This window comes from Mesocricetus auratus, unplaced genomic scaffold (assembly GCF_017639785.1).
Source record: "Mesocricetus auratus isolate SY011 unplaced genomic scaffold, BCM_Maur_2.0 Super-Scaffold_100004, whole genome shotgun sequence".
NCBI lineage: Eukaryota > Metazoa > Chordata > Mammalia > Rodentia > Cricetidae > Mesocricetus > Mesocricetus auratus.
The window spans coordinates 105,317,659-105,389,747 of NW_024429189.1; positions in this window are offsets into that span (position 1 = coordinate 105,317,659).

Genomic DNA, 72,089 nt, shown 5'->3' on the forward strand with positions numbered 1-72,089 from the left:
AAACTCTAATGATATATTATTTATTATTAATTAAAGCTTGCCCGAGGACTCAGAAAGCAAAGTCAGTCACAAGCTCTAGAAGCCAGGCACACACCTTTAATCCTAGCAGCCTGAAGCTAGGCGGTGGTGGTATACATCTTTACTCCTAGGACCCAGGATTAAGAGGCAAAGAGATCTTTGTGAGTCCAAGGCCACCCAGAACTACACAAGAGTGAATCAATATAAAAGAGAATCATAGCCCATACCTTTAATCCCAACATTAGGGAAGTATATAAGACAGAAGCAAGGTCTCAGAGAGGCATTCTTTCTCCAGCCACATCGAGGGGAAGTCACAGTTTGAGACTTGGTGAAGAGCTTGTTTTGGATCAGCTCCTTCAGCCTGAATTTGAGGTGAGTGCTTGTGGTCAGATGCTTTGCTTTTCTGATATTGATATTGAATTTTGAACCTCAGTATCAGTCTCTGGGTCATTTATTTATTTAAGTCACAATGAACTTTTGACACAATGAAAAGGTATTGAATTTTCAGTATAGACTTTTTCATTAATTATGAATGTGATGAGAAGCATTCAGTTGGCTTTCTTTAAACTTGTTACATGGGCTGCCTTAAATGTTAATTGGATTGCTAGAACCACTAAGATCTGGGTGACTTTACTAACTCCTAGAAACGCAAATTAGAAACAAGAATGATATGAGTAGGTAATGGAAGTTAGGACAGGAAATGTAATCAGAATCTGTTTAATTCAGTGGTACATTATTTGGGATTTAATGACTGGATGTGAGCTTCTAGCAAATGGGTAAGTCAGGCTGACACAAAAGCTTTTTGTCTGAGCACTTAAAGAATAATATTGTTGGGAAACAGAAATATTTGGTCAATCTTGAAGATGAAGGTAATAATAGGAACATTTTAACATGCTACGTTTGAAGTTACTGCTAGACATCAAAGGAAAGATGCTGATTAGAAATGGAGATGTTTACTTCTAAATCAAGAGGACATTAATTAAGAATTTTATAAAATTGATTGTCTATGAAGTGCGAAGGTTCATGAGTCAATGTGGAATTGATAATAGAAGAGTAAAAAGGTTCAGTGCCTGAATTCTGATGCATCATTGTGTAAAGAATATGTTGGAGAGAAGAGCAAGTACAGGAGCTGAGAAATAGAAGCCAGGAAAATTAGAAAAAAAAGGTATGTTGTGGATTGTAGATTTGTTCCCTGACATGTCAAGCAAACATTGGACATTGAGTTAGATAGTGAAAACAACCTTAGCAATGTAAAGATAAACCCTTGCTTATTATTGGCAGAAATGAAAACTTTGGAGCCACTATGGAAATAAAAATTCAGCTTCCTTAAAAAATTAAGCTTCAAATATAACATAACCCAGAAATACCACTATGAGGTATCTGTCTGAAGGATTCTAAATCAACATACAATTGAGATATTTTCACATTTTTGTTTGTCAATGATCTATTTACAACAGTTCATGGATGAAACAAGCCCTTGATGTCCATCAACAACTGAGTGGATATGTAAAATGTGGTACATGAAATTTCTTGAGGCAGTGAAAAACTGATTTACTAACATTTAAAAGAGACTCAATGAAAGTAGAGATATCATTGTGCTAAGCAAAATGAACCAGATGCAATTTTCCACACCAACTCTGTGTGTGTGTGTGTGTGTGTGTGTGTGTGTGTGTATGTGTGTGTTTGTGTGTGAGTGTATAAGATGGAGATTGAGGACCAGGAGTAGGGGAAATTAAAGGAGAGTAAAGAATGGAGAGAGCAAGATGGAAGAAGTAAAATACATAGGATATAAGGGAGGATAGTGAGACTATTTGGGTGAAGAAAGAAGGCCCACGGATTGGTGGGGAGGAAAAGAGAGAAGGAAAGACATCAGTCATTTAATTACAGATGGTTCAAGTGCTATTGCCTGTTTTACTTAAATGCAACATAAAATGTTACAGGAATAGAATCCACCCTAAATGTGATCATTCCTTAAAATTCTAGTAGTTTAAATCTTGAATCTCAGTTTAGAATAAAAATCCTTGTTAATGTTCAATTTTAGCTACCAATAAACTGAGTTATCAATATCAAGACCTAGAAACTGAAGTTCCTAAATGTCCTCTCTTTCCTTCTTGACTTGATCGTTAAGTGATCTTGTAAATTATATTAGGGTTTCACATAAGACTCAATCACAACGATTGTTATCATCATCTAGTGTTCCGATTAGAATGACTTAAGAAAGAGATGTTTACTGTGTGATACTGATTTTGCCAAAGAAATAATTAAGATGCTAGAAGGAGGAGACTACAAGTAAGACGAGGACTTGTCTGGCCTCATCCATGGGCTGGTCCAAGTCTTGACTTTACCTTCGTGTTTATAAAACAGAAGTTCTGGGCTCTTCTACCACTTTGTTCACATATGTTCTGCAAGTTTCTCTCAGTGGGGGAAAGTATGGGATCTATTCATGAGTTATTGCTTCTCAAGCACAGTGATAGTGATAGGAAGAGTATTTCATCCCCTCTCTTTCTTAGTTGGATTCTTTGGACAGATCTAGAAACCTTACTTACTCAGTAAACAGAAAGCACACTATTTTTATTAATTTTACATGCACATGGAGAGATTCATAAGAGCATGAAGTCTGAAGAAATTACCAAGGCATGATATATTTATACATATACTACAATAAATTCATAAATGAAAGAAAAGATCAGTGGACTCATGGACTGGGGTAATAAATTTTAGGGATTTTACTGAGAAGCAGAAGTATAGAAGTTCATGAAAGATCAGTACTATGTCAGGGTTTGTTTATTGAGGTTAATTTCAGCCCTGGTTATCAATCACTGGTGATCAAGGTATTTTCTGGTGTTGGTAAATGACAGATGTCCCTCTAAAAGAGCTGTCATCACTTGTTGTGCATAGAAAAACCAAATAGTGCTTTCTGAAATAAATTTTCAATTTCTCGTACACTAAAATGATCAACATACTAGCTTGACTATTTGGCGAGTTTTTTTTCAAATTCCTTCACAGAAAAGGCGACTTGTTTTGGATTTTGCCAATTCTTATGAGAAGGGAAAATTTTGTAGCCCTTAGCAATAGCTGAAGAAAGTATCATCTTAGTATCACCTTAGGGAAGATGATCTGGATGAAGAAGCAGCAGTGTTCATGGCAGGGATCTGGAGTAGCAACGACACAGATACCTCTAAGTTTCCCCGCAGGAAGAGCTAAGTAGAGCCAAGAAAACAAGAATGACTGTTGTTTGTTTCTGATAGAGAATTGACAAGTTACTTTTATAACATTATGACACCACAAAACAGAATGAAAGCTCTTGATAGATAATAAATTTAAGGGAAAGAAGATTTATGTTGATCAGTGTTTTCAGAGTGATTCAGTCCACTGTTGTAGAGAGGGTGTAGTGGAGTTTCATAATGGCAGAAATATGTTGCAGAGACTGTACATGGCTTCCTAGGACGCAGCAAATAGTACCTGTATCAGAGGCCAAGAATCATTTTAAGAGATCCCCTTTGGCATTCTGCATATATGTCATGGGGGTCCTCTTGTGGGCCTCCTAACCATGTGAACAGGGTCTGCCTCTGACTCTTTTACTGGCTTTTGAAACTCTACTCTTCATACTGGGTAACCTTGCCTAGTCTAAATATATGGAGAGGTGCTTATCTTAATGCAACTTGATATGCCATGTTTTGTTGATACTCATGAGAGACCAGCACTTTCTTAAACAGAAATAGAGGAGGAGTGTTTTGGGGGAGTCAGAGCAAAGGGGAGCGAGAGGGATTCAGAGAAGAGGAGAGAGGAGAAATATATAATCTATATCTATTAACTAGGCCCTATCTCCTAAATGTCCTTTAGTCCTCAGCCTCCCTAAGTGACAGTATTAACTTGGAAACCAGTCTTTAAAGCATGGGACCCTTGAGGAGCTAAACCACAACAAAGTCTGATAAAAAACATAAGCAGTTTACAAAATCCTGTGCTGAAATCTGAGTATAGAAATTTTCCTCCCGTTTTCCTCTGTGCAGCCTACTGTTTGTTCATGAAGGCTGATCAAGAGTACATAGTTCATCTGCTGTCTTCACAGAGGCTGTAAAAGGGAATCCCTGAGAGTTATTGTTGAAGGAAATGCTCCCTGCTGCCTGCTGTAGATAGAGTTCTCATCTACTATGCACCATTTATCATGGTTGTTAGGCATTATTCACAGTTCATCCCTGTGTCTCCTCACTTGATACAAATGTCAGAACTCCATGCTGCTTTGGGCTTATGCTAGATAAAGTACTAGTGTTTATTTTTGGTGGCCATCAGCAATCACCACAATTGCATCTGTGACTGCTCTGGGTCTACATGTGCTAATGTTGCGCATGGAAATGCTTAAAAAATCCTGGAAAACTAGTTGAGAGGCGTGTACAGTTGGGGAAACAACTTTCTAGCCAAATATTCCAGATTTTACTGATTTTTCTTCATTGTGAACATTGATCAAGTCATACACTCAACATTGTACTGCCTGGTTTTGTGTCAACTTGACACAGCTAAAGTCATCAGAGAGGAAAGAGCCTCAATTAAGGAAATTCCTCCATGGGTTGCAACATTAAGAAATTTTCTCAATTAGTGATTGATGGGGTGGGCCCAACCTATTGTGGGTGGTACCATTCCTTGCCTGGTGGTCCTGGGTTCTATAAGAAAGCAGGCTTATCAAGCCATGGGGAGCAAACCAGTAAACAGAACCCCTCCATGGCCTCTGCATCAGTTCCTGCTTCCAGGATCCTGACCTGTTCAAGTTCCTGTCATGACTTCCTTCAGTGATGAACAGCTATGTTGAAATGTAAGCCAAATAAAACCTTTCCTTCTCAACTTTCTTTACGGTCATGATATTTCATTGTGGCAAAAGAAACCATAACTAAGACATACATTTAGATTTAATTTCCTCATATTTAATAGAAACCAATCTATTTCATCATATTCCAAGGATGTTACTTAGTAGGGCTTCAACACAGCAAGAGAGAAAAAGGAATACTGTCAAGTGAAACTCCATAGAATCTCTTTGTTTCAATCTCCTCCATATGGAAGTCGGCTTGTATGTTTTCTTTTCCCAAAGTCAAATTTCAAAAGATCTCACTTGTACTAGATTCAGGGGCCAGCCACTGTGCTATGGTTTGGAGTCTGTCTTTAGTTCGTGTTCATCTCACTAGGTCCGCAGACCTCTTCACGAGCTTCAAAAATCAGAATGAAATTCAATTTGTCAGTGTGTGCCAGCTATGGTGGAGTCAAGCAGGAGACTTCTTAGGTCATCCCAATTGAGTTTCTGTGCTTTCTATTCTCACTTCCTTTTCCTACTGACAGTTTGTCACAGACAGTGCATCTTGCACAGCAGATTTACAAAGTTCACTCCTAGACAGCCCCTGTAGCCCACCGCCTCTAAAGCCACTGTCCAGCCTCAGTCACACTGACAGTCCAAACACTTGTTAATGGTTCCTTTTTGCTTATAAATGCATTTCTTTAGCTAGAGGAGTGTACTTTAAACAACCTCCTCTCAGTATTGGCAGAAAGCATACAAGTAGAAGGAAGACTGAGGGCTGGGCGGTGGTGGCACATGCCTTTAATCCCAGCACTTGGGAGTTCGAGGCCAGACTGGACCGACAGCCTCCAAAACAATACAGAGAAACCCTGTCTCGTAAAAACCAAAAATAAAGGAAGACTGAGTTCCATGTGAAACAGGTGTTTTTATTATTTTGGCTTGATAGGAAAACTCAATTTCTACCAGTAATTTGTGATGCAATGCTCTTCTTGCTCTTAGGGTCTAAATAGTTGTGTAACCACCATTCGTTTCCTTTGAATCTTGGCTGTCATTTTCTGTCAGGAGGAAAACAAGAGAAATTCTGCATACAAGTTCATCCCCTGATTGCATGTCAGCCTCACAGGCAGGAGCATCTCACAAGTTGTCCCTGCCCAGGCACTTCATCTTCAAATAGAAACTGCATCTTAATTATAGCCTTTAATGGGCTGTTGCACTCCAGGATCAATATGTCTGACAAAACCCAAGCCCCGCTAAAAGCTCATTAATTCACATCCGACTAATTCAGGATTTGTGATGATTTTGGCAGGAACCAAGCTGAAGTTTACCTTTTGTACCACTGCTTACAAAGGTTTAGCTTGGCCAGTTAATTAGGAAGAACAGAATTGCCAGGGAAGTATTTACTGAGCTTCTATTTGCATGAAGATAGCAGGGGGATTTTAGCCTCTGGATTCCTCAATTCTCACCCTATAACTCTAGCTAACTGCTCCTTTGCATTAGCACTCTGGTGTTGGAAATGGGAAGTCAAAACCTCAAAAACAAAAGATCTAAGATGTAATCACTTGCAGTGTGTTCCTTCAGTATTTCACATCAAGTACCCGATTCTCTCTCTCATTTCATAGTTATAACTATGATAGATACAGTTTCTCTATGGGGGCAGATACCTCTATAACAAGACTGTACTTTAACCAGGACTGTTTAATTATGCATTTCCCTTTCCTTTACTACTCCTGCATCAACTCAATTCTATGTACATGTAAAGCTCATGACAGGACACAGAAAACAAACTTGGAGACAAGGAATTATTTGCATTTACAAAGCACATTAATTAAATCAACACCCTCTGCTTTCAACCATTAATGATTTCTGCAATTGGTATAAACTTGGAATTTGTCCCTAAAACTCTCTTTACATAGGTAGCAGCCAATTGACAATATGGAATGTGAATACCTTCTTTTCTTTTTTCCAGGCCCATCTCTGAACTCTGTAGTGTCAAGCTGGAATGGTAAAGAAAGATACCTTCAGACAACATCTCCCCACCAGTTCCCACTGTTGGATATATTGGTGAATACTCTAAAAGATATTCCCTGAGGCTTTGAGAAGTCTTTGACCAAGTGTTGTGACCTTGTTAATGTGCACATAATTTTTTTCTTTTGTTCTGATTTGCAGGTTGTTGGCCTGTATATTGCTTCATGCTTCACATCCTAAATAAAGTATATCCTCAAGTCTCACACTGTTTTCAGAAACCAAGCCACCAGCACCCACTATTTTGAGTGTGTGTGTGTGTGTGTGTGTATTTGAGATGCTTACCCATTTCATCATTCACTCATGCCTGATAAATGTATTGCCTTAATGTGTTTGCTCCATGGATTTAAGAATATGTTTTAGTAATAATCTCAAAAGAACAATGCCTGTTTCCCCGTTGCTCATTTCCTTTTCTTAAAGTTTTGCATGTTCTCTTTGATGTTCTTGAACTCCAACAGTTCCCCCTCACACTCTTCTATACAGTTCTGACTTGTCTATGTTGGTGATTTTTTTTTCAATTCACCTCTACCCCTTTTTCAGTATCAGCATAAATTCTTCCCACCAGAGGTTCTAAACTCTTCTCACCATTTTATCCTCACAAGTGTTTTCTGAAGTCTAATATGGTAGCTGGGCCAATGTCAAAGGTCTGGACGAAATTTTGTTACACTTATAAGGTAATAAGTAAGTGGCTTAACTGAAAGTTTCCAGTCAATTGAGGTGTCCCCATTACCACACCATTTTTGGTGTGAGACTAGGTACCTACCAACATTCTAACTACTACTGTTTCTTTGGACCTTCATTGAACCATCATCATACTTTTGCTCTCTCTGTGAGATTCTTAAATCTTCTTTTTAACATTTGCCATCTTTTTGCATTAAAAATAACTTTTACTAATTTAAAATAGCATGTAAAACAATAACATTACTAATGGACAAATAAAAAAATTAAATGTGAGCAAGTCAGTTGTGATGATTGGTGGTTTCTTTGATCCTTAGACCTGCTTCTCATCCCTACTTTCTGACCACATGGACTTATGTGGTTTTCTAAGCTCTTTCTTCCAAGCACAAGCAGTACTTTCAGCAGCAATTAGCTGTTCTCAGGTTATCTATACATGAGTATCTCACATATGAGCCTACCTCAGAATGTGGAAAGACAGTGATATTACTAAGGCTGCTATCACTTGTCCTCATGCTCTTAAGGAGAAAACTAGGCTAATTAGACATCTCTTTCAGCTGGGATGGGTTCAAAACTGGTATAGGTAATTACATGTATGTTTAATTATTTTTCCTGTGTTTATGAACTTTTCTACTGATACAAATTAATGAACCCTGTAATTCTTAATGCCACCCAAAATATAGTAGTAGATACTTTAGCATTCTTTTCAGTTTCACTCTCTGGCCATCCCAAATCTCATCTTGCTAGAGACATATGAAGTGGGATAACCTACTGGGCATTGTCACAGACTCCAAGGAAAATATTTTTTTCAGACTGGTCTTTCTCCAGGAAGCACCCTGAGGGCAATGGCATAGTTTGATGAGGGAATATAGAGGTTTTTACACGCTCCTTCTAGTTTTGTAGCTCCCACATGACCACCTGAGATGTCAGTCACAGTCACAACTGGGTCGGATCTTCTCTGTACCCACTATCTCCTTCATTATGTTCCTGAGACTACTTCTATACAAAACTCCTACAGTCAAAGCTCCAATGAAGAGCCCATTTCTAGACAATTTGTCTTAAGTTCCTGATATTCCTTCATCATTGTCTAAATGAAGGCATCAATATTATCCTTCTGCCCCAGCCAATGATTTTTCACTCTTCTGTCTCACTGGAGACTAATAAAATCATACTCTCTCTTTTCTATCCTTATTGTGACTGTTTAATTGAGTTTTATCCACTCTTACCTGGATAACTGTAACAGTCTTCTCATTGTTTTTACACTATAGTCATAATATTATTCCTAAATTAAAAAACATATTATGTATGGTTATTCAGTGGTGTTTAATATCCTTTGTATAAAATTGAAATTTTTCAAGACATTTACTTGGCTCTCTCAACACAGGCATTCCGACCCTCAACAGATTCATTGAAGTATGTTACCACATGTGATCAGATTGTGTACATGTGAAAAATCTCATGTCTTTGCTGCTACAACTGTGCTTTTCTTTATCAGTCATATAATGGCCTTGAACTTAGGTTAGCCTACAGTAGAAGCTAGAATAAAGCTCCCCACAGACAACTACTCAGTTCTCCTAAGTGGGTTATTCCTCTAATCTATCTATTCTAAATTCAAGCAATGAAATGGCATCACCGTTGGCTTTTATGTATCTAACCTGTCACTTACCTTTGCTTCTCAATAACAACTATTTAAACTTCAGGGATGATGAAGCATTAGGAAATTTTGGGGGGTGACTGGGCAGCTGGAATTTACAGCACTCTGATGATGTGACTCATTTTATACAACCTGTAAATTTTAGTTATAGCTACACTCATCTGTGGTTAGCACGGACAAGTCTGGCTCCTTTTTGTAATTTCATAAGTACAATAAGGTCATAAATTTCAAGCTGCCTTCCTTGACTTTTTTTTCCAGTAGCCTATTGCCTGAAGCAAGAAAATGGAGTTTCATAGGAAAATGTCAGAATTAATAGACAGGCACTCTAAGTGAGCCAGATAGGAATGTTCCAAGGTGATCTGAAGTTCATCCCCACCTCTTATGTGCAGACCACATACTGAAGAATTGCAAAGATGTGTTCTGTTGCCAAGTCTTCACATTACCCCCTAAATAAATGACAAGTAAGAAAATGTGTGAGCATATGCAGTTGGTACCATCCTGGTGGCCAATAGTTTATACAAGAACTATGCAAAATGGTTCTAAATCAGAAATTTTCTCTGCCATCTCAGACAATAGCCTTCTTTGATTTCATAACAACATAAGTGTATTCTCAGTCTATTGTCACCACAAAAATGACTAAAAGATTGGAGTGTTTAAAAATATTGCTGGTATAGTCATACATTTAAAAAATATTTTACAATTTCCATATCTCCCACCCATACTTTACAAAACCATTTACAGAATGAATTAGTGTGATATACTTGTTACATATAATAAGCCAACATTTATATATTGTTAATAAAAATTTAATAATTTTTCTTCAGGGTTTTTACTTTTTAACATAATATCATGTTTTGTTCTAGAATCCTATCCTAAATTGGTCACATTTTTATGTTCTTTTATTGAAGTGGTTATATATATCAACCTGACATAAACCATGGTCCTCTGGGAAGAGGGAACTAAAATCATGAAAATACCTCTATTAAATTATCTGTAGGCAAGTATGTGGGACATTTTGGAATTTTTTTAGATTAATGATTGGTGTGGAATGAACCAGTCCCCTGCAGGTGGTATCATTCCTGTACTAGTGGTTCTGGGATATATAAGAAAGCAGGCTGAGCAATCCATAAAGAGATAAGCCCATCAATAGCTCTCTCTGTCTCCTCTGCACTAGTTCCTCATCCAGTTGCCTGGCTGAATCTCTCTTGGCTTTCCTGGAGGAGGAACTGCAGTGTGGAAGTGTAAACTCTTGCTTAAAAGGTCAGTCAGTATTTAGTATGGCAACAGAAACCAAACTAGGACAATACCTTTGTTATCTTGAAGACCTTGACAGTTTGGAGTATCCACATCAAATATTTTATAAATGGTTCTGCACTCAGTTTTATCTGATGTTGTTTTTTTTTTTGGTTAAAAAGAGGAAATGGATGTTTGTGAGGAAGTACCATTCACATCCCATTATTTCCAAATTACATGTACTTAACATGGTGTTCATGATGACATTATTGTGGTCATCTGTTGGAGGTGACTTTTGTAGATACAGCACTCAGGAATGAGTTTTGTTTTAAATTTCTGTTTTCTTTTTTTAAAAATAAAATGTAACCATTTTATTTGAGAAGGAAAACATGCATTTGTAAAGTTTGAAGTAGTTTAAAAATTAGTTTTCATATTCCTTTGATTTGTACAAATATTTTTGTATATAATTTTTTATTTAAATTAGAAACAAGCTTGCTTCTCATGTCAATCCCTGTTCCATCTTCCTCCCCTCCTCCCTTGCACATCCACCAGGCCCCAATCCCCCACCCAATCCCCACACCATTCCCCAGGGAGGGGAGGCCCTCCATAGGGGATATCCAGAGTCTGTCATTTCATTCAGGGCAGGGCCTAGGCCTTCCCCATGTGTCCATGCTGATAGAGCTTCCCTACATGTGGAATGGGCTCCCAAATTTCATTTGTAATCCATGGTAAATATTGATTTACTATACAATGCCACAGAGATTGCGGAGGCCTCATCACTGACACCACATTCAGGGGGTCTGAATCTGTCCCATGCTGGCCTCTCAGTCATCACTCTGAGGTACAAAAGCTCCCCCTTGTCAGGTCAGCTGTCTCTGTGGGTTTTACCAACAAGGTTGTGACCCCTTTGCTCATCAATTCTACCTTTCTGTCTCTGGGTTTCAGGAGTTCAGTTCAGTGTTTAGTTGTGTGTAACTCCCTCTGCTTCCATCAGTCACTAGATGGTTTGTCAGTGGGATTGTAGGCTGGAAATCCCCTGATCCATGTCTACATGGATCCATGAGTACATACCATGTTTGACTTTTTGTGACTGTTTACCTCACTCAGGATGGTTTCTTCTAGTAATATCCATTTGCCTGCAAATTTCAAGATTCCATCTTTTTTCCGCTGAGTAGTACTCCATTGTGTAAATGTACCACATTTTCTCTATTCACTCTTCAGTGGTGGGGCATCTAGATTGCTTCCAGGATATTGCTATTACAAATAATGCTGCTATGAACATAGTGGAACAGAAGACCTTGTTGTATGAATGTGCATCTTTTGGGTATATGCCTAAGAGTAGAATTACTTGGTCTTGTGGTACACTGAGTCCCATTTTCCTGAGGAATACTTATTTCCAAAGTGGCTGTACAAGTATGTACTTCCATCAGTAATGGATGAGTGTTCCCCTTTCTCCACATCCTCTACAGTATAAACTGTCATTACTGTCATTGGTGTTTTTGATTTTAGCCATTCTGACAGGAGTAAAATGATATCTCAGAATTGTTTTGATTTGCATTTCCCTAATGGATAAGAATGTTGAGTACTTTCTTAAGTGTCTCAAAGCCATTTAAGACTCATCTATTGAGAAGTCTTTATTTGGTCCTGTACCCCACTTTTTAATTGGATCCTTTGGTGTTTTAGAGATTTGCTTCTTGAGTTCTTTTTAAATTTTGGATATCATCCCTCTGTCAGATCTGGGGTTAGTGAATATCTTTTCCCACTTTGCTGGCATGTAGAAGACTGCAGATAGATCCATGAGTATCTCTATGCACAAAACTTAAGTCCAAATGGATTAAAGACCTCAATCCAGCTACACTGAACCTCTTAGAAGAGAAAGTGGGATGTACCTTTGAATGAATTGATACAGGAGACCGATTCCTGAACATAACACCAGTAACACAGATATTGAGATCAACAATTAATAAATGGGACCTCCTGAAACTGAGAAGCTTCTGTAAGGCAAAGGACACAATCGACAAGACAAAAAGCCAGCCCACAGAGTAGGAAAACATATTTCTCCCTTTTCTTAATCCATTCTTGGGTGCAAGTTACTGTTTGCAATCAGAGATAAGGAAGGAGATGACAAATCACTGTGCAGCCCAGAGAACAATAGGGAGAACTCTATTTTGCTTTTTGGCCGTCAGCAGCTACATGGATTATTTAGGAACCTTCTGTGTGAGATATTGTCCATATTTACCTATTTATTTAATCATTTATTGTGACAGTATGCATGCCTGGATTTTGAACTTGGGATTGCATTCCACTTCTAGTTTTACATATTACTTGCCTTGTTTCCCAAACAGTTTCATACCCAGCCTTAGGGTTATCTCAATTTACACGTTTGTTTCTTTAGCAGAAATTAATCACTTTAGATTGGTTTGTTTGTTGGTTGGAATAGTTCCATATTTACCCACTTTGTTAGGTTCCCAGGGTCATTGTGCCCCAGACCTAGATTTGGTGTTTTATCCACCAATCACTAGTTACTTTTAAAATGAAATAAAAACCAAGACCTAGCTGAAGATATGCTTTATAGATATGGGAATATTACTGAGTTTAGGCCCTCTTCACTAACAGAGAGGAGATGCATTCCTGTATAAGAAGCCATGCATATACACATACATATAAATATTTCTATATGTAGCCATTCACATCTTCATTAAGCTAAATAGGAGTTCATACTGCTGTCTCCAGCTCCAGTCCATTAACACGAATTACCTACTCTCCCATGTTGGTTAGAAACTCTGCACTGAAACAGAGAGACCTAGCTCCCACTCTGCATCATCAATCTACCTAATTGTCCACTTGAGAACATGTGCAGTAATATTAGCACTGTTAAGCTGTACCCTCATGGAAAATAATTTCATTTACCAGAGTAACTGCTTATGTGCAGTTCCATTTGCCTTGAGTCTTACAGACTCTACTAATTTTCAAAAGTGCTTAGGTAAGCATCTCCCTCTCCAACAATCCCTTAAGTGAAGTTGTTTCATGTTTGTTATAAAGTTAGAATGTGTTGTTACGTTTTGCATTCCTGGGACTCTTTAAACCTCCTTAGTGTTTTGATTTTAACTTGCATCCCAGAGCTTCACTTTGTGGTCTCAAGTCTTTTGAGGTTTAACTGAAATTATTAGCCCTCCTCTCTTCAGAATAGCAAAGAATTGCTTCACCAACCTAAACAAATTTCTGAGCCTAGCCAGACATGTTGGTACATTGCTGTAACCATTCTATTCAGAAGACTGAGGCAAGAAGATCATGATTTTAAGGATTGTGCATGCTACTTAGTGAGACTTTGTCTTAAAAATAATTGTTTCTCCTGACTGTATCTCAACTCAAGTCTAGTAAGCAGTGATATTTTGCCATTACAGCAATTTTCCTTTTCCAGTATGCTGCATAATTTGAATCACAAAACACATGCCTAAAACTGTCTTAATTCACTGAGCAATTTGCATTTGAAATTAGCTCATGCCTTTGCTTCGATTGATAGTTACATTTTCTTTTGTCACTAATAAATACTCCACTGTAGGGATGCCATTGTTTGTTTATGCATTCACCTATTAAAAGACAGATGTATTAGCTGCCTCTATTTGTGGGAATAATGTATAACATCCATAGTGATGCCTTATTCCAGAAGTTGGTTTTGTTTAAACGTAAGTTTTTGAATCAGATAGGTATCTATGTGCATAATTACAGCATTGTCCAAAAACAAACTGCTGATTCACCCTTCAAAAGACACCACAGATTTTATCCCTACTAAGCAGGAGCATGGTCTCTCTCTCTCTCTCTCCTTCCCTCTTCTACTCTTTGTGTGTGTGTTGACATTTCCTATCTTTTTTAATTGCTATTCATCTTAATTTTTGAGCCAGGGTCCTCTCAAAGAACCTGGAATTCATTGAATCAGTTAGACTGGCTAGCCAATTGCCAATGTCCAGGGATCCTTCTTCTTTGCCTTGCTGTTACAGGTGGACACTGAGGCTCTTGTGGTGTTGGGGATCTGAATGCAGACAACTGAACTTTTGCAACAAGCACTTTACTAAATGAATCATCTCCCTGTCCCTAAGTTCACATAGTTGATGCTAAGACAACCTGTTCAGAAGAGGTTTTGTGCTAATCCCACATTGAGTAATGATGACAATATTATTATTTTTGTTTTCTTTTTTCTTTTTCTTTTCTTTTGAGCCATTGTCTCCCTATGTAGACAGGCTGTTCTCAAAACCAGGGTATGTCTGTCCCAGCTTCTCAAATGCTAGAATTTATTCATGTGCTGCCACCTTCAACTTATTGTTATGTTTCTTTAACTTTACATTACTTGCTAATAATAATTTAATATGCTTATCTAGTATGTATAGTTGATTTTACTACACATTCATTTGCACATTTAGTCCCTAATATATGTTTTGCATTTTCACTATCTTAATAATATCTTTCACATATCATAAATGCTTGATTGTCAAGCTCTATTAAATTTTTTCAGACATTACAATATCATATCTTTCTTTTCCTTATTCTTTGATAATTTCATACATTTACGATACATTTTTAATTATGTGGACCATCATCCTCCTCTTGTACTTCACTTTCTCTCCTATGGAAATCCTTCTTTCTATCAAATCCCACTTCAACTTAATGGCTCATATTTATATGTAATGCCATGGTTATTAGAGTTCCTTCCACAGGTGAGAGGTTATTTACAAGATCACAAGGGCATTCTCTCAGAGCCTGCACTACATAAACCAACACTGCATACTTCAGTAACCAATAACTGTCAAGAAAGATTCAGGTAGGTGTGGGGGGTCTCAGGGTCCCATCCCCCACCAACGTTATGCAGATAATTTGAGCTGCAGTGAATTCATGAATGCAACATCCACACTGCCTACAGAAAACATCATTATGTTTCACATTTCTCCATACTTTAGCTCTTTATTTTTTTCTGTCCCCTCTTTCTGAGAGTGTCACTGAACCTTGGGGGGTGGAAAGAGATGTCCCATTACCATCACTCAGCATTTGGATCATCTATGGGTTTCTGCATTAACCATTTCTTGCTACAAAAATAAATTTCCGTAGAGAAGGCAGAGTATTGATCTATAGACATAAACATCAATGTTTAAAAGTTAATTTGAAAGCATGTTTATTTAGCAAAATAGTGGTAATTGGTTCTTTGGTGCTATGTTCTCCCCAGTCAAGGCCACTTGACAAGTTGACAGAAGCAGAGATAAGATTCCTCTTGTGGAGTGTGTCTCAAATACAGTTAGAAATCAGTTGCTTCCCAAACAACCATGTCATTATTATATATTTCATCTTTCCTGGAAGATTGTTGTCTTTGCCCCCATGTTTTGCAGGTCTGTAAACTACTGATGACTGTCCTTCACAAGAAGCCTGCATGGCATGCTCTGGAACTGTGAAAGCTAACCATTAGAAAGGAAGTATCCAGGTCAGTGCTACCTGTTTTTTTTTTTTTTTTTTTTGTCCGATAACCAAAGTATATACTGTTTTCAACATTGAGTTCAGGCATATAGTTTAGCAAAATCAAAGCATCTTCTATTGTTTTGGAGACCTCTGGGACTGTCACCCATCATGCTGGACTTGAAACAGCATAATATTTCGCTTTACCTTTGTATATCTGTTATGACAATGGCTGAGTCTCTTTTCAAGTTCTTAATGAACATGCATATGTCTTCTATGAATAAGAGTTTATTCAGATCTTTATTTTAGTTGTCTATCATTAAATTAAATTACTTATACATTATAAATAGAGGTCTTTTCAAATATGTAATTTGTAAAGTCTTCATTTTGTGTTATTGTTTCATGTTCTTCACATTGGTTTATGAATATAGGATTTTTAAATTTTAATAAAAATGTTTTCTTGTGCTTTAACTTTGTATCAAAGCAACTCTTTATATTCAATACACAATTAAACCTACATTTTCTATAAAAGTTTTATAGTATATAATATTAACTATATTACCTCTTTTGTACTACTTTTGTACAGTAGAGTCCATAGGACTACCATATTTTCACATAATTGCTCTATAATTAATTGCTTAACAAAAGAGTTTTCTCCTTTAAATGGTCTTGACATTCTTACTGAAAGCCAAATAATAATAAATAAGTGGTTATCTTTGTAACCTCCACTCTACTGATCTCTCTCTGTCCTTCTTGATTACTGTAATGTTGTTGTAAGATAGGAAGTTGTAAGTTTGATCTTCCAACTTTCTTTAATCAAGATTATCTTGTGTACTCTGTCTTTGCTTTATTCCCTTTTATGTTAATTTTTTATACATTGATGTCCAATTACTCTAATAAAATTTTTGGGAGTTCATATTTTCTCCACTAAATTACTTTTCTCCCTTTTAAAAATTTTTAAATATATTTCTATATATGTCCAAGGCTCTTTGTTTCATAGATCTACAACTTTATATTATTATTTTACTGGTATTGCTATTATGAATATTGTACTTTTACTTTTGTAAATAAAGTGAAGCATTGTAGAATTCCTCAACTTTATTCCTTGCTGCTGGATTTTCTTGTCCCACAAGATCCCGCCACTTCTGCCCCAAATGAACACACAGAGACTTATATTAGTTATAAACTGTTGAATAGTGACTAGGGATTCCTACTGGTTATCTCTCTCTTAATTATTAACCAATAACTACTAATCTATGTATTTCTACATGGTCTTACCAGAGAAGGCCTAGAATTCTATCTTCCCATTCTCTACATAGTGTCCCTCTCTGGTGGGCTCTCCCTGCCTACCTATCCCAGACTTGCCCTCATCTCCTAAACCTATCTATTTTCCTGCTTCTATTGGCCAAACAGGGTTTTATTCCTCAACCAATGAGGTAAACATATATAGAGAAGGACATCTCCCATCAATTCCTTTTCTCTGGAATTACATTGTCAATTATTGATTTTTTCTTTTTATATTAACACAAGATACTATAAAGTTACAAATTACATATTAAAATGTAAAACTCCTATATTCGTATACCAATGTCAAGATCATGAAGTAATAACACAAAATGAAGACTTTATAAATTACATATTTGAAAACAACTCTATTTAGAATGTATAAGTAATATAACTCAATGATAGACAACTCAAAAAATTCTGGATCTATAGATCAAAAGAAGAAGTGAAAACAACTCACTTTTTAATAAAGAGTCTTATAAGAAGGAAATAATTCTGTATTAACTTCTTCATTTTTTCTGTCATACTTTTTGTGATTTTTCAGTATATAGATTCTGAACATATTTTGTTAGATTTATACTTTAGTATTACTTTCTTGTTGTTGTTGTGCTGGCTAATGTTTTGGCAACTTCACACAAACCAGAGTCATTTGGGAAGAGGGAAAACACCCCAACAAGATTGGCCTGTGAAACAGTTTGTTGATTGATGATTGTTGTGAGAAGAAGATGCCAGAAATATAATGCTTGGTGCCACCCTGGTAATATAGTCTTGGATGTGCTAGAAAGCAGGCTAGTCAAGTCTGGTAAGTTGCATTTCTCCATGATCTCTGCAAGTTTGTAGGCCTACATAAGATTGCCTAAAGATATATTTCTTAGCAAAATGAATTCTTCAACTAAATATGGAATTGCAAAATAGAAAGTTTATGTTGTGTTTCCCACATTAGAAGACACCTAATTCTTACCAATAAGTATAAATTATCTTTTTAGATATTCTTTGTCAAATCAAGAAGGTTCTCTTGTATTTCTAGATTGCCTCATGATCAAGATCATAAAAGTGTGAAAACATGTGCTCTCCTCTGTCCATAACAGTAAGCTTGTTATTCAGTTCTATATGCATAGTTCCAGTTATATAATATAAAATAGTCTATTATCTATTAAGTTAAGTGATAATAGAAAATAAACTATATTAACTTATCTATTTATTTTCTAAAACTACTTTTTGCATATCAAAAGTTTTTACCTGTCATGCATCTTTCCTCTGAAGAACTAATAATATGTTATATTACATAATATAATTAAATTATTATTAATAGTTGAGACAGGATTTCACTATGTAGCTATGGCTGATCTGGAACTCCCTATGTAGACCACCCTCACCTTAAACTCATAGGAATTCACCTCCCTCTGAATCGTGAGTGCTGTGACTAAAGACAGCACTATTTCCTATTGAAACACTGCTTTTGAGCATTTATATGTTGACAAACTTCCATTGTTTGTTTGATTGATGAAACTTTTAATTCTCATATTTTGTAGGACAGACATAAGGGGCAAAATAATAGTTGTTTTCAAATCTTTAAATATTTTAGTCTACAATTGTATTGCTTGCATGGCTCCAAAGGAAATTTCTAATGTAATTATTCCTCTTGCTTCTTTCTAGATAATATGTTTGGGTTTGTTCTAGCTTAATTTAAAATATTTTCTTAGTCTTGACTATTTACTTTGCATACAATATTTTTTAAAATTCACATTGTATTTTGCTTTGTTCGTGTTTTTCTGCTTGGTGTTTTTGAGCTTATTGAATCTGAGATTTAGTATATGTCTTGATTTATTAATTAAAATATTCTTATTTCAAGGCAAGGCCAATTCACACAAGGGGGGAGGGAGTGGTGTGACTGCAGTGCAGACACCCCTCCCCCACAGCTGGGTGAAACTTTCTTCCCCAGGTTCCATGAAGATCCCACTCCTGACTCGAGAATGTGGTTGTACAAATTAAGATGCACGGGACTGGGATGATATAGGTTAATTTCATTGGGGAGAAGTCATTTTCATGAGAAACCAATAACCCAGGATCAACGCTGTGAGGATCAAAGCTCAGCTGCTCTGCCTCACCTGACCAGAACCAAGAGAGAGAGAAAGCCTGTCCTTGATCCCAGACTAAATCCCACAGGCTCATGTACTAACCTGTGAACATGCCAGAATGGTTCGTAAAACTTATTGCTTTTTACTTAATTTCTCCACTTCTTTGCTTTTCAATTTTGAGAGTTTCAACTGATATAATTTCAAAATCACTGAATCCTTTTTTCAACTATGTCAAGTTTGTTCGTAGGCTCTTTTTTGGCATTCCCATTGTTGACTTCTCCTGCTTAAGCACTTAAGCAAGACCAGAAGCATTTATGCAAAACAAACAAATCTGTTTGTTTTGGGGGGCATCAGATCACAGTCAGCCACATATTAAAAACAAGAAAATTAATACCCAACAAAACATTGTCACAATCCTATGAAAGGCATTCGTAATTCAAAGTACCAAATATTTTATATTGTCTATTATTTCTCTATGAATCTTATCATGAGATTTGCCTTTGTTTGATTTTTCTAAGTATTCAGCAGAAATATAAAATGCTTTCAAAATATTTGTTGAATGAACAAGTATCTTTCCTCAGTATGCAGTACATAAAGTCAGATAAACTGAGTAGCCCAATCTTTTGTTTCTATATACTAACTGTATCTCAGTAATTAAGAGATTATTTTAAAAACCAAAAGGAAGAATTAATAATAATTATCACTTGGCTCAAATGTTGCCAATCTGAAAAAGAACTAAATACAAAATTGCAATGTTGGAAATCAGAACTGAAACCATCATAATATCTATTTATATATTAGGCAATAATGATACCAATGATATTTTGTCTATATATGTTAAAAATTACTGACAATAAACACAATAATATTGCTACTTGGTGCAGAGGTTATCTCCTGGAACATAAGACTGTAAATACCTGAAATCACTTGAATATTCTGATGAAGAGCTTGTTTATCAGAAAATCTTTCCTCAGGATTCCCACAGTTTTCTTAGCAATGCAATGTCACTATGTCCTAAATTCTTGCCTGTTCAACTTGTGTATTTTGCAAAATCTACTTTGATATAAACCAGCAAAGGAGATTTTCTCAAGATGAGTTTTGTTTGTTTGTTTTTGAGACAGGTTCTCACAATGTAGTTCTGTCTGGCCTGGGGATCACTATGTAGACCAAGATGGCCTCAAACCCACAGAATCTGCCATGCCAACCCAGCATTGGTGTTAAAGGCATATGCACCACACCTGACTTCCAGCACAGTTTTATTATCTTATATCCACATATGTTGTGAGTTGCCTAGTATGCTTGCTAGAAACTGAATTCCAGTTCTCTGCCAATACAAGCACTCTATTGAGCCATCTATCTAGGATCTGTATACACTCCTTTCACTTTGTACCTGGAGACTCATTATCTCTTAGGAAGGTGGGTTCAATATTTGCTAAACTAAATTTTGTTGTCTTAAATTTGCTAATAATATAATTTTATGTTTTGGTTAGCTAATAGCTTCTGAGAAAGAAAACTTCAATATAGACTCTATTACAGTCTAACACCTGCCCAATTCTCTCTATCAACAGTACTAGGGATTTAAGCAAGGGCTTGCTTGATAGGCAAGTGCTCTAATTAGGGGCTCTAACTTCATCTATTTATTTATTTATATTTTATTCTTGGGATGGGACCCCAAGCTGGTCTTCAATTCCCATTATCCAGACAGACTTTGATCTGGAAATTCTCTGAACAGCCTTCGGTATAGCTTACCTCTTCTTTTTAAAAGCTGCTGTACTTCAAACCTATTTACCCAAGAAATGATAAAACTACTTCCATTTTTCTTTTTAGCAAGAGATAAAAATGTCTCCTGTTTTTGCCTAAAATCCCATCAGAAAGCTCCTGGCAACCACCTCAAGCTCCTATGATGACACGCTCCTAGTATGCACTTCCCTGAATCACACAGTCAATAGCTCTGTGCTTGAAGAAACCTGAAGAAGGGAACATGACTATAGTGACATATTTAACAAATAAATATTTACTTAAATATTTTAAAATTTAGCTAAGTGCTACTAACAAATTCTAAGAGCTAACTAACAGTGATCTGTGTTATTTAAACTTCTATTTTCCACTGAAAAAAATTTCTAAAATATCATTTGAACTCAGTATAACTTAACTAAGCAAACCATAGTTCAAAAGTGGTAAAACAATAAAAATTAAGAAAAGGTTGCCCTGCTCTGTTGACTTATTTAGTAGTCACCCTATTAATAATCTATCTGGGAAATAACTTGGGAAAGTACTTTCCTGGGAAGGAATAATTTTTAGTCATATGTAAGAATGGGTAAGCCGTTTTCTTGAACAGAGTAAATTGTGCTTCTTCTCTGACAGATATCTAACCTTTCTTTTTTCTTCCTTCTTTTCTTTCTATCACAAAACACACACACACATGTGTGTGCATGTATGCCTAAACTCAAACACACTTTTTCAAAAAGACTTTAGATCAAGATATACTGGGAATCATAGATTTGTCTATGCCTGACTTCCCTGGGTTATAATTCAGTAGCTATTAGAAACAAGCTTATTAGGTAAAAACTTATAGTAAACATAGTGAATGATATCTATCTATCTATCTATCTATCTATCTATCTATCTATCTATCTATCTGCCTATATCTGGAAGGAAAATGATTTGCATGACTGGTGAAGCTCCATGATGCATAAACCCCACAGGTTTTGATGTATCGACATATGACTTACAGCAGAGTAACAATTAGAGGGATGGGAGAAGCACTCAGGCAGACCTTTCAAAGGTGTGCTCTGTGAGAAGAGGCATTGCAAGGGAAGATCAGCAATAAGCATCTTTGAAACTAAAAAAATGCTGTAACTTTATATGCTTTCTGTAATAACAGCTATTTAGAAGATTGAATTTTAATTAAAAAAGACCATCGGTTTCTGATGAAATGCTTGGAAATTTCTAACCTGTTACCATTTTAATGAAAAAAAATGGTATCAAATTCAATATAAACTTTATTCCAGAGAACATGATCACCTTATTTAAGTGTATATGCAGACTCAGGGAAACCTTGAACAGAGATCCCTGAGGTGTCTCTGTTATCTGTCATTTCTTCCTCTCCCCATGTTGTCTTCCCATCTATCTGCAACTCACCATTCTACATGTTTCTAATATGTGGGCTAGTTTTCTTGAGACTCCATCTACCTGCCAAGTCACTCTTACAACTGGACTTCCATGGTCCCACCTTGATGAACTTCTGCCACCTATGCTGTCAATATACATCTTTAGCAGGTCTTTCTTGACCATCGGTTCTGAAATAATATCTCCCTAATCCTCTCATTACCTTTCACTTTGTCCACGTTAGTTCCGACCCTACTGATATCATGTTTCTTACTAAACTAGCCTTGTCATGTTCTCATTATATATATTTGGAGATAATATTATGTGTATATAAAGATATGTGTGTGGTTTAAATTTTGATGTTTTATTCGGCTTTAGTTGTAGTAGTTTAGTTTAAACTCTGTGATGTCAAACTCAGTTATATGTTGATTGTAATACAGATTATTTCCAAGTTTCTAACAATAAGGTATAGGGGGAATGGAGTTGAGTACATTGAGAACAACATGGTTTTACCTATACTATCATAGGTAATTCAGAGTAGATTACCCACTTCTATATGTAGGTAACTCTGGACTCTTTTCCCTTCAATAATTGTATTGTGTTAATTTCTAAACAAATTCTGCTTTCAGTAAAATCAATTGAAAGATAAAGTTAACTAGTAACTGTACAAGGAAATATAAGCTAATATGTTTCCATGAAGCAAGGAGGAAATCAATAAAACTGGAGGAAGAGCTCATTAGCTATGTTCAGAGTAATCAGAGTTGAGAAGGCTTTCTGCTAGTGGTTAGTTGACAAATAGGTCTCACAAATGGGATTGTTATTTATGATTTGTTACTTGAAGAATTGTTACGTCAGAGCTTCCAATTATATGACCCAATAGAAATTTATATCTATACACAGTTCATTTCAATTGAATTTAGTGTTTAAACAGAAAATAGAAGTAAATTCTGTCAAAAGACCAAAACTTCTGGCCTATCTATGCCTAATAAATTAAATTAATGACATTTTCTCTTTTTATCATGTGTTTTAAATGGTATGTAAAATAGTATGGTTTGATTTAATAAAATGGAACAGCAGTTTCTGCTTCAGTCTAAGTCTCTGAAAGAATCCATCTGTCAGAGGTTTTATGTATTTATTCATGGATGACCACATCTGTTTTCAAGACAGAGTGACAAAATTGGAGTCATGGACAGCCAGCAGAGCCCCCAAAGGTTTGTGCTCTAAATTATTTTATTTTAACCGTATTTATGTGTGTATACACGACGTGCATGTGTGAATCTGAGAAGGCCAAAGATATAAGAGGCTGAGCTATAGTCACAGCTGCTTCTGAGCTGCTTGATCATGGTGCTAGGAATTGAACTCAGGTCCACTGGAAGGGAAATATGCACTATTAACTGTTGAGATATCTCCATAGCCTGAGGTTTATGCTTTTAAACTTTGAATTTAAAACAACCTTCCCAAGAAAAAGAATTTATTATTTTAGTTAGTTCAAACTTTCTTTTATGTATCATACTTCATTTATGTCGTGAACCTAAGGAAAAAATTTCATTGATATGACAGATGGCATAGAAGATAGGAAAAGAGCCAGTGCTCTTTTGGTAATGCCGTGTAAAGTAACAATGAATTAAAATTGTTTATTTTTTATTTCATTTTATTTTTTTGGTTTTTCAAAACAGGGTTTCTCTGTATTGTTTTGGAGACTGTTCTGGAACTTGCTCTGTAGACCAGGCTGGTCTTCAACTCAGAGAGATCTGCCTGACTCTCCCTCCTGAGTGCTGGGAATAAGGCAGGTGCCACCAATGCCTGGATTTTTACTGTTATTTTATTATTTTTTGGTGAATTAAAATTGTAAAGTGACAGTCTTAATGTCTTGGTATAGGATTAATATATATGTGTGTATGTATGTATGTATCAATATAGGACTTTTTCAAAATGAGGAGTTACTATATGAAGAATACAATTAGTGATACTGACATTAACATTGTAGTACCATGAAATTTTGAGTTGTTCTAAGTAAATTAAATAACCAGTAGAATTATTTTCTACAGATACACAGGATTTATATAATAGTATTAATTATACAATTATTTCTAATAAAATGGCTTTTCAGAATGTAGATTTATATTCTAAATGTCTTGTATAAAAGCAAATAGAGTTTTTTTAGTTCAAACTTAGGGCCTGTAACATATGAGGGAAGAACTGTACCATAAAGCTGTTTTTAAGATGTATGTACTCCTCAGAAATATGAGAAACTTAATGTAATTTACTTTTGTGAAAAATCCAGGACAGCTTTCATGTAAGTCTGCATAAAACTAACTTGTGTATAACATATCATTCTACATCTGGAATAAAGACCTTGGTATTACAGGGAGATTGAGAAAAATAGGCTGTAGGATTCAAATCTTGACCTATAAAAGTTTATGCATTAAAGTGAAAAGCTAAGCCTAATATTCTTGAAGAAAAAATCAACCAAACCAAATCTATTAAAAAGCTTTTAATACCAGGCAGTGGTGCTGCACACCCTTAATCCCAGCACTAAGGAGACAGATGCAGGCTGAACTCTAAGTGGACTAGCCTGATCTACAGCATGATTTCCAAGAAAGCCAAAGCTACACAGAGAAACCCTGTCTCCAAAAACAACATAAAGGATTTATTAATAAATTGTTGTTAAAACAAATTGTATGTATGTACATATCTGTGAAATTAAATGTTTGCATGCACATATCTGTGAAGCTTTACCTGTGAAGGTGAGTCCTGTAAAAGATAAGGAAAAGCAAAAGGAGAGGGGAAAGAGCAGGAAAGAAGGAAAGAGAGACCAAGGAGGACTCTGGATGACCATAAACAACATAATGTCTTATTCCTCTTTCACATTACAAAACCCTGAGGACTCAATCACGGGTCATGTTCCTGCTGCCTTTTGCTTTCTTTTCTTTTTTTTTTTTTTGGTTGCCTTTTTCTTTCTTACCCGTGTGCATCCTGGAAAACCTTGCTGTTCACTTGGCTAATTGTGAGATGGGACATGTAACACTTTAGAGAGTGCTTTCTGTGTGCCACACGTTAAAAGCAGATTATTTCACCCCTCTTCCACATGGCTGTATGCAGTGTCCAGTGATCTTTGCCCCTTGCCTACATAGTCTGTACAGTTTCTTCTCACAGTGCATCCAGTACAGGATATGGTGTTATTTCTCAGAGTAGGCTATACAAGTTTTCTGGGTCCATCTTGGCACATTCTCTCTTGGATCACCTAACCAGCAGAAATTAAGTTTCTGTTAGCAGTCCTGGAAAATTACCTGATTCCTAGGGACCTTACAGCCAGTCATAAGCAAGGACTTAATAACTACTACATGGATAACTTTAGAAGTAAATTCTACAATTCCAGCTGAATCATGAGATGTCTGCAACCCCAGCCAACCATTTGACCGTAATTTGTGAGAGACTCTGAGCCAGAAGCACTCAGTTCAGCCTCTTTGGTTTCCTAACCCTCAGGAACTATGTGAGGTAATGACTGTGGTGATTTAAACTCTTATGGTTTGGTTAATTAATAACACAGATAGAAATTAAATAATGAGATGACATCATTTAACTGCAAGAAAAATCAAGAAAACTGTTTTATGTCCAGAAGACAAAGATGTGAGGTTAGTGTCTGCACAGCTGTCTCTACCACACACAATATCCAACCGGAAAGAGACAACACAGAACTTTCCTTAGAGGAGCTCCTATTAACCAAACAGACCCAGAAGTGTCATTGGTATTCTACAAGCATTCACAGCCTTCCTAACTGTACTTTTGTCCATGCAAATTGCTGCCACAGAGAATGTTGAAGTGAACAGACCTTGTGCTCCAGTATCTCAACATTTTCCTCTGAGAGTCTCTAAAAGAATCTAGCAGAATCAAGAACTCTAGGCAGGAAGAAATAGTCCTTCCCAGATGTAGTTTCGGTGAACATTGTTGAGCCAGTCCTTGATCAAATAGAAATGAAAGATTTCCAATTAGACATAAGAAGAAGGCTAGAGGCAGAAGATCTCAGTCCACCATTCAAAGAACGCTGAAATTGTAGGTCTGTTTCCATATCTATAAATCAAGAAGAGTAAATAACTTTTACTCTATTTTATATGAAGGTCAAGATAAATAACAGAGGGAAGTTGTTTTATGTATTTTATGTATGTAGCAATTTTCATGATCAAATTTTATTTTACTAGTAGCATATTCCCTGTAGCACCAATGTCCTCTAGTTCCTTGCACAGTAAGTTCTAAGTCTTTTCTTTTTTTAAATGCAGATATTCAAGGTAAGAAACAGAGACTGTTTAAATTATAAGAACGTGTTTCACCATAAAGTGGCAAAGACAATTACCACAGACACACTAAAGTCTAATATGGAAATATAACTTTTTATGATTTATTAAAGTTTGAAGAGTCAGAAAGGAAAGTCAGCCACAAGTCATAGAAGGCAATCACACACCTTTAATCTCATCAGCCAGAAGCTAGGACGTGGTGATACACACACACCTTTAATCCTAAGACTCAGGATTCAAAGGTAGATAGATATGTCTGTGTTCAAGCCTCCCCCCGCCCCAGGGATACATGAGATTGAATCAGTCTAGAAGAGTAACAGATCACACACCTTTAATCCCAGCACTAGAGGGTGTAAGAAATAGAAGCAGAACCTTCAGTATTCAGTATGAGGAATTCATTCTCGCCACTCTGAGGAGAGGTTACAGTCTGAGGCTTGGTGAGAGCTTATGGAGTCAGGATCATTCAGCCTGAAGTAGAGGTAACAAGCTAATGGCCAGCTGTTATGTTTTTCTGATACTGAGCTTGAAGTTTGAATCATTTATTTTTCCTGTTACAGTCTAAGAAGTCCATGAGGCCACAACCCTACATAAGAACTATAAACAACTTAGGAATACTTAAAGTGAGAAAAACAGGCTTCTGCAGGGAAGAGCACAGCTACAGGTTTTACATTACCAAATGATCAACCCTGACAACAAACAAACAAGTAACATAGACACTCAGCAGGTTGTATTCATGGATTTAGGAATGTGTATATATGTAATACAAGTAACAAAATATTGAAAAATAGAAGCCAGAATTTGAAAAGTGGAAGGAAAGATATATGGGAAGGTTTAGAGGGAAGAAAGGCAAAGGGGAAATTAAAACAATATAAAAAATAAATATATATTGTTAAAGATACATACACTGTTTCTAGACATTGGTGGGCATTCCTGGGGTTGCATAGTTTTTGTTTTATAGGTTAAAATCTACCAAATTGCCTAGTTGTTCCTTTGCAGTAAAGTCACATATACCCTTGTATTCTTTTTTATTTTCTTTTTTTGGTTTCTCTGTGACTTTAGCGACTGTCCTGGAATTAGCTCTTGTAGACCAGGCTGGTCTCAAAATGACAGAGATCCAACTGCCTCTGCCTCCCAAGTGTTGGGGTTAAAGGCATGAGCCACCAATCCCAGCCTACCCTTGTATTCTTATTTCACATAACCAAAGTGCATATGGGTCGGCTTTTGGCTTTGAGATGATTTGTGATTCTGCTATGTAAACTTTCATATAAAAGGCCCTAGTCAACCAAGCTCACAGGTTAATGCTTTCTTTTTCTATCTATTAATTATTCAGTTTTTCCCATTTACCTTACATTTTTGACATGTGACACTCTTTTGTTTTCTTTATTCAATTCTGTGTCTTTGAAAAGCAAAACAAAAATAAATACGAAACCATCAGAGGCAATCAAACGTACTGAGGGCAATAAAGGAAACATGGCCCAATAAAGAAACATACAAACGTTTTCGTTAAAAATTTTTATGAAGAGACTGAGGCTTCCATCCCGGCAGAGGCAGCAGGAAACATCAACTCAAGAAAATCAGTAGTCCTACTATATACAGAGATAAAAGGCCTGAGAAAGAAATCAGAGAAACATCACCATTTACAATTGCCACAAACAACATAAAATACCTGGGGGTAAAACTAACCAAACAAGTGAAAGACCTGTATCGCAAGAACTTTGAGTCTTTAAAGAAAGAAATTAAAGAAGACACCAGGAAATAGAAAAATCTCCCATGGTCTTGGATAGGTAGGATCAATTAATCGAAGTCCTACCTAAAGCAATCTACAGACTCAATGCAATCCCTTTCAAAATCCCAGCACAATTCTTCACAGACCTTGAAAGAACAATTCTCAATTTTATATGGAAAAACAAAAAACCCAGAATAGTCAAGACAACCCTGCTCAACAAAGCAACGTCAGGAGGCATTACCATCCCTGACTTCAAACTCTATTTTAGAGCTATAGTCCTGAAAACAGCTTGCTATTGGCACAAACATAGACAAGTAGACCAATGGAATAAAAATGAAAGCCCTAAGATTAATGCACAAACCCATGAATACCTGGTTTTTGACAAAGAAGCTAAAATTATACAATGGAAAAAATGATAGCATCTTCAACAAATGGCGCTGGCATAACTGGATATTGGCATGTAGAAGACTGCAGATAGATATATGTCTATCACCATGCACAAAACTGAAGTCTAAATGGATCAAAACCTCTACAGAAAACCCAGCCACGCCAACCTGTTAGAAGAGAAAGAGAGAGGTACCCTTGAATGAATTGGTAGAGGGGACCAATTCCTGAACATAACACCAGTAGCACAAACATTGAGACCAACAATTAATAAATGGTACCCTCTGACTACGAAGCTTCTGTAAGGCAAAGGACCCAGTCAGTAAGACAAAAAGACACCCCACAGATTGGGAAAAGATATTCACCAACGCCACATCTGACAGAGGGCTGATCTCAAAAATTTACAAAAAACTCAAGAAGCAAGTCTCCAAAACACCAAAGGATCCAATTAAAAAGTGGGGGACTGAACTAAATAGAGAATTCTCAACAGAGGAGTATAAAACGTGTTCAGCATCATTAGCCATTAGGGAAATGCAAATCAAAGCAACTCTGAGATATTATCTTACTTCTGTCCGAATAGCTAAAATCAAAAACATCAATGACAGTTTTTGCTGGAGAGGATGTGGAGAAAGGTAAACATTCCTACACTGCTGGTGGGAGTGCCAACTCATACAGCCACTATGGAAATCAGCATGGTGATTCCTCAGGAAAATCAGTCTACCACAAGACCCAGGAATTCTACTGTTAGGCATATACCCAAAAGATGCCAATTCACACAAGGATGTGTGTTCCACTATGTTCATAGCAGCATTATATGTAATACCTAGATCCTGGAAGCAACCTAGTTGCCCCAAAACTGAAGAGTGGATAGAGAAAATGTTGTACATTTACACAATGGAGTACTACTCAGTAGAAAAAAAACCAATGGAATCTTTAAAATTGCGGGCAAATGGATGGCACTAGAGGAAACCATCCTGAGTGAGGTAACCCAGACACAAAAAGACAAACATGGTATGTACTTACTCATATATGGATTTTAGATATGGATCAGGAGAGTTTCAGCCTATAATCCCAGTGCCAGTGAGTCTGGGAAACATGGAGGTTACCAAGAGAGATACATGATAACCCAGAGAAGTGGAATGAGGCAAGATCTCCTGAACAGATTGGGAAAATCGGGGGTAGGGAGAGGGAACCAGGAAAAAGAGAGGGAAATAAGAGGCGGGGAGAAGATGGCATGGGAGAGCAGGAATGTCGAGTCAAGGTAAGAATAGAGGAGAACAGGATGAGAGATCCCATAACAGATTGAATCATTATAGGCTTGAGGAGAGAGATGACACTAGTGAGATCTTCAGCGATCTACAAGGATAACACCAACTGGCAAACTAAGCAATATTGGAGAGACTACATTAAATGCCCTCCTTGATGATAGGGTTGATGACTACCTTATAGGCCATTCTAGCACCTTCATCCAGTGTCTGATCGAAGCAGAGACAGCTACCCACAGCTAAACACTGAACTGAACTCCTGGAACCTAGTGACAGAGATGGAGGAGTGATGAGCAAAGGCGTCAAGACCATGGTGGTGAAACTCACAAAGACAACTGACCAGACAAGCGGGAGCTTTTGATTCCCAGACTGATGCCTGAGAGGTCAACAGGGGACTGATCCAGACTCCATGAATGCAGTCTCCGTGAGGAGGCCACAGAAATCACTGTGGTCTTGGGTAGTAGATCAGTGTTTATCATAGTTTATGAATGATCTTTGGGAGCCCATTACAAATAGAGGGATGTTCTCTCAGTCCTGCCCTGGATGAAATGATGGACTTTAAAGATCCCCCCCAAGGAGGGCCTCACCCTCCCTGGGGAATGATGTGCGGATTGGGTGGGGGCTGGGGAGCTGGTGGAGGAACAAGAGAGGAGGGTTGGGAGAGGGAGCTGGAATTGACATGTGAAGCATTCATGTTTCTAATTTAAATAAAAACATTACAAAAGAATTTTTATAAAGAACATATGGTTATTAACTGAGGTGACTTGAAAATACGTATTCTTGGATTTAACCTTAGGAATGCATATTTTAAACACATGCTTTAGTAAATGGTCAACATTTAACATCTTAGAAAATGTGTTCCTTCTTTCTTTTGTCTCTTCTCTTCATCCCTCTTCCTATTTCAATTGTTGTTCATTTATCTATTAATTGCTTTTAGAAAGGGCCTTTTCAATTATTCCTGGCTGATTTGAAATTTACCTTGTTGTCCAGGTTGGCCCAGCATAATTTTGGGATTCAGGATGTCCTGGAACCCACAACCTTCCCATCAGAGGTACTTGAGTGCTGCTTCTAAACGCATTAACCACTATACCCATCCACAACATCACCACTCAGAGTGGAATTTTAATCAAAGAAATGATCCTTGTAAAACATTGATTGAGGCCCAATTGCAGAGCCATTTCATGTACACAGTGTGCTTTTAAAGCGAATTTCTCTATTTTTATGATTAATCATTAATAATTTATAGTAGATTTGATTCAAATGTGAAATTCAACATTCACAAGGAACAAAATTATATTATAGAAAGCTTTGACAACAGATAGATAGTTGCACTTCAAATAAAAAATAAATACTAATTGGAATGCAATGAATTTGATTTGCATCTGGTAAATTTAGTTTACAGTCAACAACACACTAAAGAAAAACTAATATTTATTGAATATCTAGTATATTTCAATCAGTATTGTATTTTTCCAAACATTATTCTGTGAAATTCTCTGAAAAGCTCATCACCTATAATCACCAATGAAACTCAGTGAATTTTGTCTACTTTGTTGCTAGGAGATAGCAGAGGCAGATTCATTCTCATATCTGTCTTATAGCAAAGTCAAACACTGTGTTCTTTTAGAAAGCATGCACTGATCCATAAGGGTATTGAACAAGAGAATATTGGAATGTTCATATAATTTCCCAGAGGAGCTACTTAGAAAGAAGAAAACACATGGACCCAGTAAGTTTGCAGTAACTTCTTTCTCCTTCATGGGTGTAACTTACACTTCCCAGTTAAGAAGACGAATTTCCATTGCAACAAATTCGAAGTGAAGGATGACAAGATGAGATTTACAGTGGGTCACTGAACAGCACCATCAAAGGCCATAAGATTACAAAATCTTTTAAACCAATAATTGCTTGTCCTTTCTAGTTACAGAAACCTGTAAACCTTATTTTTTATAATTCAATGTTTCTTAACTGCCTCCAGAACCACATTCCTTTATCTTATAAGACCGTCTAAACTCAAGGTTTATGAACTCTGATTGACAGATTGCATTGTGAGGAATTATGCAGATGCTTTGCCTGAAACACTTTTTTTTTTTTTTTTGGTTTTTATGAGACAGGGTTTCTCTGTACTGTTTTCGAGGTTGTCGGTCCGGCCTGGCCTCAAACTCACAGAGATCTGCCTGCCTCTGCCTCCCGAGTCCTGGGATTAAAGGTGTGCGCCACAACTCTTACAGATACAAATAATTCAGTCAGCCAAGCAACATTCGGGGGGAGACTTTATCTTTCACTGGAACATTGTTTCTTCAGGAAATGAGTCTAATTGATCATTTTTGTCAAAATCAGTCATGGCTATTTTGTCAACTAAATACATTTTTTAATAACCAGAGTGGTTTTGCTATGTAATAACTGGTATAGATACACACTGTCTCTAAATCTGTTACCCTGTTCTTATACATGCATCTTGGTACCCAAGAATCTAAGGAAACCACACACATACTTAAAGTTAAGTGATGAATGCAGTACCTAGCTTAGTTGTTGTAGTACCCAGATTTAATTTTCTCAGTGATTATACAATTTCATTATCAATGAAAAATATTTATTTTTAAACATTAAAATAAATACAATAAATAAAGGGAAACTATCAGTATCCCTTTACAATCAATACATGCTCAAAAAAGTGTAACCTTGTCAAACATGGAACACTAATGATAATCATTGGGTTTGGAAGAATAATTTGTACTCAAGAAAGAATACTGTAGTCTTTGCATGACTCTCTGATCTTTAAGAAATCATGATTTGTCATTCATCACTATTACGCTATATTGTGCTACTACGAATTAAAAGACATTATAGCAAGTTACAAAAGCATAGGCACACCCTCTAACTGTATGATATTCTGCATTTTGTCCATTTCATCCTTGTTCTGTGTTTTATTCAAGGAATAGTTCCAGATGGTAGAACCAATAATTTTTAAAGGATGAGCTAGTACTGAGCACTTCTAGCTCCTAAACCCTCACAAAATACACCCCACAGAATTACCTTGATGGTCTATTTATTTTCTACATAAGGAATGTAAAAGATGCAAGCATGGAGGACCTGATAAGCCCTGAACTATATAAAAACATCTAATATAAGACTTCAAGGACATGATTGTAACAAAATCCAGGTGATCTGTTCCCTGGAATGTGAAAAATCCCCCACTAGTGGGGATTTACAGGATTTTGAGTTTCAGATAAAATTTTATTTCTTGATTCATGTGGTAGACTTGCAAGTGCTCACTTGCTAATTCTTCCTAAAATAAGCACTTTTCTCTCTGTTTTATGGCTTCATGAAATACACATAGATGTATGAAAGTGTGTGAAGCAAACAGAAAAGTGTTGGTATAATTTAAATCAAATTATAAACCCAACCACCTATGGTGCTACTAAGTTTAAAAGAAAATGAGAAAAATATAAAGTTAACATGCCCTAATGTGATGTAGTAACTACACATGACTTCTAGTATTGTTCCATACGATTTTTCCCATATGAGTCAGGAAAGCTGAGATTGCAAATGTGGAGAGATATTGTCAATTAGATTGGAAAAGCAGAATAGTTATGTTTGTTCATAAGTTTGTCAATCACATACTCCCTGTATATGAGAGATGGATGTCTTTTCCCCCCATAATGCTGACTCTTCTCATTTCATAGTGGAAAAAAGATATAAAATCATTTATGATTATGAACATAGTGAATGTTGGATGGCAGTGTTGTTTCTAAAATTCTTAAATATGTCTGTAGTGTTATTTAATAAGGAAACAGAGCGAATCCCAATTCAAGCAAGTGTCATAAAATCATCATTAATATATTGATCACTTTAAAAAGGTTACTATATCTATAATCAAAACTAATATAATCTCATAGATTAATTATTTGCTGACTGGTATTATCAAATGACATCAATGAACTCTGATCACTTGGCATTTGTTTCTTTGTTCTTTGAAATGAATTATTTTATGTAGCAAGTTTGTATTTCTGAAAGTCTGGGCTTTGGAATGATGGGAACCAAAGGTAGTCTTATAGCACTTGAACATCTGAATCAAGGGCTGCATGAATACTTGTTGCCAGGTGACATTTCTGAATGAAATGGTACTCTCTTTGGAAAGCTAGTAGGTTATCACTTTTATGCAGTTGATCTAAATACATGGTTTGGGATATTATTATTCTCTATGTAGAATTTGTTTTGTTTCTTCCATGTTGAATTTCAGAAGTCCAATGGAGTTGAAACATAAAATTAGCCTGAGAGCAGCAGAAAGCATTCTGGATAGAAAACCTGTCATTCTCCTGGTCTGTCTTAATGGGGAATCAAATGTGATTTGGGTTGTGTGGAGATGATTACTGGTGGATAATTAGTCGAAAACAACCCTTTTCAAATTATTTGCATGGCAATCAAGGAAGAATGTGAGAGGCTAGGCATTACATTACTCGGGTTATCAGCAGCATATAATTTCTTAATTATGTATAAAACCAATAACAAATACCTTACAATGGAATTTCTGAATTTTCTTTGTAAAATGAAGTGTGAAGTACAAAAGTGTCTTTGAGCCTTATTGGAGATTATGTGGTTAAAAAGACACAAGCAAATATTCTTTCTTTTTCTGATTGTGTGTAAATAAACTTGGTTTTACCTCATCACTGAAATGGGAATGACCATACTTATTTTATCCTTAAGTTGTTTCATAGGGTTACATTGTCTTCACTGTCATTAATAGTGCATATGCTAAAAATGCCACATTTTCTGTGAATATCTTTGACTGCACCTAACTTAGGATGGAGATGTGTGCCTCTTGGCCATTGCGTTTACTCAATCATTAAAACTCACATTCTAAGTACTATTTGAGGGGAAGCCCGTCTTTTACTAAAAATGTCATATTTGGCCCATGTTGCTATTTCTCAGGTTCCATTAGAATGGCATGTGCTATTTGAATGTGTCAACCAGCATAAAATGAATTAGCATATTTACTTACACGTCCTCTAATTTTGGAGGAAAATATGTACATTTTTGATATATTGTGATGGCTTGTCAAGAACAGATGAAAGTGTTATGAATTGTTACTATTTGTGTTAATTTCTTCTCAAAGTAAAAAAAGCACTTTAGCATTCTGCATCTTTTTAATTGTTATCAAGTAGGACAGTTTGTAGAAGAAATGGAAAATCTGGAAGGTGATTAAGAAACCAAAGACATGGACCTCAAACCTTGAAATCACATTTACAGTCAGTGAGGAGCTATAAATATTTTTCTACATGGTTTCATTGAAATATATCAGACCCCCATGCAAAGGAACCTTTCATAGTTCAGAGTAACTGTGAATATAAGGAAGCACAAAGGATATAGTTCTTAGAGTGATGGCTCCATCAGTAAAATGCTTGCTATGTGAGCATGAGGACCTACATTCAAGCTGTAGCACTTACTTAAAGAAAAGCACATAAATCTGTAATTCCAGTAATGGGGAGGCAGGGGCAGGCAGATCTCTGAGGCTTGCTGTCCAATTGGCCTTACCAAATTAATGAGTTCAATAAGAGAACTGTCTTAAGAAAATAAGATGGAAAATGGCTAAGAAAGTTACTCAACATTGAACTCTGGCTTTTGTGTGGATCAGAACATGCATGCACGTGCGCACAAGCACACACACACACACACACACACACACACACACGCGCGCGCACAATCTATTAACTATCTCAGAATAGCGTATCTTTAAAGGACTATCTGCATCATGATTGCTGACAGCAGAAAGACATTATTCAGATATTATTCACAAGTAACATATCTTCAGACTGCATGTCAATCCAAAACTGTAACAAATGTTGGTTAATTTCAATATTATTGGGAAAATAAAGTGAGTATTTAACAATAAGAAAGATGTGTCCATGCTTAGAAAATTGAGTTCCAACATGGTTGATAAATGGATTCTGTTATAGATACTTTATTATAACAAAAGGCAGCTAGAGTATTGTTCAGAAATACTAAACTTCTGCACAAATTATTAGCAAAAATACTAAACTTCTGCACAAATTATTAGCAAAATTAGTTCCTGTGGGATGATGGCATTGTTATTTATGATGTCATGGTGAATAAATAATTTACATTTCACTTTCAACTCTAAGTTTGCAATGCAGTTATGTCTTAAATCATAAAGCAGTGTTGCCGAAACTTCAAAATTGTAGATGCCAGGTAAGGAAACTCTGGGAGGCAAATAGCTACAGTGCATCTTTGTCATTACAAGTTTTGTTTTTTATACTATGCTTGGAAGAAAGAAAGCAGGTTTGGATTTAGATGCCTCACATAGCTTGAGATAAAGTGAAAAATCCCAAACCATTTGAAAAGTTTGACAATATTTTTCCACTAGCTATGTGAAAAGCCATTTGTTCATTTATTCCAGAGGTATAGAAGAATCTATCCCATTTTTTTCTTTCAATTTTCTCCAGTTTCTATATTGCAGGTGAAGGTCAAAACAAAGGGCATAGTAATTCTTTGTATCTACTACAATTCTGCAAATTGGAGGCACTTGAAAATATATTGTTTCTGAGTGCTACAAAAGGATGGTGTCGTGGGAACCCACTCCCATATCCACTCAGAGAAAAAGGTGAATATGTGAGCCCTTGTGCAAAATGAGTAGACACAGTGACCCTCACAATTTAACATGGCTTTCATTTCTAGGTCAAACCTGGTGGGGGTGGTTACAAAATCTCATTTTATCTTTTGGCAAGGTCTTCAGAACTGTGAGTAAAGAGGAAGAACAAATCACTTTCAGAACCATCTTTTAAACATTCTTTTGTCAAATACATATTGTCAGGGATGGAGTTTATTGTGTGACACAATTACAGACAAAATTCCTCAACCTAATTGGTCTATTATGGCACTTGCATGTTCACGGGTTATTGTTCTACCTAAGAGAGTGCACATACTTGCATATAATTAGTTAAACCCTTGAAATAGCATCTATCATTGTTTGTGTGACCTTGTAGATATGTTTTACATCCTTGTAGATATTTTTTCGCATAAAGCATGAAAGTTGCCTACAGAACATAAATGTGATTAGTTTCTTATTCTCATTCATGTGTAATGTAAGATTGGCCCAAGTGAGCCACTATAGAAAATTTATTTTCACTTGGGTTCCACCGTGTGGTCTTTCAGTTGTTTATTCTTTACTGACCAAGAAATATCCAGCTTCCCTCTTTGGAAACATATTAACTTGATTCAACACTCAATTTCTAAATGATCCAATTACACACTAATTAGAGCACTTTTGGTGATGACATCAAGATGAGGAGGTTATAATAAGATATATGATGCGTACACAGACCTTAGGGAAACTAGTCCTCATACATGCTATTAGACGACATTGAACAAACAGCTTGACTACCATATATATCCCTGTTCATTGCTTTCTGTATGCATCTGGGGATAGATATGCTTTCTAAAGGTCTTGGAATCATGACTGTAAGAGTTTAGGAGTGTGAAAAATGAAAGAGTCTGTGTTTTATGTGACAAGTATTTCTAATAAACATCCACTTACTTTCAGTTTTTCTCAAATTCTGGTGCTGTTTCTACTTTAGGTTTACGACCAGATTAAGAAGGAATACTATCTTACCCATGTCAGCTCTGAAATGGCACCGTCCTTTGTTTCCTTAGGAAAACTTATTCAACACCTCTGGAATACCCTGTTTCCTCAGTGGAATTTTAGGAAGAAATAAGAGGAAAGAAGAGATGGAGGAAGTGATCACTTTCTGCTTTTTTCTCTGTTATGAAAATTAGGTGCCAAAGCATGTTAGAGATTGTCATTTGGTTCATTTATCATTACTCCAATACTACCATCAACCATCAACAATACCCACAGTTTCCCACAATCCATATTCTTTTAAAACTTTGGGAAGTATTACTGAGAACTAGACACTGTTTCCAGCCTATCAACTGGAAACAAAGCTTATCCTGGAACATAATTCCCACCAGTGAGTGATACAAAAATGTTTTTAAAAACCTTCACCTTGGACACTCTTCACCATTACCTATATGTTGAGCATATGAAGACAAATGCTCATCTCAGGAAAATAAGAAAACTGAGAAAAGTCTGCAACACTTTCATTGATTCATGGAGACCTACTATGAAAAGTGATAACTCTGTTCAAAGCAAAGGTGATGGCTCAAGACTAACTAGTAAGTGAACTAGGTTTTTATTGAGAGAAAAGACAGCAACCAAAATCATATTGAAGAGAGCCCCCAGCAGCCTGAAGCTCTTCAATTATTTTAAATTCTCAAACTATTCCGTATTGAGTCATTTGGTTATCTTCATTTCCTGGCCTTGAAGTGCCTGGAATGAGTATGCAGTTGAACAGAATCGAAGGCAGAATGCTAAATGATTTTTATGACAAAGATGGAGGAGAGATTATGTATTTTATTTTTCTGAAATAGTTAGAACATTGGGTATTTTATAGATTAGTTAGAACTATATTGTCTAGTGAGTCATGTTGGTGACAAAGAAGTGGGGGACAGTGACAGCATTGCAAATAGCAAATTTGCATGTGATCTTTATTTATTTATTTTTATTTTATGTGTATTGATGTTTTGCATATGTACACATTTATACACTCCATATGTCCTTTTCATAGCAAAGCCAGAAGAGTGAGATCAATGAATTAGATTTATTCTGTTTTTCTTAAAGGTTAGCAAGAACTACAATGATTTTCCTAGAAATTTATGATTCAATAGTGACAAAAAGTCTATGAAAAGGCATCTGGTTTTCAAAGAATAGACACTATCTGAAACTAGATTTACAGATAGTCATAGGCTGCTGTGTGGCTGCTGTAATTGAATCTGTCCTCTGGAAGAGCAGCCAGTGATCTTAACCACTGAGCCATCTTTTCAGCCCACCGACAACGTTTTCTTTAAAGATTTTTAAAATTTAATTAAGAACAATCTTATTTTACATATAAATCCCAGTTCCCTCTCCCCTCTCACCCTCCCATCCCCCTCCCCGCCAACCCCTATCCCACCATCTCACCCCAGGGAGGGTGAGACCTTTCATGGGGGATCATCAAAGTCTGTCATATCATTTGGGGGATGGCCTAGGCCCTCCTCCATGTATTCCCCTCCATGGGGAATGAGCTCCCAAAGTTCATTTGTACACTAGGGATAAATACTGGTTCCAATGTCAGAGGTTCCATAGACTTCCCAGTCCTCCTAACTGACGTGCACATTCAGAAGGTTTAGTTGGGTTCAGTGCTGGCTTCCCAGTTTTATGACTGGGGTCTGTGTGTTCCCACTTGGTCAGGGCTGCTGTTTCTGTGGTTTTCACCAGCCTGTTCTTGACCCCTTTTCTCATGACTCCTCCCTCTCTGCAACAGTATTCCAGGATTTCAGCTCAGTTCTTAACTGTGAATGTCTGCTTCTGCTTCCATCAGCTACTGGATGAAGCCTCTAGGGTGGCATTTAAGGTAGTAATCAATCTCATTATCGGGAAGGGTATTTAAGTAGCCTCTCCAGTATTATTTAGATTCTAGTTATGGTCATCCGTGTGGATCCCTGGACATTTCTCTTTAAACATATAATGGCTCCCTTCATTATGGTATCTATTTTCTGGCTCTCCTCTGCTCTTTCCTGACTCACTCTTCCTGATCCCACATGCTCTCCTTCCCACTTCTCTTCTCCCCGTCTCTTTCTGCTACCACCCTCCTCCTCCCCCATTCTTCCAATAGGCTCAGGAGCACTTGTCACTTTCCCCTTCTCCAGGGGACTATGTTTATCTCTCTTAGGGTCCTCCTTGTTTCTTAGCTTCTCTGGAGGTGTGGATTGTGGGCTGGCAATCATTTGCTCAAGGTCTAATATCCATATATGAGTGAGTACATACAATGTTTGTCTTTCAGTGACCAGGTTGCTTCATTCAGGATGGTTTCTTCTAGTTCTATCCATTTGCCTGAGAATTAAAATATTTTGTTGTTGTTTTTTTCCATTGAGTAGTGCTCCATTGTGTAAATGTGCCACATTTTCTTTATCCATTCTTTGGCTGAGGGACATCTAGGTTGCTTCCAGGTTCTGGTTATTACAAATAATGCTGCTGTGAACATAGGTGAACAGATGTTGTTGTTGTATGAATGTGAACTACTTGGGTATATGCTTAAGAGTGGTATTGCTGGATCTTGAGGTAGACTGATTCCAATTTTCCTGAGAAACTGACATACTGTTTTCCAAAGTGGCTGTACAATTTTGCACTCCCACCACATCCTCTGAAGCATAAACTGCCATTGGTGTTTTTAATTTTAACCATCTGGCTGGTATAAGAGAGTATCTGAGAATTATTTTGATTTGCATTTCTCTGATGGCTAAGAATGTTGAGCACTTTCTTAAGTGTCTTTCAGCCATTTTAGATTCCTCTATTGAGAATTCTCTGTTTAGTTCTCTACCTCACTTTTTAATTGGCGTATTTTGTCTTTTGGTGGCTAGCTTCTTGAGACACTAAGATCAATAATTAATAAATTGAACCAATTGGACCTCGTGATACTGAGAGTTTCTGTAAAGCAAAGGATACAGTCAAAAAGACGAAAGGCAGTCCATGGATTGAGCAAAGATCTTCACCAATTCCACATCTGACAGAGGGTTGATTTCCAAAATATACAAACCAACAACCTTTTAAAATATGGCATTTGAGGACTTCTGGGTCCTTCCTATGTCTTACTACTTCGAATTATATAAAATTCATTTTCCTTTTTCGTTTATGTAATTGACATTGTAGAGCAAAACCAAATATTGAAATCTCTAAAACTTATAGCTGTAGGTTCTAAGCCTAGTTCTGGAAATCAAGCTATATTCAGTTTAGAATATACCATACCATTGTACAATTTTAATGCACTGCCTCTATAGTTCACCCAGGTGTTGTGGGTGGTTAAATCTTAATTTGAGAGAAATTATTTTAGATTGCTAATGCATTCTACAATATTTGAGGACACTTTCTCAGGAAGGTTCTAGTCTCTTACACAGAATAATTTGGTTAGAGAGATTCACTAGATTATGCTTTATACATATTCCCCCAAATTTCAGTGAGACCTTTAGATGGACCTTAGTATATTATATTCTTAGTGTATGATATTCTTTAATCTTCAAACTGAAAGGACCTGATATGCACTACAACCTTAGTACTTATAAGTAGATTCCCTCTAATGGAGAAGAGGAAGAAGAAAAGGAGTTGTATTCCAGTGACAAATCATGGAATGTGGTTGGCTTTATTTTGCCCGGCATACAAACATCAATTTTAAAGCCTGGATTTCATTCCCAATCATTTAATCCCATTTAGAATTTGAGTCATGGCTATTTTTAGAAGAATGATGAAACAAGGTGAAATCAATGTTGTGGGTAGTCTGGAAATCTTTTAGATCTGGCTTAAAATTCAACAATATTCTTACCTATTCACATTACTATTGGGACCTTGTTTCAGATAGGTTATTAAACAAGCTGAAGCTTTTATAGACCTGAAGTAGAACAGGAAAAGAGATGAGAATTTATGAGTCAGAGGAATTTTGTGTCCTAGCTACTCTGGCCTTATGTTTCAGAATGTACAGAACAGGAACCATATAGAGGTTTTTGAGCATAAAACATATACATATAATGAAGCTATTATCATGAATTCCAGACAATACTAATTGCTTTTATTATTCTTCCTTGTACCAATTGGTTATGGTACCTCCACAAAAGAGTACAGTAATTAGAGAAAGAAGGAATATATTAGGTTCTTGGAAATCACACAGTAGGTGATTTCTTGGCACACAATTGAATTAGATTTATTCTGTTTTTTTAAAGGTTAGCAAGAACTACAATGATTTTCCTAGTAATTTATGACTCAATAGTGACAAAAAGTCTATGAAAAGGCATCTGGTTTTCAAAGAAGAGACACATTTGTAATGTAATAGATGATAAACATAACAAGTCTTTACTGTTTGACTATAGAGTAAAGTAGTTCCTAGAAGTCCATTCTAAAACACAGATGACACTGTAGGCTGGGTTTTATCTATGATTCTACTCTTAACCCTGTTTGTTATCTTCAGGAAGTCAGTAAATTTCCTAACACACACACATACACACACACACACACACACACACACACACAATTAGCAAAATTTACTTTCAGCTACGGATATTATTCTTTGTTTTAAGTAATCAAATCTATACTTTGGATAATAACTATTTTCATTTATAAATATACTTCAAAGACAAAAATCTAGTTGGGCCTGGTGGTGGTGGCACATGCCTTTAATCTCAGCACTCAGGAGGCAGAGACAGACAGATCTCTTTGGCGTTGAGGTTGGCCTAGTCTATAGAGTGAGTTCCAAGACAGGCTCCAAAGCAGTGCAGAGAAATCCTGTCTCCAAAAAAAAGGAAAACAAACACACAACATCTATTGGAACCTTTATAAATTAGAATAAATACAGTCCGGTTACATACTGGGCAATCACCTGTGTGTCAGTTTCCAAGAACTTAATGTCTCCTTTCTTTCACTGGTATCATTGTTCTTTCATGTAGGTACTCCACATAAATGGCACTGAATAAAACAGAACTGATGTTGAAACTTTGCTATAAGGGTACTGGTGTGCATAACTACAGCCAGTGACCCTGAAGACCTAATGTCACTTAGTTCATTCCTTTAACTGATTCTTGTGTTTCTCTGCTCAGCTTCACAGTTATAAATGGTTGAGTCATTAAGCCTTTCAGGAGGTCAGATCCTCACTATGTTAGTACCATGAAGTAAGGATTACATTGGTCTGATCTCTGCCCTACTTATTGTTGGCACAGAGCCTACCATGTAGCAGGAACTCGATGAATACCTGTAGACTGAATCAGAAAGCAAATTAAAAGCATATAATTCAGTAACCCAGCCCCCAAAACATTAGTCAGGGGAGTTTACAAAAATAAAATTTTAAAAATTTCTTCCTTGTCTGAATCTTTGTAGATGCAACCCAATTTCTTCCAGGACCTGAAAGGTAATTACAATAATCATTCATGCCTTTGTGCAGAAATAAGATTTAACAGTCATGGCTTCTGAAGGTATATTACAGCCCATATTTCATTTTAGAAAGATTTATATAGAAATTATCAGCTTTACTACAAGGCTAATAAGGCTAATGGGGAATATAGGTAAAATTGAATATATCAAAAATATTTTTCTCTACTGGGTCAAGAAAAATTTGTAGTAGAAATCCACATATAGATTCATACCTTTATCACTACCTTAGTACAAAAAAGGCGTTTTAACTTTCTTTATTGATTAATTTCTTGCTAGTTCATTTATTAAAGGTAGATTTTAATACATTAAACCTGTTAAAATAGACACATGCACACAAATCTACTACACGGAGTACATCCAAGTGCCTTTATAAATCACGGAGAAGCTCAAAGGCCAAGATTTCTGAAATATGCAAGGAAAAAGAGAAGAGGCAACATGGTCAGCAAAGGGAGATTGGAGAGGAATAAGAACACGATAGCATGTGCTTATAATCCAGAATCAGGGAGAGAAAGTTAGGAGAATCTTAACAAGTTCAGCACCACCTTGTTCTGCATAGTAAGTTTCAGACCACCGAGAACAAAATAACAAGACCCTTTGTCAAAAAATTAAAACAAAATAAACAAATTAATTAAACTATATAATAAATATTTAAATTGAAGTAGAACATACATGAATATATATGAAGTCTAGCAATTGAAGAATCATGAGGCAGAAATAGCCATGTAAAACTCTACGTCCATGTTTACTGTAGAATGTTAGAAATGTATATTAAAACACAAGCTGTTCTGTACTTATGAGACAACTATACCTGAATCAAGTCTATGATCCCTACTCTACCAGTCCATCAGTAATTTTATGAATGTCAGTCTATGAAAGATGCCAAGGAATCACTGCGATAAGATATAAAGGAAGAACATGTTGTCAACATAAGGCAAAGAGCAAATCTTATCATACTGCAGTATATTAATAAAGCTTATGAAAGGATCATAAAAATGAAAGCACAGGTTGATAGGCTATCTCTTTTTTCAGAATTAACGTATTTCCTCTGGGAAAAAAGAGGGAGGACCATTAAGATCCAGAAAGTAAATGTTTAGTGCAAATTCAGAAAGTAAATAAACTTTATAAGTCTCAGAAAAATACTGAAAATTACAAGATTCACCAGGCCCTTCCCATGGTTATATAAGCAATAATGGGGGAAGTCTCTCCAATGAGACAACTCTGTTATCTGTAAGTAGTACGAAGAGATCCAGTGATATAGCTTTGAGAATTATCACCTATTCTCTGTAATTAACCCCAGCAACAACTCCTGTAAGTAACCCAATAAATTCACAGGTTCACTAAGCAAGACTTGGCTTGAAATATTTCTTGCTCTATCATTAGTCTGGTGAGCTGAATAGACATTTCCCTCAGAAATTGTCACATAATACAGTTCGTGTGAAAAAGGTCATTGACTGGAAAGATTTCATTCACCAAAAGCTCAAATAATCTTAACACCCACCACCTGCTACCCTGTTCCAAATTTTATGTCCAACACACTGTGCACATCTGCCCTTGAATAATAAACTTGTTCAGCCTAGAAAACTGAATCATATAAATCAGTTCTTTCTAGTTGTATGTACGTATGCATGTATGCATGTATGTATGTATGTATGTATGAAGGTAGGTAGGTAGGTAGGTAGGCAGTTTTGATCAGTTTAGCATGGCTGAAGAGAAAGAGAAAAATAAGCAAACTGCCAAATTTCTACTAGGGTTTTAGGAAATATAGACAAATACTAGCAGCAACTGAGGATATGCCTAAGAGGTGAGAAATTTCTAAAGGATGAAAGAGTTTCTTCCAGAAGAGATGGAGGAGGTCTGTCGTGTTGTACTACTGGAGAATTTTCAACACCCACAATTATACGAAGGCATGCATCTGTTTATATAAGCCACTTGAGTAACTGCTGCTATTATTGCAACTCCTTGGTTCCATTTCTACTTCTGCCTCCCTACTTACTTGAAATTTGGCTCACACTCATCTTGGTCATCTATTAGTGATGAAAACAGCATCTACCTAACAAGGCATTTCACTTTACAGTTTACAAAATATTTTAATTGGTTATTCATATGAATCCTCTAAGAACCAGAAGAGGCTATCAGTGCTCTTGACCACTGAATCATCTGTCAGCTCCACTGGAAAGTCTCATTTTCTGTCGTGCCATTTTGAACTTTTTCTTTCTCTTCCCAACCTTGACTTACATTATGTTTTTCTTTTTTGAAAATTTTCCATTGTTTGTAAATCTCTTTCCTCATTTTTAAAGCAAAAATGGCAGAAGCACTGATAGCCTCTTATGGTTCTAAAGAATTCATATTAGTTAAAGATGGCTGTAAGCCACCTGGGTTCAATTTGAGTGTCCACCTGGTGGCTCACAGCCATCTTTAACTCCAGTTTGTGGAGATCTGACACACTCTTCTGACTTTATAAGGAATCAGGCACACATTCAGTGCACATACATATAGGCAGACAAAATACTCATACACATTTTCTTGAATGAACCCTCTGTCCAGTGGAGAGTGGTATCACAGAGAAAGAGTTTCAGGTAGGTTCTGAAGTCAAGGTTTGTTTCCCCTTCCTACAATCATTAATTGGTTAATGTGTGCCCATATCTTACATATGACAGAATACTGTTTCGTTCTTTACCACAGCTCAGTTCCCAAACATTCATGTTAAATTAAGACTTATTTTTGCCAAAGCATCCTGTGGTGATATATTATTTCTGATTTATTAAAGCTTACGGAGGATTCAGAAAGCAAAGTCAGCCAGAAGTCACAGAAGCCAGGCACACACCTCAGGATTAAGAGGTAGACAGATCTCTGTTAGTTCCAGGTCACACTGAGATGCATGAAACTGATCCTGTCCTAAAGAGTAACAGCTCATGCAAAGATGATATTAGCACTTGGGATCAAAGGCCTTTAATCCCAGGACTCATGAAACATATTTAAGACAGGAACAGGATCTCAGAACCGACAATCATTTACAAGCCACATGGATGATAAAAAGGCAGTCAGTCTCAGGATTGGTCTGTAGTCACATCAGTAACACTGAGGAGAGCATAGGTAGCATCTGAAGGAATCTGAGGAAAGTGAAATCAGGAGTAGTTTGCTGATAGCTCCTTTGTTCTGAGTTGAGGTAGATCAAAGAGTTAGTGGCTGGCTGCTTTGCTTTTCTGATCTTCAGCTTGAAGCTTGAACCCCAATATCAGTCTCTGTGTCTTTTTTTCATGCTACAGCATCCTCTATGGTGTTAGAGAAAAAAGGTGTGCAGCAGTGGCAGTGAATGACAGAAGGCACTTTATTGTAGACCAAAATACCCAAATCATGGTGTAGGACAGATTAACAAACAAATCACTGATCACATGACAATTTATCATAATTATACCATGAGCAAACATGTTGTGAGTCACATTCTCTTCTTTAGAAACATGTGTCCAGCCAAATGGGCATCTTTCTTCTAATATCATCAAAATGTTGAAGAAACTCATTTTACTGTAAATACTGGCAAATGGTTTCCAGGAAGCACTGACTGAGCAAGAGATAAAGCATATAAACAGTGACCTGAATGCCACTTTCAACTTTTCTTTGTATTAGTATTCAGAGTGAATGCTTATGTTTCTGTTCATGCTTTTCACTAAAGATATTAAATGCAGATGAGCATGTTATCTCCAAGTTCTTGGTACATCTTGTGGTCTTGAACTTCTAGTTACAAGAAACAGCTTAGGAGAAATCATGAACTCCCTCCAGTGGGTCTTTCTGGATGAGTTGGTTTATGTCTTCAGACACAATGGCAAAAGCAGTATTTATAGACACCCTGCCTTAAATACTCCATCTCAAAGCACCTCAAATACAAGTGACCCAATACCCTTTTCTCCTTTTTTTCCCATCATCATTTTCATACTCCTTTTCCCCCTCTTCCATGACTCCATTCAATATCTTTTCAGTGGGAAATAAACTGTAGGTTATCATTAACTGTGACAACCTATGGAATGATCCTGAAGTGAAGAAAGGAATGGTGGGACTCATAAGGAGAACAAAAATGTCAAAGTTCTTTGAATTGGGTTATAGGCTATCATATTCCTATCTATTCATTGTGAATAAAGGGGGATTCAGAGTAAAGACAAGATGAGATCATGGGTGTGGATTGAGTTTTAGTGAGAAAAGAAATTAACAGTAACCTGGGGGTTGGAAATAGAGATGCTAGAAGGACATGGCATTGTGTGGCATATGAGGAAGTCATCTTCTCAGGACAGGGGCTAGAAACTGGAATTTAATTGGAAGTTGTGCTTAAAAATGTCAGTCTGTGAATGAGTAAATAGAGAACCCAAGTGAATAAGGGGATAAGAGTGGCTTGGAGCTCAGCTAAGAGTGCTGTTGAATTGTATAAACTTCAAATGTTGGCTCTTACTATTCGTTATTTTATTGCTAATTATTTGTTTTCAGACTAGATAATATTCTTAAGGTCTACAAGTTTACATGTAGTTCTCTGATGTTTAACTTTCACTATCATTAGGCCAAGAAATGGAAAAAATACATGTTAGGATTTTTATATTTCTATGGAAATACTAATTATTACTAAACATCAAAATCATCTTTTCTTCATTTAACTCTTGAAATATATAAAACAAACATCGACTTTAGGAAATGAGTAGAGGAATTCAGGGAATAGGAATTCCAGGAATTTACATTCTTATTCAGTCATAAATTATTATCCCAGTCCGGCTGTGATGGTCATCTTAAAATGGTGGTCTTTTAGATTAAATGCTGGCAACATTTATCCAATAGTTATCATTTAAGTGTACTATTGTAATTTTGGCAAGAAATTAAATCTTTGACCATTTATCCTTGGAGGCCTGGACCCCATCTTTCTAAAGTGCCAGCTCTTATAATATAACAATGAATAACAGAGAGGCAGGTTGTAGTCTGGGAGTAGTATACTCTTAAGGTTAGAATTTTAATTGTTTTGGTTTTATGCATAATTTTGTCTACATATTGATACCTTTATTGATTTAATATTCACTTTATTAAAAGATTGCAAGGCAAGTTGAGACTTAGCTGTGAGAATTTGGGACATATATATCTTTGTAGTATCTAATTTTATTACTACTTTGTGAAAAATGAGGCACAGTACAATAATTTGAAATATATACATGGCATATAATGTTATAAACAATTTACTTGAATTCCTTTTCTAGAATCATTATGTTTTCATTTTTGCCATTTCTTTTATACCAATTCCTAACCACTTCTTAGGTGGGGATAAATCTTCCTCTCTCTTCAGATTTTTGGCAATTCTTAAAATTTTATCCCCATTTTCAAGTTTCTACCTCTCCAGTTTTGGCCAGATATGTGTTCATTATATCTTCTTTGGGAATTAAAATGTCATCCCAGAAATTCCATGTAAGAGGAAGGACAAGAGGCTACTACTGTTTGACACTGTGAAGGACAGAATCAGAACGATAGAGAAAGAAATTCATGTCAAAGATGAAAATAGATGAAGAGCTTTGGGGATCCATGTCAACTATAAGACCCCAGACCGACAGTGGGGAGGCCAGAATGGGACTGATCTGGACCCCCCCAAATGTGAGTGTCAGTGAGAAGGCCTGGACAACCTATGGGGCTCTGAGCTGTGGATCAGTGTCTATTCCTGGTATACAATCTGTCTTCATGTGCCTATAGCACAAAGAGAGATGCTCTCTCAGCCTGGACTCTTAGGGGAGTGCCTTGACCCTACCAAGAGTAAAATGATAGACTCTAGACATCCCCTATGTGGAAGTATGTGGCAATAGGGTGGGAGGGAGGGTGGAAGGGGAGTGCGGGAGGAGGGGAGGGAGAGGGAACTGGGATTGACATGTAAAACAAGCTATTTAAAATTAAAAAAAAAACTAACGAAAAAAAGACAATAAACATTTTATAGGTGGGAAAGTTTAAAAAAAAAAATAGTACCAGAGAACAGCAAGGAAAAATTATAGCATGACTCAGAAAAGCAAGGTAAACACTGCTTTCCTCCAGTCATTCCCAGGTTGGAGGAATGAACACAGAAATCCCTTCCAAAATTTGTTTTCTTCTTCAAGCAGAAAAAATTTTGTTTGCAAGAACACACTACCTAGGAACTAGAGAGATGGCTCAGTGGGTGGAATTTCTCTCAGGTAAACTTAAGCACCTGAGTTTGGATTCTGAGCATACAGGTAAAAAGCCTGATATGATAGCAGGCCCCAGTGACAAATGAGCTAGGAGTGAGTGGAGCCAAGACAAGAGGAGCATTGATATCCACTGTACAATATCAGAAATGGAGGATGGGGCTGATGAAATGCTATATTTAGACATCATTAATAAGAAAAGTAAAAGAATGCCATCACAATATACAAGGGCTTTGGGATAAAATCAAGATACCAGACTAAGACTCCATGAAATACTGAAAGTATTGAGATGCTCTTTAATAAAACAAAATAAATGGTTCCCCAAATCTAGAGAAAGAAGCAGACATTCAATCACAAAAGTCATATAGAAATGAAAAAACAAGGCTCACTAGACAAGAAATTGTATGTAACAATTATACTCAAAATATTCAAACTACAAGGCAAAGAAACAATGTTAAAGAAGGTTGGAGAAAACATCAACTCATCTTCGAAACTAAAACATTAGTATAAACTCAGGTCTGCAATCAACAACCCCAAAGACAGGAAATCATGGGAAAAAAACATACTTCAAAGCCTAGAAGTAAATACCTGCCCAGCCAACATGCTATATATAATAAATAGCTCTTTTGGAATTGATAGAGAAAGCATGAATATTTCAAAATAAATACAAACTAAGGTCAACATGCAATCACTGCAAAGATAGTTAAAGAAATAATGTACAAGGAATGAGGTAGCACTTGCTTCCCAGTATTTGCCCCATAAATGGATCATTGATCATTTGGTCCTGTCATAATTTTATTCATCAGCCAAACAATCTAACCCCCTTCTTTCATTCCTGCTTTTTTTTTGTTATGAAAGGGATTTTTTGTAGCCATGGTTAGCCTCAAACTCACTGTGTAGCAAAGAGTCGCCTTTAAGGCATAACCTTCACAAATCACACCCCCAAGTTCTGAAATAAAAGGTATGTGTCACCAAGCCTGCTTTGTTTGCTTGCTTATTTTGAAAGACAGATTTTACTGCATAGCCCTAACTGACCTTAAATTCCTGATCCTCCAACTTCAGCCTCCTGATTACAAAGATCCTACAACTTAACCCTGCTTAAATGCCTTTTTGACCTGAGTAAAGCTGACCCTGCAATCAGTTGCTATTGTCTGATCTCCAGGACTTGGAATCATTCACATGCTTAGTAAACAAGAAAAGAGACTTGAACCAAGAATGAGATGACCAGGAGTCCTGGTGCCCTAAAAGTTTTAATACAGGAAAGATGCTGTGCACAGTGTGCATAGGCAAAATTATCACTCAGAATTCATGGTCCTCCTCAAGAAGAGGACTGCCTGTTGGAGCCCAAACAACAGTTACAGAACCCTCTAGGCACATGTCTAAGAAGGCAGGTACTGTGACATCCAGGCAAACAGAAGGGACCTGGTGTAGTGACAGTTGAATGCACTTTATTCCTCTCTTCAGTGGTCTTTCTAAGCACATCTCCTCTCCAGGTAGTTGCTAAAACTTCTATATTATTATCTTGTCATCACTCAAATTTGGTTCATGAAATCATTCTGTATTTCCCTGACAGGCTGCTGATACAAAGTCAGAAAATGGCATTTCTTTTTTATTTTAAAGTTGTATCTTCAAAAAACAAAAATTGGGATGTGGACTTAAATATATGTGATGAATAGGGGAAGTACTTTTAGGAAGTGGGTAGGAAGGAGTTCAGGATGGGTCAATGGAGAAAGGCAAGTATGATGTAAATTCAGGAAAGGGAGTGACTCAGTCTGACCACACAGGTAATTTTGGATCTGGTAAAATGGACCAAAATGAACCAAATGAATCATTAGGACAACTTTTGAAAAATGTCCTCTCTTAGATCTTACACACATTCATTTTGTTGGACAATAAACACTTTCCCAAGTTAATAACTGTACAATAATCATCTGTCTTTCACATCTGTGAGCTAGCAATTTAGGCTGTTAACAGCTCTGTAGTTCCAAAGTGCTAGGTGGTTGATTTCTACATCCTTGTTGCAGTTACTTCTACACAACATTACTTCTTGGGTTATTTGTCAGAGAGCTGGAGAAATCCAGTGAAATGGACCTTACATCCCTTATTATCTAACTAGTCATCTTGAAAGTGTCCACCTTTGTGACAGAGTCTCTAGGAAGAATTCAAATAGGCAAGAGTTTTGAAACCTGCAACACATACGTACACACCATCACATCCATAGTTTGCAGTTAGTCAGAGGGGTTTACAAGGTCACCTGATATTCAAAGGATAAAATAGATTTTTCTATTTTTATGGATTGTACTAAAATCATATTGTAAAGGAACATGGAAGGCTAATAACTAGTAATCATCTTTTACAGCACATCTCATCCTGTTTTTGTAGGCTATATCTAAATATGAAATTCTTACCCTTGCTTTATATCCAGTGCTTTCTTTTAAATGTACAATGCTGATAATATTAGATAAGATTTTTTGGCAAGCATAACACTATTAATACATAGCTTGAAATAGTCATTGGGCCATATAACAGCAAGCTTGCCTCTTGGACTATGTTTTCTGGTTTCGAAAAATATTGTACAATACCAGAACAGCTCTTTAAGATATTGCACATATGTACTTTGAGCAAGTTAAAAAAGAACAAAAATTATATAACACTTTCCTGCCTGACTCATCTGTCCTAAGACCTCATGTGAATCACTGGCATGGCCAACATCAAGAGGCATCTTATGCATTTCCCAGCATAATTTTCCTAGACACAAACTTTATACATCCTGTTTTTACTTCTGTTTACTTAGCACTGTGACATGAAGTGGTTTCTATGCTACTCCAAATAGCTGTACCTAGTCTTTACAATGCTACAATGGTCCCTCTGAAGTCTAGAGAAATGCTACAGACAGTTTATGTTTTTCTTTGTATATGATGATTTTATTGCTTTTATTTTCTTGTATCATAAAGATGGAAATTGAATTATTTTACATATTTCTTTGCATTCATCTATTACAGCATACATAGGAAAAACTTCTAGAAGTAGAATGAATGTTTAAAGCATAATATTTTCAAAACCTAAAGATGTAGCTACAATTAACTGGTTTTTATATAAACAATTCGTGAAAGCAGCATTCTTCCACATATTTATGTAATAGTATGAACTGTTAAATACATACATTTCATCAATGTTCAAAGAGTGCCATCTTGAGCACTGTACATGGTCACATGATTATTTAATTTACAGTTGTAACACATAGAGTTCTGTAATTTTCCAGACAATTTGTATTTAATTTAATGAAATGCTAGTTCGGTCATTTTTATTTTAATATATTTCCTACATTTGAGAAGAGTCTTGCACAAGCCTTTTCCCCCTCAATATATGTTTTTATTTAAATTAGAAATATGAATGCTTCACATGTCAATCTTAGCTCCCTCTCCCACTCCTCCTCCCTTGGTCCTTCCACCAGCACCCCTCCAGCACCCCAATCCCCATATCATTACCCAGGAAGGGTGAGGCCCTTCTTGGGGGGATCTCCAGAATATGTCATTTTATCCAGGGCAGGACCTAGGCCCTTCCCCATTGCACAATCCTTTTATATCATAAGGAAAATTAACCCCTTTGTGGTAAGTGTTGCTATTGTTTCATCTATTAGCTGATGAGTATATTATGCAAAGAGAAAATAACACTGATCATAAGTATACAGTTCAACTAATGCTGGCAATTATGTACACATTTGTAATCATCACACAAATAATAATATAAAATTCCTAGGTTCAACCCCAAACACACACACACACACACACACACACACACACACACACACACGCACACACACACTTTTTATTATTGTCTTTCTCTTTTGTTTGACAGTGACTGGCTATAACTTCAGAACTTCTGTCTTATGATCCTCTTGTCAGGTCCCTGAGTGCTAAGATTATAGGTCTGTGCCACAATGCCAAGATTTTTGTTTAACAACATATAGACAAAAATCATCTAGGTGCTGAGCATATTGGTACACACTCTTAATCTAAACAAGAGGTACCTGAGGCAGGAGCATAGGGTCAGTTCAAGTCCAGCCTGGTTATGTAGTAAGACTGTTTTTCAAAAAGAAACAAATAACGAAGTATAAAATGAAATGAATAAAATATAGTAGTGCAAACATTTCTAGAGGCCTCCTTCTACTTAGAAATTTTTATCCATATATAAGGACAACATGTAGGCATGTTCAAACATGTAATATCAGATCATATAATGAACTCCACTAATAATATTTAATGTATATTTACATATATTTTACCTAAATATTATAAAGCAGGGGGAATTGCTGAGCTGCTAAGAGTTGACTCCAAGCACCTTCATCAGGTGGCTCACACCCATCTGTAACTTTATGTCCTGGATATCTGAAGCATTCTTATGAATTCTATAGAGAATCACACATATGAGGCATACACAGACAAACAAAAGTAAAAATAGTAAACGATACACTTTCATGGTAAAAGTTCTGGAGTGATGATGGATCAAGAGATCTACCTCTATATTAAAAGTGATTTGCACCAAGACCATAGCCACATCAAGCATGAAGTATAGGCGGGTCTACCAGACAAGGCAAGGAACACAGAGAAAAGCTGCAAAAGAGACGCCATGTAGATACTGGGAACATAGGATGCACCGGGAGTTCTTTGGTAAGATAAGGCCATGTAGAAATACATAGATTAATAGTTATGAGTTAATAATTAAGAGAGAGCTAGCTATCCAGTAAGAAGCCCAAGCCATCGGCCAAAGTTCACAATTAATATAAGTCTCTGTGTTTATTTGTGGCTAAAGAAAGGGCTGTTGTACCAGGTGGAACAGAAACTCAGTCTATTCATGGGCTAATCAGAGAAATGTTGAGAGTGTGTTGTTGGGCTTGATTCTGGCAGATTCATTAGGGAAAACTGATGTGAAAGATGTGCATCTGAAGTTAGGCCTGGGAGTGTGGATGTCATGGATAGGCCAGCTTAGTTCTGGGTGGATTTGTCTGGAAAAGACTGTACACAGATTTGTTTCCAGAGGTAGACCTGGGAATGTGTAGATGGCACAGGTCATTTGTTTCTACTGTTTCTTATTTCGGAATTATACAAACGTAATATTTTTGTGAGTATAGCTTATTTCATTAGTTTATTTCATTAAGTATAATGATGTCCAATTTCATACATTTTTCTGCAAATGACAACATTTCATTCTTTGTTGTGGTCAGATAAAAGTCAATATAGTGGGGAAACAAACCACATTTTGTCTACTGATGTGTTGAAAGTTACCTAACCTAAATCCAGAATTTTGCTTTATAGTACTGCCACAAGCATGCATATCTAAGATTGTTCCAGATATGTATCCAGGAATGGGATATCTATATATAGCAATTCTATTTCTATTTCATTGCTTTGAGATATCTCTATACTGATTTCCATAGTGACTAGATTTATTTGTATTTCCATGAACAATATGTAAGAATCCGTTTTTCATGTACCTATTCCAGAGTTATTGCTTCTTCTTATCTTGATGAGAGCCATTCTGACTGATGTAACCCCAGAATAGTTCAACTTGTGTCTCCTTGACAGCAAAAGTTGTTGGTCAGTATTTCATTTTCTAGCTATGCGTTTCATATGTATGACAGCTATTCAGTTCATTAATTCATTTACTGGCTGGATTATTTGTTCTTTTGATGTATAATATCTTGAGTTTTAATACAGCCTTGATATTAGTGATCTGAATACCTAACAAAGATTTTACTCTAATATATGGGCTCTCTCCTCATTCTGTGCAGCCTTTCTTTTGCTGTACAGAAGCTTTTTAATTTGATGCAACCACAGTGACTAATACTATTATTTACTGAGCTATTGGAGTCCAAGTCAGAAGTTTATACCTATTGCATGATTTTTAAGTATAATGTGCTCTTCTGCATTATCACTTAATAAAACTGTAAAAGCTGTGGTCAAGGTCATTCAACACACTTCTCTTCAAACTTTGGTTATCTGTACAAAACTACTAGCAGATTTATTATAATGTGGATATCAGATAGCTTCCTGTAGGCAATCCTAAATGGCTGTAGTGCGAATATTCATGAACTTGATTTTGTAGATATGCATAAAATTTATCTTAGGCATATAGCTGAGATTGTAAACATCTCATCGTCTGCAATCTCTGTACTAGAAATTTAAGAAACTTCAAATCCAGCCTGTTTTCCAATGAGGCTACATCATTTTGTATTCCTGTAACCAATATATAAAAGTTTTGATTCCTCTGTACCATAATGAATGCACACTTTTGCCTCTGTATTATGATTTCAACCTTAGTATGTACAAAATAAAGTCAAACTCTAGTTTTGTTCATATTCCTCTGATGACTAATGATTTTGAGCATCTTTTCATGTACTCATAGAGCACAATATAGTGGATTGTTATGCACTGGAATACCAAAGTACTCTCTTGAAACAGTAGAAAAGGACAGACAGTGTGTGTGTTGATAGTATTATATTCACAGATAAAATACACAGAAAATTTCAGCCAGTTGTCAAAGTATATTGTTATACTTTTATGTATATTACAGTTATGTAGATCAGGACCAGTGGCAAATGAATCTACACTAATAAAAAGTAAGACAATGGATCCTGAATAAGAGAGTAGTAAGATAACCTTTTAAGCTGCTGAAAATCCCCTGTACTTTTATCTCTAGATGACTGTATGAGGTAGGCACATGTAATGTGGTGTACCTGAGTGATGCAGCTACATCTGATCATTGTTAGACTTCAACACAGTTTTTGAGAATTTTAAAACTAGAAGATGAAGCAATGAAAGATTCCCTTAGGTCAAACAACCCAAGAATGATAGGAATAAATATTTAATGAGATATATTTGGAATTTTCAAGAAAATTAAGATTGCCTAGACAAGAACACAATGCAGATTTTTCTAAGCAGATTTTATCCATCATTTTTTGTCAGTTTCATTTGAATTATTTATTTTCATATTATGGCAATTTTGATAGCTAAATTGCTCTCATGATTTGAAATCTCCAGATATATTTAAAGGCAGGAATGAAATAATTTCTATAATGAGCAAAAAAGAAATCATTCTGCCTCGAGCTTACAAAGATAAGAGAGTACTACTGTAGCTACTGTTTTAACTTGAAAATCACCTTGCATGGGCAGGGGGATTTTTCCATGTCACTTAATGATCCTAGAAGAATGTCCATGAATGACACCCCAGTGTAATGCATATATATTTAAGAGAGAATTACAGAGGGTAAGTAGTCTGATTTGTATTATAAAATATGAAGCAATAATGAAGTAAGGAAGTGATCAACTTTGGGGAAGCATTGAAGAGTTGGAGAGAGGACACCTGTGAAACACTGGAGGCAAAAACAGGAGGAGGGAAAATGGTTTAATTCTATTTTAATTAAAACATTTATTTTTTAAATGCAAGAAAATGGAAATGAAGAAACAGTAAGTATATGTGGTTAAAAAAGTAGTGTGTATATTAGTCCTATGCTGGTTTTCCAGCTATCAGTTTAGGGTCTATGAGCTCCCCCTTGTTTAGGTCAGCTGTTTCTGTGAGGGTCCAGAAAGGGGATGGAATAGGGGGTTGGTGGGGGACAGGGGATGAAGGAAAGCAGAGGGAATTGGAATTGGCATGTAAAACAAGCTTGTTTCTAATTTACATAAATAAAAAGTAGTTTGTGTCTGCAAATTCTTACAGTAGTTCTTGGAAAAATCCATTGGCTCTTATATGTGACAAGATAGAGAGAGAAAGAAATACAGGAGGCCAGTTCACATGCAGAGTCTCAGAAAGTCAACTGACCAGTTCTGTCCTCCATGTTCAGTGATACAATCATTTATTCGTTGGGACTTGAAATAGACTGCCCAGAAGAAGAACCTGACTGAGGGAATCCTTTACATGTGCTTTTCTATATAAGGGCTCCTGTGAGAAGTGGATAGGAGTCAGGAGGAAGCAGCTGGGCAGGGAAGAATGAGAAGACAACACAGGGAAAGCTAAGGATGCTTAAGAAAAGCTTTAGCCTCTTCACAAGAGCTGAGGAGCAGGGATCAACCAAAATTGTCCCAGCTGGAAGAGAACTTAAGCACAATTATGAACTCTTGCATGAGTCCATCCTATAATCCTGGATAATGAAAATTCCCTGTGACAAAAATCTCAGCCTCTTCTGATGTCTGTTTCCAAGACCTAAACTTTTACATCCTGTTTGCACAATTTTAGAATGTCCAAATTTAGCAAACCTCCTAAATCTATTTTTCAGTCAATATCATCCTTCTTTCTTTTCTTTTTCTTCTGTATTTTATTGGTGTTCATAAATATGCAAAACTAGTGCTTTATTTATGACAACCACATACATTTATATTATGTTTGTTCCTTATTACCCTATGTCCCCAGTTCACATTTCATGGTATTATTTCTCTTTCCAAATAATCTCCCTTCTTTAAGGGATATTACAGATTTAAGGGAGATACACACACACACACACAGTTACATACACTTGTGCATACCTCCACACACATGCACTTTGTGCACACCTACATATAATTCATAAAATCCATTAATTTTGTCCTTCACATCAAATTTTCATTAACTTCTCATCTGTTGGCAGACATTGAGGTTGATTGCATGACTTGGCTATTATGAGTAAAGCCCCAAAAAGCACATGTGTGCAGTTATTTGCATACTATGATGACATACATTTTGATGGGGATATATATCTAGTCATGGAATGGCTTATTAATTGTAATGAACTACTTTTATCTCATTAACTTTTAGTGTTTTCAGGAACCTCCATACTGGTTTCCACAGAGGCTGTATTGATTTATGTTTCAGCTAGGAGTGTATAAGAGCTCTGGTCATATCCCTATAGCTGAAAATCTTCAACATCAGATCAGGTTCCTCCAATTTTTCGATTCACTAGATCATCAGATGATGTCCAATCATCCTGAGTTTCAACAAGTTCTTGCTAAGTTTCTTTAAACTGAATTGTCCATAACCCTTGTTTTTCTCCATAGTTATTTTCTATCCACTGTCCCCTACCTTAATTCTTCTATTATGAATTTGTGTTTTCTCTTGCTTGAACTTAGAATTCAGCCTGCTTCTTTCCCCTATTGTGAAGCTTCACTGCAATGTCATCTACACATTACTAATATGGCCTTATGGTCTTGAAACAATTCTTATTCTTTCTTACCTCCTCTCTCTGCCCTCCTAATTCCCTTTCTTTCTGTCTTTCTTTTTCTGTGGTTCTGAAGATTGAACCAAGGACCTAGTTCATAGAAGGTAGACACTGAGTAAAATTTTCTTGAATGGTATTTAATATGTAAATATTTATGAAAATAGATAGCAGTGTTGTATTAATCAGTCTTTGTTCTCAGTAGCTAGAAATAGATATACTGATCAGAGAAAGAGAATACAGGAGGGGTGCCAGTGACTTCTTTGTATTTTCCAGAAGGGTAAATATCAGAGTCTTAATTTTAATCTCTTCATGCTTATCCATAATAAGTATTTGCCTGTCTTTGTGTTTAAGGGATGTGCATATTGCAATAACAATTTTGAAGTTTCTATCTAGTAGTATCATTATTTAAAACAATCTAAATTAATAGCTAGAACAATTTAATGGCTGTTGACAGAGGTAGCTTCAATTTTCAAAGGTTAGCCCTCTGATAGATAGCATAGACATGATCAACACAAAATGGACTCATCAGAGCGTATTTATATACATACACACACATATATATACATGTAAATATACCTGTATTTATAATACTAATAATTAAAGAAGAAGCAGTTATGAATTTGAAATGGAACTGGAGGGTCACAGGAGAAATTCGATGGGGTAAGAGAGAGGCAGAAATTATGTAAATATAATACTCATATAGGAAATTTTCAAAACTAATTTAAAAAATTTAATCAATCTACCTCAAGACCCAGCTATACCACTCTTGGGAATATACCAAAGGCTGTAACATCCTACCATAACGATCCTTGCTCAACTATGTTTATAGTGGAGTTATTTATAATAGCCTTGAACTAGAAACAACCCAGATACCCCTCAGTAGAAGAATGGATAAAGAAAATGTGGAACATTTGCACAATGGAGTTATTACCCAACATTTAAAACAAATGACAACATAAAATTTTCGTAAAAATGGTTGGAGCTTCTTCTTTAATCTAGGGTAATGGTGGTACAGAACTTTTGGGATTGGCCAACCAGTGATTTCTCTAGTTTGAGGCCCACACCCCTAAAGGGAGCCCATGCTGGCACTGCCTGGATGACCAGGAACCTGAAGACTGCATAGTCCAGAGACCTAGGGTAGAACCAAACATGACTGCCAAAAATATAATATAATTATTCCTAATGATGTTCTACTGTATTCATAGACCAGATCCCAGTCCAATCATCTTCAGAGAGGCTACCTCAGGCAGCTGATGGGAGTAGATACAGATCCAACAGCCAAACATATGAGACACAGACAGAGAGAGACAGAGACCGAGAGAGAGAGAGAGAGAGAGAGAGAGAGAGAGAGAGAGAGAGAGAGAGAGAGAGAGCCCCACAGAAAAGTGATGAATTGTAGGAGCGCCAGAGTTGTTGAGAACAGGGTTCATGAAGGCTCGTAGAGACCAGAGTCTGAAATGGCAATCTCAGAGCCTGCATGAGTCTGTTTGTGGTCCTGTGTATATTTTATGGTTGATGACTTGGTGTTTTGGAGGGGCTCCTGACAGTGAGATTTGGGTGTCTCTGACTCTTATGACTTGGGTTGCCTCACCCAGCGATGGTGTGATAGTTTGTGCCTGGTCTTGTTGTGTCTTGTTCACTTGATGTCTCTGGGAGGCCTGATCTTTTTCTGGGGTAGATATGGTGGGAGAGGATATGTGGAGGAAAAATGGGGATGAGTGTTGGGTTGGGATGTATTATATGAAAGAAGAGTAAATAAAAATGAAAATACATTATTTTTATTTAATTCAGTTTTTCAAATTGTGCTCTCAGTAAGCAATAATGTATACAAAACCATACATTTAGGGTTATTTTATCTAATACATATAGACATGTACACTTTATGTGTATGTGAAGATAAGCTTAAAGAAATCAAATATACATACATGAATACATAAACCAAATCTTGTGTAGCTGTAATCTACAGAGACTCCAATCTCTTTCCATCAAAAAAGAGATAAACATGTACATCTACTTGAGGAGAACTGTATGAAAGTATTTCAAATTATATGTGTCTAATAAAAGGTTGTCTTTATTGTGGTGTATATATATGCTGGCTACACTCATGTCAACTTGTCACAAACTCTAGTCATCTGAGAGGAAGAAACCTCAATTGAGAAATTACCTCCATAAAATTAGACTGAGTCAACCTGTAGAGCATTTTTCTTAAGTAGAGATTGATGGGGGAAGACTCAACCCATCAAAGTTCTATAAGAAAACAGGGTCTTCCACATGTGTCCAGGCTGAGAGAGCATCCCTCTATTTGGAATGGGCTCCCAAAGTTCATTCATATGCCATGGTAAACACTGATCTAGTATGCAAGGCCCCAGAGATTTCTGAGGCCTCCTCACTGACATTACATTCATGGAGTCTAGATCAGTCCCCTGTTGGCCTCTCAGCCATCAGTGTGGGTTTCAAGAGCTCCCTCTTGTCTGGCCAGGTGTCTTTGTAGGTTTCAACAGCACAGTCTTGACCCCTTTGCTCATCACTCCTCCATCTATGTCATGGGTTCCATGAGTACAGTTCAGTGTTTAGCTGTGAGTATCTGTCTCTGCTTCCATCAGTCACTGGATGAAGGTTCTAGGATGTCATATAAGGTAGTCATCAACTTTATCATCAAGGAGGGGCTATTAATGTAGTTTCTCCTCCATTGCTTAGTTTACCAGTTGGTGTTATCCTTGTATATCTCTGGAGCTCTCACTAGTGTCAGCTCTCTCCTTAAACCTATGACTCCATCTATTATGGTATCTCTCATCCTGTTCTCCTCTAATATTACCTTGACTCAACCTTCCTGGACCCCATGCCTTCTTCTCCTTTCTTCTTCTCCCCCTCTCTTTTTCCAGACTCTGGAGATCTCCCCCAAGGAAGGCCTCACCCTCCCTGGGGAATGATATAGGGATTGGGTGCGGGGGTGTGGAGGGGGGCCGGTGAAGGGACAAAGGAGGAGGGGTGGGAGAAGGAGCTGGGACTGACATGTGAAGCATTCATGTTTGTAATTTAAATAAAAAACATATATTGAGGGATAAAAAAGAAAGCAGACTGAGCAAGCCACGACGACTAAGCCAGTAAATAACACCCTTCCACAGCCCTGATTTCAGGTTCCTGCCCTGTTGGAATTCTTGTCCTGGCTTCCTTCAGTGATGTGCTATAATGAACAGGTTCCTTCCAAACTTGCTCTTTGGTCATGGTGTTTCATCACAGCTATAGAAACTGAGACAATGTTTATGTATCTATATGTGAATTGAGCTGTATATTTAAATGTGCTATGATATGGGAATCACTATAAAGGATCATCATAGTTAAGTGTATCTCTCATTTACATCAAGATCTTCAGGGACTAGTACACCAGAAAGATAAATATTAATGTGTAAAGTGAGCAGACCATGAATCCTTCCCAAAATCATATGCTGGTGCATATCTTAGAGAGAGCAGGATATGAATATTAGATACAAAAAATGATAAGAGAGTTTGATAAGTGACTGTGATTTCAAACCAATATGGCTACTTTCCAAATTTCTCTGATTAAGGTAGCTATTATTGTGCTTGCTGAGTTACTGGAACGGAGTCAACATGGTCTCCATTGCTTTTACTTCTGTAATATCTAATTGAGTTTGTGTTTTGACTTTTACCATCGACAGTCATGCAGATAACTTCTTTAAAAAATTTGATGCTACAGAGGAGAAAAAAGTAAACCATCAGCATCAGTGAAAACAAAGACATGTTAATCAATGGAGAAGAACAGAGAACACACAAAAATAATCCATTGGTTTATGAAAAATAACTGAGGCAACAGGATGGTCAAAGGCAAAGCTTTGTGACAACAATGCCATATATTCATATTAAATGGAAAATAAACTTTAAAATCATCTGATACTTGCACAAGATAACTCAAAATGTATGGCTACCTGAAGTAAGAAAGAAAATTACAGACTTTATAGAATGAAGTAGGGAACAAGTTGAACTTTAGGTAAGCAACATTGATTACTTGCTTAGAACATGAAAAGGATGAACCACTAGATAAAAAGCAAAAATATGGGACTACATTTTTAAAAACCCCTTAAAAGACATAATTAAGAAAACAAAATGTCAAGCCACAGAAAGTATATGCTGTATATCAGACAAAAGACTTGTTTCCGGAATGTGTTAAGCACATTCAGCAAGAATATACACAGCCTAATAAAATTATGGGCAAACATTCTAATAGAAGCTTCACTTAAAAAGATATGCAAATTAACAACAAGCTCATGAAAGGATGCTTGATATCATTAGTCATTGGGGAAATGCAAAGTAAAGTCACAAAGAGAAACCAACACAAACTGCAGAGCATCTTTATTTAACTTTAGGGGCTTTCTGCCTGTATTTCAATAGTAGGTCTTTTCAATTTTCAAGGGCAAATGTAAGCAGGAGTCATTAACAACCCAACCCAACAGGGAAGGAACATACATAATTTCACTACACCAATTTAAGAAAATGATAATTTTGCAGATGCTACTTTTCATCTCTTTCATAATGAACTTGGGTGGCTCAGGATGCTTAGTTGTGAGTGTCATTTCAGGCTGGGATAATGGGATCCCCTGGGTCCGGCCTCAGTGATGCAGCCACACTCTCAGGAAACAAATGACACCAACTTGCATTCCTGACCATCACACCCATGCCTGAAGATGCTTTTACACAGATGATTCTGGAAATGGGGGGATTTAAGTGCAGCTGAAAGAATAATTGTATCAGGGGAAGCAGGATATTTAGATGTTGAGCTGGGAGGCTGAGAGGAGAAAGAGGATAAAGGGTATTACTAAATAAATGTCCTGTTTCTGCTGTTGAAATGGATACATCATCATCCTGGCTGTCACCAGTCACCACTAAATGAGAGTGCGCTTGTCATGCTTCATTTAACAGGCTTTCAGGACTGGCTGGGCTGAGTCTGGCCATGATTATAGACTGTTTAAAGTCTCTAAACCAGAGTTCATAATAAATCCCATCACAAAGCCAGGGCCAGGAGTGAAGGGAGCTGCGTTATTGCGGGGTTTTGTGAAAGGGATAAAGAGATCAATACTTCAGGAGGGAGTCCAGCAGACATTCTCTCGGGCTTAATCTGCATAGATTTTTCTGTGACTCTGTGAATCTTATGAACTGTATGCAAATCACTACCACCACACATATATTCATCATCAAGAAAAGCCACAAAAGGTAATGTAAATGATGGAAGACATTTTGTGCTAGGAGAGCTTAAATAGTAAGTACAAAGATTGATGCCAAGGCTTTGACTTTTGAATCTGGAAGTACATAAGGCATTCCTCAACTTATGACACTTTGAATTGTGGTTTTTACCTTTATTGTTTTAATGTTAACCTTATTATATTTGCATTCATTCACTTACTCCTTCATTCAGTGTGGAAGAGAGGGAAGCACATGACCCAAACAGGTCCAAAAACCAATTGGTTCTCTCTTCTTGTTATGTGACTCCCAGAGATTGAATTTAGGTCTTCATATATGGCATCAAGTGTTTTCACCCACCAAATCACACCACTGACCCATGTGATAGGGCAAATGCTGTTGGTCTTGCCATAAACTTCCCAGTTGGAAATTTATTCTTTGCTTAGACTACTGAAACACATGGTATTGTCTGTGCAGACCAGAAACAACATGCCACAGCTCCCTGTCACCCAGCTAGGTAAGTGATCATCACAGGAACACCTTTTACTGTGCAGTGTATGATATCCAATACAATATGTAAGATTTCAGACACTGTAGTAGAAAGGAAGCTTTTTGTAATGTTTTTCCTAAGTATAGCATGTTGTGAGTATTCTTAACAGGTTTGAAGCAGACAAGACAATGCTATGAAGTTCAGAAAGTCAGGGATATTAAATGTAATGAACAAAACATACAGCATTTCCTATGTGCAATTTACTTAACTAGATACAGGATCATAAACACTGGAGAATCACTGGAATCACAATCAACAGAAAAAAGCTTGCCCCATCATGATCCTTTCCTTACATAGCATTTGCTATTGAATGTGTAAACACCTAATGTAAAAGCTAGAGACTTACACATACCAAGGAGCTGATCTCAATTTAATTAGCCATATAATTATGAGAAGCCTTCATCTCAGTGTTCCCTTCTCATCTTGCCTTGAGTTATGGATATCAATAGCAATGGCAATATGATCAGGAAGGGAAGTTCCAAAGGTGCCTACTGGTGTGTGTTAAGTAGATTCCTCATCTACATTTGTAAAACAAAAGAAGGTAGGGGCAAACGGTGATGCACTGCACAGAATGCCAGGGACTGTAGCAGAGGTATGTACAGAAAATCATTCAAGTCTGTAGGGAGGGTAAACCAGAGCAGAGAGAGACATGCATAAGGAATAGATAGAGCATAAAATGCCAAGAAGCAGGGATGGAGAGCTAGGCTGAGGCCAGAATTAAAAAGAGCCTCACAGTGATATAAGCAACTTTATGTTCATAATGAAGACAATGGGACTACAAGCAAGTGTTTTGGATTTTTAGAGGTTCTCAAGATGATATATGGAGATGAGTGTTCTTGCAGTGTATAGAGAATACAGAAAGGATGCAGAGATAAAATTGTCAATACCAGAAAGGTGAACACACTGATCCAGGTATTTTAAAAAAATGATTGTAGCAGATCCGCTGAAGATTGGGAGACAAAAGAAGTTAACGGATCAAGGGGGCAAGATTGGCTTGGGTTTCTTATAAGGTGACCTATTACTTTGTTGCCCTCTTTTTATAGTTGAACTTTGATAGATAATGATGTATTTTCAGCCCCAACTTTTTTATATTCATGGGAAACCTAACATCTTTCTCAGATTTCTAGATTTCCCTCTGCTCTGTTGTTATAGAAAGTTACCAATTGCCATGTAATGTGTAAATAAAAAATTTTGTTTTTCATCTTGGTTTTAGATGTTTGGGAATATGGAACCAGCATCTGCATGACTTTGGAGATGTCATCCTCATGAATGGCAACATAATGGTGAACATGTGTGATGACTGTTGTTCATTGTCAACTTGACTACACCTGCAATTTATTAAAATCTAAGTGGCTGTGCACAAACGTGATGGATTTTTTCATAATTAAATCATTTGAAGTGGGAAGACCCACTTGTAATCTCCATCTTGGAGGTGTGAAGATAAATCTTGGATCAGATCTTCTGAGGTAGAAAGATCCATATTTACAAGGACCTCACCTTTAGCTGGAAGCCCACATAAAGCACATTAAGAAAGAAGCTCTCTCTCTCTCTCTCTCTCTCTCTCTCTCTCTCTCTCTCTCTCTCTCTCTCTGTCTGTCTGTCTCTGTGTGTGTGTGTGTGTGTGTGTGTGTGTGTGTGTGTGTGTGTGCTTGCTTCCTTGCTCTCACTCTTCCTATCAAGTCCTTTATTAGAATTATGGAATTAGAGTCTTCTTCTTCAGGATTCTGGTTTATAGTGAAGAAAAGCTGAGACATCCAATCTAACAAACTGAACTATTACTGGATTATTTGACCTTCTGCTCATAGGCAGCCATTGTTGGATTAGTTAGACCACAGCCTGTAATCATTCTAATAAATCCCCTTTCTATATATACAAGGAGAGATTCATTCTATAAATATTGTTTCTCTGGGGAACCCTGACTAATATAGGACAGGAGAGTGAATACAAGACAAATCAAGAAGCCTTAGTCTTTTTATATAAATTCCTATGGGAATTAAGTAGAGTCCCATGAAATAGTATTTTCTGAGGACATTTTCAACAACTATCTAATTACTTCCCACAAAGCCTCACATGCTAAAGGATATGCAACTGTCATTTCTAGCTATTATAGTCATCCCAAAAATCCTTACTTTGATACAGATTAGCAGACCTCTCCTAATCTCACCTACCCATAATGCTTGCCAATCCAATTGTCTTTTACATGTGTGTATTTCCTTATAGTTGAAATTCCATGTACCTGACAGTACACTATGTGGCCTTTGGGGTCTGGCTTCTTTCCTTATCATTATATCCTAAGTATCTTCCCAATTTTGGTGTCAAGATTTGATTCTTTAATATAGCCCAAAATTATTCCATTGAATACACACTTCAGATTCTGTTCATTGTTAGTGTAACTTTGGATTGTTTATATTTGGTAGATCTAATAAATAAATCTACTATGAACAGCCAAATACAAGTTTTTATGTGGAAGCACACTTTAGCTTTCTAAAAGATATATCTAGTAGTGGAAATTCTGGGTCATATGCTGGTGTCATCTTTAATATTTTCAAGCAGTGGTAATTATTTTTACAAAATGTTTTGTCCACTTTAACCTCTAATAAGCAGTGAATATAGACTCTGCTTTCTCCCCTTATTTTCCAGTAGTTCTTATTGTCTGTTTGAATTACAGGTTCTAGAGACTGTGTAAAAGCTGTCACTTATGTTTTGGATTACATTTTTCTGCAGATGAATGATGCTGGCTGGACATCTCTCCATGTCCTTATTAGCCATTTTTACCACCTTACTTAAAAATATATCTATTCCACATATTTTAATAAGGTGTTTTCTGTGGGCCAGTCTCATTCTGCAAACCATGGACCCAAGAAGAAAATATCATCAAACTCCTACTTTTATAAAGTTACAGTCTGATAGAGTTATAATTTTTGAAAAAAATAAACACATAAATGCAAAATAAAAATGTCTCAGAATAACAGAATACTTCAAAATAATTGAGGGACATTTCAGTGTCATAGGGAGATGAAAAGGGAAGCCAAAGTGAGTTTGCTTTGTGTGCAGGGAAGAGTCAAAAACTATGGCTGGATCATAAGCTACTGCTGGGAACACATCCCAAGCATTCACTGGTGTGCAAGACAAAGGAACCTGTCCTCCAAAATAGAACTTTGCCAAAATCAAGGGTGCCTCTTCTGCTTAGTGATATAGTTGATGGAATTTCTAGTTAATTTTGACTTGAGATCTGTGTTTATATGAATGATCACATTTCCCAGGGTTACATGTTATTCATTTAGTCTCATTTCATATTTAGAAATAAAAGGTGTCTTTTGAATTCAAGGTCCACATCATACTTCCTACAGTATATTTGTTTCAGCACATACTTATTTAGTATATTCGCTTCAAAGCTTATCTTTACCAGTTTAGAGTAATGAGACCAAAGGGCAAGAGGTAACTAAATTTTCTTCTTCATTAATAAACTTGATGTCATGAAACAATGCTAACATTAAGTTTTATTTCTCCAATATTGAACTTTCCTTGAAATCATTTTCAAAAGCAAATCCATAAAATATGAGGTGCCTGCATTTCCTATTTGCAAACAATGCATAAAACATAAAGTAACAGGCACAATATTCACATTTCAAAAATGCAATTTGGAAAGTAGTGCTTTTTTGCTTGTTTTGAAGCCAGCTGCCAGAGGATATGAATAACAAGATCAGAAAAATCCAATAAAGGCTAAGTGTGCTTGTGGGTAACTTCCCCTTCATTTGGATACAGTTCCACTTGGATGAAGGGCAGATACCTAAAACCACTGAATGCATTCCACTGGAATTTAAGTTAAATAAAAATGACCCTCTGTTCAGAAATCTAACCTAATACAACTTGACCTATTTAACTAAGCAACCAACAATGCTCCGTTATGAAAGCTGACAGTTTGACTAAGCTGATTTACAGTAGAAACTTAAATCTTACACTTAGAAAAATGCCTCAGGAATAACTAAATAATGAACAATGCTGTTATTGATCTTGATTATTAAGCAGCTATTTATTGGATACCCACCTCATAGTAAATGATATTTGTGAAGCCTCAAAAAACAAGAAAGGAGATAGCTTCTTAGTCTTAATGTTGACTTCTAATGGAGGAGATGGATAATAAGCAGTTAAACAAGAGAAACGTAGAATGTACAAAATGCTTCAGAGATCAGAAAGTGTGGTAATATATACCTATAGCTGTACCTCAAATCAAGGAGATAATGTTAAAAAAGGGTCTCCATATTACTGTAAAAAATCCAAGTTGAGCCTTGTAATACATAGGCAAGAAAGCATATGATTTGCATTTTTGGATCTTACATGCTTAAATTTTGTTACTATTCAAGAGCAAAATCCAGCTGTGTTGTTCTTCAGTGCTTTCTACTCCCATCACTAACATATGTATTGAAACAAGCTTTCACAATTTACTGGGAAATATCAGTAAGACTAAGTGTACATATATATATGTATATGTATAAATAATCTTTTAATATGTTATTCAAAACTTTCATATATTTTAATTTGTCTGCATTTGATTATTCCTAATATTTCTCACAAATTAGCACCTAAGGCTGTCTTGTTCAGAGGCTTGAAGGTTTTGCTGTTATAAAACCTGTTTTGGTCAAATAATACCTTCCTAGTATTGTATATGAAGTCACTTTGAAACATTCATCAATCAGTTTGTCTGGTTCGTGTGACTCTTACATGCTGATCAAGATGAGTTCAGATGTAGTAGGTGCAAAGCTACACATTCAGTGAAAGTTAACCATCTGTTTCCTATCCTCTTTAAGAAAATGGTTGCTTTTAAAAATCATGTTTCTACATGGAAAAACACAATCACAAGAGATCATGCCCAAGAATGAGTCATATTTCAATTTTCTGCTTTTTATCAGCTGTGCTAACATGTCACATGACCAGGGCCTAAGTTTAGTTTCAGGGACTGCACTCGCTCTATCATGTTGTCTGCAGAATGCTCACAGCCCAAGATGAATGGGGCATAGAAATGACTCCTCCCTCACAGTTAAGATCATAATCTAAAATTGTGCATCTTTCAATTACCAAATGAATATCAATCATTTAATATATTAAAGACAGTGTAGTATATGTTGTGGGATGCAGAGAGCAGGTCATACTCCATCTGAAGTAACAGATAATACAGTTTAGCTATGCCCTTTCATTTATACAAGGTATCTAGTGAGAGACATATTTTCAAAGAATTGGTTAAAAAATGTTTCAGGCATTCAGAAATAGAGAGATAATATCTTAAAACCTCTTTCTAATGCAAACCTTTATATGTAAAGATAGAGAGATACATACTGTCCATGTCTACTATCCATGTCTATAAATTCTCCAGAACATAATTCTATTGAATGTCTGGTTGAACACTTAATGTTCTTTTCATAGAAGAAATCATCCATGCCCCTTCATCCACTTGATAGTCACCATCATGCAATCGTCAACAGAATCTCCACTCGAATTACCTGTAGTCTCATGTCTGAGAGCTCTGTCAGCCTCAAGGCTTCTGTTCAGCCTCTGCATGATTCAACCCCACAGGAGCATGCTAAAACTCCTAAGAGTTTCTCATACCTGGTAATGCCTGGTAGCTGACAGAAAAACACCCTTGAAGCTATGCCTTTGATTCACTCATAGTTCCACAGTTGGATATAGTTCTCATCATACAGGTGGCACTCTGCTCATTAGAAAGCCCGTTATTTGTTGTCTTCCCTTCCTTGTCTCATTCTTCCCATGCATAGGCACTGTCAGACCACTGTCTGTCTACATTTACAAACACTTGATTGTGTTAAAACCCTTGTCTAAGGCTCTGATAATGGATAGCTCAAAAACATCACAAAAACAAACTGAAATAACTCAAATGGTGTCAGGATGTATTAGAGGTAGATATAACCAAAGTCAAAATGTCTTGATGAGGGCAGTAGTTCACGTAGTGTCTGTCTTTGAGGTTTATAATGTGTGCTGAGTTTCTAAATAAAACAGATGCTTCCTTCTCTATAGAACATGTCCTATAACTCATCAATGCTTGTAGAATCAATTTATTTTGTTCTCAACATTACTACTCTGAAAATATTATTTAGTGCCAATTTATTTTATGAAAGACACTATTCTAAGTTCTTGAGATTAAACATTAGATTTAGGTCTGCTTCTGCGTTTATGTGTTAATAATCAGTTAAGTATTAAAAATGGTGATTGCTAATAACACTAAGAAAAATGATGATATATAGGTTACAATAAGTGGGATTTTTTTGGGGGGCAGGGGTTCAAAACAGGGTTTCTCTGTGACTTTGGAGGCTGTCCTGGAACTAGGGGTGCACAATTTCATCTTCAATGCATTTATGTTTGTCAAGGGAAGTTTATTGACTTTGGATTTTTTAATTTGTTTTGTTTTCAGTATACAGTATGTATCATTAGGTATAGCTTAGTGAAACTGGATCGGGAAATATTTCACCATGGAGTCAGGAATTAGTCCAGGTGTGCTGGAGGAAAATGGGGATTAAAGTCTGTCAGTAGGAAGCCAGAAGCTGTCCTTGATTCAGAGATGGGGGGGTCTTCTAAAGAGGCATCCATAGCAGAAGCAATAAAAAATTAAAAACAAAAAAAGTTTCTTCTTCACCATTCCAAATCACTCACCCTGAGCTCAAAGGGAAGCAGCCAGGAATATGCGGCATGGGGACCACTGCCACAATGTGTAAGCAGCTATGGCAGACAAGTCGAAAGCAGAGGGAAGCCCAGGCCAGGACTACTGCATCTGCAGTTTTGTGAGGTTTCTATACAGATGGAAAACTGACTATTTCATCTCTGAAGACAACAACAACAAAATAGCAAAATAAAGAACCCTGAAAGCCTGACTGCCGTGATATCACAAATTAGAAGTTAAGATAGAGATTTTATTAACCAAATTCACATTGGACCCATCAACAAGCAAAATGGTGATTAATCTTCTGTATATCATAAACATGAATGTAGAAATTTCAAATCTATATGCTCTTATGTTTCAGACCACTTTATATTTTGGATAATAGATATGCTACCTTTTGAGGTGCTGTTTCATTCCTGCCACAAGCACTCTCCTACAGTGTTTCTTTCATAGAACTAATTATGTGATGAACATATATAAGAGGTAGGTGTGTCTTTGATTCTCCAGAAACTGTCACTGGGATGGTTATATCACACCACCCCTTTTAAGCATCAGAGATTTGATATGCAGAAGAAGGATAAGGAATATTATGAGAACAAGAAGTGGTAGGTGACTTAAAGGAAACACTATTTACCAGAACCAGCAAGCTAGATGAGCATATAAAATCACAGATACTGACAGAATGCATAAAACATGCATAAGAGCAAGTCACACAAAATCCATCACAGAGGTGAGGAAGTTGGCGTGAGGTTCCACCCTAGCCAAGAAGCCATTTGGAATTCATTGCTATTAAAAGAGGAAAACTCAGTTTCTTTAATGGAGTGGCCATGGGTATATCAGCTACACCATATTAGGTCCCATAGCCAGAAGTAGTAGGCAAATAAAAACTGGACTCCACAGTTTTGTTGTTATGTTTGCTTTTTTGAGAGAGAATAAGAAGCCAGGGAGGTGGGGAGAACTGGGTTAGGAGAAATAATATGATCAAATATATTGTGTGCCATTCTCAGAGAATAAATAAAAATATCATTTATTTTCAATCAATAGTAAAAAAGCAAAAGGGAGAGACATGAGGCTATTGGAAGCAAATGAAGGAAAAACAACATAGCCAGAATTGTTTTTAAAATGACCCAGAATCTGAAAAAAGTTTTAAAAACTGATCGAGAATCTGAAGTCAACCACAAGTAATTGAACACCTTTATTTGCTCAGTGCTAGCACTGTGCTCACAGGGACTCTTGTATATACCTGTAATTGTGGTTGCTGTACCTTGCATTCTTCCCTCCATCTCATTCCTCTCTTCTTTCTGATGTTTCCTTCCATCTCCATTTTCTCT